Below are 71,826 nucleotides of genomic sequence, written 5' to 3' on the forward strand. Positions count from 1 at the left end.
TTGAATGTTGATTAAAATGCAAAGATCGTAATTGAATCTGATATATGCGCAAATGTTCGTATTTTCGCGCTAATGAATGTATCTTCGCACTATTGGTCGCCGTTTCACGGAAATGATTGCGTATTTTCTCGTAATGAACAGCAAAAGGTGTAATATGGTCCTTTCTAAATGCTTGGTCATTCCAATCGCGTACATGAGGTACCTTTCTTCTAGTTTGAGTGGCTTTCAGTGAGTCAGAATTCAAAAAACTTTCAACTTTTTACTGTGGAACCTCGATATAACTGGCAAAATCTGTTTGCTATAACGAGGTTTCGTTATATCGAGGTTCTTTTCCATATATTTTACTGTTATTAGGGTAAAGAAAATCGTTCGTTTTACCGAGGACTTCGTTATATCGAGATTGCACTGTAGTTAACCTTCAGGCCCCTGTTGTTCGAAACATGGATAACGCTATCCACAGGATAAATCACTATCCAGCGGATAGCGTAATTGATTTCCGTAATTCGTATCCACTGAATAGTGATTTATCCGGTGGATAGCGCTATCCAGTGTTTGAACAACCGGGGCCAGACGTCCAAGCAGGGGAGGGAGTTGTTGCTATCCCCCACTGAGGTTTTTCTGCGTTCTTCCTAGACGATAAAACATCTGCACCTTTCGTTTTCAGGAGCTGTTTGCTTATCCCTCGCACGCATTTTGAGACAAGTGATGGTCAGTTACTATGGCTACGAGATATGACGTCATAAGTAGCATGTGGTCAAGCCATTTTTGAGTGAAAATGTATGTTTTCTCAACTTCTGTCAACAATAAAAGTAAAGCTTCTGGATAAAATGATGCAAAGTGCTTATTTATATGTTATTTTATTACATTTCAACCACCAAAAACTGCCATTTCTTGCAGTTTTAACCTGATTTAACCGGACTATTTCTTGGTAAAATCCAAGATGGCGATCATTGTTAGTGACGTCACAGGTCTCCAGTTTACCAAATATAGCCTGCGTAGCAGGCGCTTGGAAGCAGTGGGCACAAGAAAAAACGGGCGCGCGAGAAGGAGACACGCGTGTCTCCCTCGCGGGCGCCCGTTCTCTCTTTCACCCACTACTTCCAAGCGCCTGCTACGCAGGCTATACCAAGTATTTTTGACTGGAATTGTCCTTTCGAAACACTAGAAATGGCGTTTTAGAGCTAGTTTCAACATTTCAAAATTTTCAAAGCGAGTATGCCCCCATACCCCTCTAGCGGCTCGCGCCTTCGACTTTCGCGTCGTTAGTCTATGGTTAACAATATCCCGTTTTTTTCTGACCTGTGTACAGCGGCTCTCTCGCCTCAGATTCCCCTTCTCCGATTTTTTCGGAGGGGAGGTGGCGGCTGTACACGGCTAGATTTTTCCATCTTAAAACTTTGGACAGTCTGGGGTTCTCAGTGACCCAAAAAATCATTATTAGGTACGGGTATTCTGTTTTAAAGCAATTTCAGGCATTCAGTGTCAAAGATTTTACAATTGTTAGGTAAATTGGTATCCTCATGAGGAAAAAATCGGGTATATTGGTATCGCATTACCCTGCTGGCCGGGCCTGAGATTTGCAGAGGAGTAAATAAATAAAAAGTACTAAAACAGTGGTTTGCTGCTTTATTTTAAAACTGTATGCTAAAGCCTTATTGTTTTTATTGCGCATGCACAATTTTTTTGGAAATCTCGACTAGGAAGCCCTCTCCTCATAAAGTAAGGTTATAAAACATTAATTGTTGCTACTTGAGCGTAAGCGACACTTTCTCAGCATTTATACGTTTTAGAAATTTTTTAGGAACTAAAAAGCCTCACCCGACAGGGGCCGCTGCCGCCTCCCGCCCCTGCCGGGTGCCACCCTCAGTCCCCGAGGCCCCTGCCCCCGCCGGAGGGGGGCACCCTTAGTCAGATTTACTGAATTACCCAAAATTTTCATTTGCCAACCCAGCTACTAAAGCGAATTCAAACCACTAAGAGTACCACTAAGTTGGCAGTTCCAGAGCTAAGTATTCGTCTAGACAATTCCTTTTACGACTTTAGGCAAGCGCTTGTTTAGCCGGCGTTCAACACTGCAGCGCATACTTTTAATTTTAATGCTACAACAATAAGTTCACTATTTTCAAGGCAATTTTCGCTTATGCAATCGAATTGAGTTCAAACTATGTGTCGTATGTCGTAAATTACAGTAATTTATGACATTACTAAACAAATTGAACAGCGCGGTTATATATAGGTAAAATCTTTGCTTGCTGGTACTTTGCGATAGCTATAACATGTAGTATCTTTATTAGTCTTTCTGACCTCGTTACTGCGCAAAATACAAAAGAATTCTTACTTTAAACGAGACCAGAAAGGCTCATTGATACGTATGAAAGAATAAATAAATGGGCAGGCATTATGAAAGAGGTTTATAACTTTACTCGAGGGAATCAAGTCGCCGTTCATCCATACTTGAAAAAAAAAAAACTTGCATGGGCCACGTCTCCACACGAATCCGGATATATTTTGTAAAACCACGTATATTTTTACACAACTCTCCCACACGAAATCCGCGTCTTTTTGAAAGCGCTTTCCAGAGTGATTTAAGGCTCAAACCACACGAATCCGGTAAAGAATAAGCAGTTTCAAAATTATCGGGATTCGTTGACGGGGCCTGAGACGGGGCCTTGGTGACGTCGACACAATTAAACTCAAGTGTGACGCCTGCAGTTCGTAAGAATAAGTTAGTTTTTAGAGATTTTTAGATCGCAAGATTTTTTTCTCCAGCCGGTTGTCTGTGGGAGAATGTTTTTTGAGGGGCAATGCAAACCTTTGTCGAAATCAGTTTTTGGAGAAATTTGTTTCATTCCTTTTACGTCCCTTTCACTACTAAATTAATTAAAAATGATGTTGCTTAGTTTTTGTTAAATACAAAACTTGTCCTTTAAGTCACAATTACTATTCAAGTTTATTTATTGGGATATCAATAAGTTGCTGGGTTTCTTACCGGCACGGCCAGGTTTTGACATTTATGAAACTAACCCACTGCTCGCAGGCGGAATGATAGCCCATGCTATCAGAGGACAGATGGAAGCTCAGTATCGGGGAAGCTTCACATTGATTACTTAGAGTTGCCCTGTTAAGGTACCTAAACATGGGCATCAAGCGACTGTTTTCTGTAAAATATCTGTTCAGAGAAGCACATATTGCCTAGAATTTTCTATTACTTGAGGACGGCTAAAAATTTCTAGATGGCCGTTCCATTCATGTACAATTTTCGAATTATCTAATAAATTAACTACGATTTTCGTAAGTTTAATTCTCGCACTTTACTTCCCAAGTTAGGCTGTTTTTCGAAGAAAAAAGGAAACCTAAAATTTTCGGATTAAAAAATGTGATGGAGAAAGGAATTAGAAAATGCCTGACTTTAGAAATATGTCAAATTTCATCTAAACTTAGTTCGGGAAAATAATACTCAGGTCCTTGTAATTTCGAAAAGACTCAAGCGGTTCCCCTAGGATGAAGGCAAATGCCCCTTCCTCCGTCAACACTGCAATATTTTTCATTGATCGCACAGTCGAATAGTGCCATCCTAATGTGCGAATTTTTGTTTCAACAAGAACGCGCTTACAGCGGCACCAGGTCTCGCCTGCTTGGAGATTAGATCGAGAAATGAGGAGGCGATTAATAGAATATTAATGTTCTTGTAGAATAGGCCATTTGCACGATGGCGTCATTTACTACTTCGACCAGAATACTTTTCGCTTTTTCTTTCATATTTAAATTTGGAAATCCCAGTGAAGATTAAGTAACAAAAGCACTGATTTGCACAAGAAAGCAAAACTCTGAAGGATTCTGGTCGTAGTAGTAAAATGACGTCATCGTGCGAATGGCCTATTCTACAAGAAACATGATTTACTCGCTAAAGGTTTTTTGCTTATTTGTCTCTGAATTGATTTAGTACGCGTGTTAGCGACGACCAAAAATACCTCTGCGATAGCAGGCTATACGCGTGTATAAATACACGGAAATTCAAGGGCCTCGATTCCAGCGAAATTACATCATTGCCAGATATCGAAAAAGTGATTTACATGGCGCGTCATTTCAATCATCGCCGAAAATAAATCGCATGCTCATCACAAGACTCATTTGCGTACAGTGAAAGTTTACAACGACCGGCCATCGCAATTTTGCTAATTAAGATTCTTATTTTTTTCCGACCACTCAGTAGTGTTCACTTGCTCCAAAGTAATCAACACTTTCAAGCGCTAGAATTCGTGGGCCGACACGTTTCGGAAAAGCTCTAAATTTAATCTTTCCTTAAAGCTTTCTTCGCAAAACATGCGTGGCTTCAATCACGCAACGATTCTTACTCCTAGTTTCCCACTTTCCACAGTCTGGGCAAGGAACGCCTGGCACAATGACCTGCCTTTTGTGTCCTAATTTACGACCAAAAATTCGGGGAGTTCTTCCCGAAAAATTGGGAGGGGTGTGCGGCACGCTTCCTGAAACCCTTACCCTATTTCAGACCAAAATCTGTGATGTTCCCTCCTCTATTTCAGACCTGAAGCCCTGGAGCCTGGCGCGTGACCGGAGCGCGTGACAAGCTGTTACCGCACGAACACGGTAGTTGGCGTAAACATTAAAAGGGAAATGGTCTTACCGCCAAATGATGAAGAAGTAGCTAATTCTTCTAAAAAACATACCCAATTCAAGACTAGAGTGCACAAACCATACCCCATTTCAATCCAAAACCGCTAAAAAAACATACCCTTTGGCGCGGCACGTAGCTATATAGTCTACCCCTCCCCCCCCCCTCCCCACGGCGCGAAAAACGCTTCGTGTCCTTTGTTTTTAGCGCTAGGATTCTAACGATTCTAACGACGACATGCACCAGTTTATGGCTTTAGTATTGATACGAAATTATTGACATTAAATTAATAGAGCGCTGTAAAGTTATACGTTATGAATAGTTTTATAAATATGAAAGGATATACAGAAATTTGATTTAATTAATAACCAAAAAACGTTGATACACATCGATAGCTCCAATTTGGCTATGTAATTTTGGCTTGATAAGCAATGATGAAATTAATGCATAAAATCGAGAACATACCTTTACAACCCTCTTCAATCTATTCTTGTCCTTGACAGATGAGCCAATCTGCTTTTTTTTCAGTAAAACCCTCTGTATAGTAATACTCTGATAGGAAACCGCGTGCGTGTCAAAAGCTCGGGAATGGCCCCAGGGTTGGCAAACGCCCGGCCCCAGGGCAGTGCAAAATTTGCAAATGCCCCACTTTAATAACAACAGAAATTTAAATGTAGAATAAGTAACTAATTGAATAAACAAAAGATTAGACTACGAGTAGTCCCCATTTTTCCTCAGGGATAGGAGAGCGAGCGAAACGCGAGCGCGCGTAAAAAACTAATCTCTCCTTGCCGCGTGTCACCTTTTCTCGCGTGGGGTGATTTTCACGGGCGCTTGCGTTTCGCTTGCTCTACTATCCCTGAGGAAAAATGGGGACTACTCGTAATCTAACAAAAGATGACATATGGTAGAATTATTTACACACAAAAAAGGGTGCAAACTAAAGATAAAGTTTTTCACTGCTGGCATTTTCATTTAGGGAAGGTTCTAAATCCTGATCAGGAGAGTCTACTTTACCTTGCAATGGGTGTGCCACCGTCCTCTTGTTTATAACCGCAGTTTGCTTTTTGGTCAGTGAATATAGGTATACGTATTGACTGAGAAGTGAACTGGAGCAGATATGCGGCCCGCAATCTACCGTACCTAAAAGGATGGCGACTGGTACATTTACCCACAGTTCTTAGCGCATGGAAATCATAAGATTGCTTATAAAAACGCACAGAAAGGTTTTATAAACTTCAAACCTAGGATAGGCAATGTTGCTATTACAGGGACGAATTTCGCCCCCCTGCCCCCTCCCCCGCCCCTAAAAAAAATATGACTTGGTGTGTAATTGGCCGTGTTAGGTTCGAAAGTCATTGTGGTAAAGTGTACAGCCGCCATCTTTTTCTGTACGGCGGACTGTGATCGTTACTGGGGACGCACTGTTTAACATAAACTTAAAACAGTAAACTGTTCCTTCCTTACGGCAGGAAGAGTAATAGAAAAAATAAACAAAGAGAACAAAAATAAAGTGGTGAATTATATTTGCCCGATATTTGGAGTTGCGACACAAACCTTCAACGGGGGCTGTGAAAGAAAAATGAATACAGATAAAAGATGAACGTTACATATGCGAGATTTGAATACACAGCAAACAGAAAATGATAGGCTACTAAAAAGATTAATGTCACTAACTGAGTTCATCACGTCTATTTATACCACGAGGTTCAGTCAAAGTCATAGCTTTGTCAATGAGCACAGGAAAAAATAACGGATTCCCATTTTTGGATATTTTAGGGTATTTAAAGAATACCCATAAAAATCCCAAATTTGGAAGAGTGAGACAAGTCCCAACCAGGGAATTCCCAACCAAGTTCCCTGATTGGGCCTTGTCTCACTCTTCCAATTAAATTTGGGACTTTTGTAGGTATTCTTAAAATACCCTAAAATATCCAAAAATGGGAATCTGTTATTTTTTCCCGTGGAGGTGAGCGTCGCGTGCCTTTCTGACAGAGTCACGAATGCTACGGGATTAGTTCTAAGGGAATAAGAAGGACGTCGTTGATAGAGTGATCGGCTTGATTAAAATGTTCGGAGACAGGAGTAGGATTAGGAAAGTAGCGATAGTTGAGAATGGAGCGGCGATGCTCCCCAAAGCATCAGTGGTGGAGATGGCGCTTGGTCTCTCCAATGTACTGTTTGCCGCATTTTTTGCATTAATTCAATGAGATAGATAAGGTCTTTGGATTTACAGTTTAAGGGGTCGTGTATATGTCGTTTCTCTTTCTGGAGGAGGTGAAGGTGTAGTTGGCTTGGCCTTGTTTTAAAAATGGACACACCGTAATTTTTAGGGAGTTATTATAACTCCAAAAATGGAGTAAACATTTTAGGTACAGGATAACCCCTTTTTTGGGGTTATTTTAACTCCTAATTTAACTCCGAATTTGGGGTCATTTTTACTCCTGAAAAAGAGTTCTTTTTACTCCCAGTCTGGAGTTAAAATTACTCCGAAATGGGGTTACTTGTACTCCTTACATGGGTTGTTTTTACTCTTTTTGGAGTTAATTTAACTCTGAAAGTGGAGTAAAAATTTTGGGTACAGGATAACTCCTTTTTTGGGGTTATTTTAACTCCTCAATATCTGGGGTCACTTTTACTCCTGAAAAAGAGTTCTTTAAACTCCTTTTTGGAGTTAAAGTAACTCCACGAAAAATAACTCCACTGTAAGGAGTTAAATTAGCCCCACTAGGGGAGTTATTATAACTCCCTGAAAATTACAGTGCAGGTAAGACAGCTTGGATAATTGCATTTCGAAACGCCGGGAGGTGATTTTTCTTGTTGTATGCTACAATCACGTGAAGTGCTTCTAACAAGTAGGTCACGAAGGCTGGTTGGGACTCCTTTTATAAGCAACGATAAGTGGAGACGGAGATACCGTAAATCCCGAAAATAAGCTCCTCCATGTATAAGCCCCTCCAAATATGAGCCCCCCAAAATCGTAATGCAAAAAACCCTCCGTTAAATCGCCTCTCCGAATATAAGGCCCCCCGGGGGGCTTGTACTTGGAATTTGCCCTCGAATACAAAGTAAAACAAAGCAAAAATGGTAAATTTCCTTCCCACTACAAGCTAGTCCAATTGGTTTTGAAACGCAAATTTCCCTCAGTACATAAGCCCCTCCAAAAATAGTCCCCTCAAAAAGGGCCTTTGAAAAATATAAGCCCCGGGGTTTATTTTCGGAATTTTACGGTATTTGTTTGCAGCGATTGGATGATTGAAGAATGCATCTTTATATTTTTCTGGAAAGTGGTGGAAACGTTAGGAAAACTGGATTATATGTGTTCAGCTATTGGCCAATTTTTTCCCCCTGTTAGTCCCAGAAGTCCTGTTGAGGAAAATGAAATGGCAAGCGTTCGAAAGGGAAGCGAAAGGGGATTTTGGGCTTGAGCCGGAAGTGCGAGGGGTTCGCCGTGCGGTCTCGCGCCCAAATTCTCTTCCCTTTCCGCTAATTCCCTTTCCGGAAGGCCCGGGTCCCTTTCGAACCTACATCAGGCCAGAGTCGACACTTGGCTGCAGGGCAGGTTGAAAAATAGCTGAAAATATGTTGGGAACTAAACTGAAAAGTCTACGCATTAAAAACTTCCTGTTTTCATTTTCGCCAGAAAATGTTTTTTTTTTTTTATCATTCTCTGATCTCCACATATCCGCCGTACAGGCATCAGACAGTAACCAGTTCCGTTAACGTCGCGAGCAGTTATGCCCACTTTCGGTTTTATCAAATTTTGACCATCTTTGGATCTCTGATCTGACTATCTTCTTTACAACAGAGGACCTTTTCGCATGGGAAGAAAAAAAGATAGAAACTGTCTTGGACCCGTAACGTATACTTTGAGGTAAGACCTGTTTTAAAAACACTCGTGACGTAAAAACATTGCTTAACACAATAAAATCTCTAAAATGTTTAAGAAGGTGAACTTCAAAGCAAGCCATTGAAAGCTATATTGACATGAGGCGCAATATTGTCAAAAGATTACTCCTCCTTGAAAAACTGACGTAAGCTCAAAATACTTAGTCAGGTTTAGAAAAACTTTCTTATTCTCAGTAATGTTGAGCTTCATAAAACTAGATTTCATCGTTATATATTCTATTTTCTTTGAAAACGACCAATAGTGATCAAAGCGCATGAATACTGCTGTCAAACCAGCGGACTCCCCACGGTAACGTTTTTCGACAGTCACGTGACTTGGAAGCCATATTGGTTGATGTGCATGTATCATTTCCCTTAGCGATTTGTAAGCGTATTATAATACGTGGATTTTATCGGATTTGACCCAATATTCCCAGCATAGTTTGGACTTATAATGCACTTTAAGCTGTTTTCCGCGAGGGGAGGTTGAACTGTAATTTGCTTTTAAAAGGAAGACCGTCTAGGTAAGTCTCTGAAGTCAATTGCGAAATTTATGTCAACAAGACAATGTTCGAACTAGTGTTTCTATTGTTTTAAGCTTGCTTATTTCATCCCATAGGCTTCTTTTTGCCGTTACCTACTTTCTCACTTTCCGTATTTTTGTCTGAAGTAGTAGTTTTTAATTATGTTTCCTCTTAATGATAAAATAATTACTGTACCTTGAAGTTCTTTCATCCCGTCCAGAAAAATCTGGCGCGAATCAGAAAATTAAACTTTCGCACAATTTTGTAAAATTCTTTTGGATTTCATTTGCTCTATATTAAGCTTATTCGGTTGTTTATTTCTCAAAACTCACTGATATAGCTCCAGTCGTTGGTGTGCTGTTCAATCAGCTGTGTGTGCGTGTCTTGAAAAACCGGGCTTTTTGGTGTTTCACATGCTCAAGGTGTGAAATGTTTTGGTTCCTACCGCTAGTTGTCGAGGTAAAATTTGCGGCCAAATACAATTTTCTTATTCTATCCACGTTAGCATAAATGCTTCCACTTATTTGGACGCAACTTCATTCGTATATTTTTTTCACAACAGTATTTTACGTGGCCTTCAAGTACAATTTATATCGAGTTTCGCCATCGACAATCGTATGTATACGGAACTAAAGTACCAAGCATGTCAAATTTTTTTTCTTGTCACTCTATTGAATCTCTGCGGGATTCGAATTAATTTTTTTTCGATCTTTCTTTTTTGTAGAAAAGCTGCTCCCTTAAACTTTCAAGACCAAAACTACGATTAAATTTGCGAAAGCCCTTCAAAAGAAAGATTTCAGCAAGGCCTTTTTCTTAGGCCGCAACGCGTTGCAAAATGTAGGAGCATGCACACCTCTGCGGATTGTGCGTTTTTTTTTTACGCTGGATATAGAGCGAATTCTTTTCGGTTTCACACTGTTGTTAAGAGTTGTCACGCGTGTTCTTCCCCAATATAATATATTATTCTTGCGTAAATTTCGGTTCTCTAGGATATTTACCATGTTTCAAAAATATTTTTAAAACCCCCAATGTCGATTGAACTGTTAGGAGAGTACTGTATACGTGAGCTGCTGTTAAGTTTATTGCAATGTCTCTGAAATTAAACTTTAAAGCACAGCACACGAATTTTATCACTTCATAAAGCCCAAGTCCATTTAGCACTGAATACACATCCATAAATGAAATCCTTAGTTAATAATAGATCTTGAATCAGTGTTAAGTAAATTCATCTTTATAAGGGCATTGTTTTTGGCTTATTCGGGAATATTAAATGTGATTAAGCCAATCACTGTTGAGAATGCAAATAGTGAGGTGAAAAAATGACAGGGCACATTTGTGTTATATAAAGGTTTTAAAATTGGCTGCATTTGTTTGCTGTGAAGTCCCCTGTGTGTTTTGAGTAAGAACCTCTTGAATATTTTCACTGTAAACAGGATGTTGGTTTTAGTACACTCAAGAGTCTTTAAGAATGCTAAGAAGTGCAGGCAGGAGCAAATAGTTTCCCAACTGAATGTCTTTTGTCGCAAATAAAGTTCACTTTTGAAAAGTATAGTTTGATTGGTGCTATGGAAGATCAAACTTGAGCATTTCATAGAATCTTAAAAGATACAACAGTGCTGTTCTTCACAGCATAATGTGCAAATTGTGGTACTTGATCTAAATTGCTGAAATGTTATCACCTTCATTTGAATAACCACATGTTTATTCTGCAGATTAAACTTTAAAAACCACTGGAATACATGTCATGATTTTTTGATAGGCTGAAATTAGGTGGTTAGATTCTGGTATTTTAGGATTCCTCTTCAGTTTGTTTGGTAAATAAATATATTTAAAAGGGTTGAGTGTATCCTATTGTTTAAGTATTTTTGTATAAATACAATTGAGTCCCCATTTTTTCTAATCTCCCAGAGAAAAGGGAGATGGTCTGCCTTAGCTTCTGCTCCAACGAGCAAATGGAATGAAACAAGTTTGGGCTTGTTGGACAATTATTTCATACAATTTACAGTGTTTTGCTACCTCAAGCCTCATCTCGTACCTTAGTTTATGAACAAACCATTGGTTCAAATTACTGGCAAGTGGAGGTTTGAGAAGCTGTGAATTGAATTTGAGGAGCTGTGAATTGGATATGACTGAAGTCAGGAGTCTACAATAATGATCAGGACTGTGCCGGCTGCATGGGGACTGGTAATTTCCCTTGGCTTCTATAAGCATGTCAACCCAGGCTACCTCCTCATGCATATATAAGGAATTACTTTTCCTAGCTGTTCGATTCCCCACCTACTAATAATTGCATACACTTGGGAACTTGAAATCTTAGCTACATCCCTGAGTAATAGTAGACTCCTGATACCCTTTAACCCTGCTCACAGGGTAGTTTGAAGTACTTGCAAACATTTGCTGAAACCTTTTGTATTTATTTCTCACTTTTTATAGCATTGTATTTGACTGAAATGACTGCTGCTGAATTAAGAGGCTAATGGCATTGCGTGTGAAAGGACGAGTGCTGGACCAGCTAGAATATGACATATTTTGGACGGAATACAGAGCAATTGAGGAGAGTAGACTCCCTGTGCCAGATGAGGATAATGAGGACGAGTCCACAGGAGGTACGGTGTTATAAATTAGATTTTCCTTTCTGAAAGTGATGCAATCCTTCAGGCTTTGCTGTAGGAGGTCAAAGGGTACAGTGGCTATCACATAACAAACCACAGAATCAGGGGGTGGTTTTCCTGTGGCCTAGCTGTTTTCTCTCAAATGCATAGTCATGTTGGCTGTAGGCCACCCAAGGCCACCCTCTTGTATGTATCATGTGAAGAAAAACTAGAAAAAAGAAAGAAAAAAATGGAAAAAAGAAAGAGGAAATGCCCTAATAGGAAGTATGACACTCTGTGAGTTTGTTTGTTTACTTTGAGTGATGCTTTTCAAATTTATTGTTTTTAGATATTTCACTGCTTTACATGTGTATTTAAAATTGTATTTTAAAGAATGTCCCTGAAAAGCTTTTGTCTCAATCTGAGGGCTAACTCTTGCAGTTCCTGGTATTTGTTATGCCACATTTTTCCTAGCCTGTCAAAGTTGTTTACTGTGAAGAAGTATGTTCCCATATTTTACATTTTCTCCAACCATTATAAGGGTAAAATGACATCATAGTCATCGTAATAACCATGTCTGTGGTTTTTAAGGTCACAGTTCATGCACAGGCAGCTCTATAAATTTAACAAGCAAATCTAAGGGCTTTTTGTATGTTACTTGAAAGTTTTTGTTTTGTGTGAATTCAGGTTTTAAAATGTACAATGTAGTTCATCCTTAATAACAATGTTGTTTGATTTGAGTCTACATTGTGACACTTTCTGTCAGTAATTTTACTAGTTATGGGGGGGGGGACTCCTGGGAATTCTTGGTGGGGGTGTGCTGCCCGGTTCTCCAAATCCTGACCATATTTCAGACCGAAAAATGTCTTTTTCTGCACCCATTTTCAGACCAGACTTCTAAAATCCATACCTGTTTTCAGACCTGGCCTTTGGGCTGAAATTATGTCATCATTACTTAGATTAGACTGCAAACAAAAAAAATTTTCTAATGTAATTCAAATTCACATATTTCTGTTTCTTTTTATTGATTTGGAATTGAAGCGATAAGTTATACGTTCATACACTGTACACTCCTTTGTTCCCTTGAAAACCATACCTGATTCCAGACCAAAAAATTAATGGGCAAAGTCTATACCCGTTTTTAGACCAAAAAGTCCCAAAAACCATACCCTTTGGGGCAGCACATACCTCCATGGCCTATATAAGGAAGTCCCCCCTGGTTATTACCCAACTGCATCTAATGAGTTAATCCTAAATAGCTCTCAAGACTGTAGTGCAGGTTATCAAACATATTATCATTAAGCAAAACAACTTTATTGCGAAACAAACCCAACAGTGTGTGGCTGAATCTCACCTGTACAGAAAGTAAACATTGTTTGCAATTTTCTGTCGTGGTTTTTCACATTCCTTCACTCCCTATCTTGGCTAAGTGTTGTGTGTTTGTAATGTAATACTTAGCAGAGGGTGTTTTAACCTTTCACCCTTCAGTCAATGGTGAAAGCACGTGATGGTCAGTTCAAACTTGCTTGTTTATCAGAGAAATCCTTTGATTTAACTGTTGATTAACACCTCCTCAACCTACATATTCTTTCACATTCAGTATTCCTCAAAACAAAATTTGAAAATTTTGTTTCTTTGCTGCTTGTCAATGTTCAAATTTAGTGAATTATTGGTACCAGTACTGGCAGGTTTACAAATACAACCTCTCCTCTCATATGTAAACATGTTACATCATCAAATATGTTAAGGGAATGTTTTTATCTTAGAGATCAATAAAATGACCTCATAATTTGACATTTGACTCTTTAAATACATAAACATTGGTAAATTAGAGTATTAGGTTTCATTTATCAAAATTAATACAGGAGCTTTCACTTAAATTGCATCAAAACTGAAATTTACAATATGTGGAGACATTTTTGTAATGTGACAGTACAACAAGCCATCCCTGCATAGATCTGAGCAGTTTATCAGGCCACCAAGACTGTTTTATTCAGTTTTACAGTGGCAAATTGATTCAGAACAGCTTCCTTCCGTTCGGTTTTAGATAACTAAATGATAAGCCCATACAGAAGCTTTGTTTCAGCTCATGCATTTTTCCGCTTTTAAAGAAGATCACAGTGTAGTGTGAGGTGAAACTTTTATTTAGAGGATTGTAGACTTAAATAGAATCAGAATGTGTGATCAAGAAATGGATTTGTTCGGTTGAGGATACAGGGATGATCAGTTATCTCCAAGAACCTTTGGAAAGACTCACCAGGTTCATACACCGACGAGGATGTTATGATTTGCACAGAGCTGGTTTGTACATATACATTGGTCCTGTTTACTTTCGTTATGTCATTAGCAGTAGAAAGAAGCCCTTTCTTTAGTAGCTGTAATTGAAAGTTGGATATTGACATGATTCTTTGGTTTTGTAAATAGTTGTTTGATGCAAATATTGTTATTACCAGATAATTTAGTTAGTGCGACTTTTGGATTGAGTTTCTTTAACACAGATTTGATGTTCAGTTTTGTTTCCTTTGTGCAAGCAGCAATAGAACAGAGCTGAGAGTTAAGGAACGAAATAAAAACAAATCCATAACAATCTGAAGTCTCAAATATCAGAGCTTTAATATTTACTCGCGCTGACATATATTATAGATACATATATGCAGTGTACGTGTATGATGTGGTCATGCCGTGTGAAGCCCTGTGATGAGGAAATATTTTTGAATGTTTTTTCCTTCATTTAAAGCATAATTTTTATTTCTTGATTTAACACTGTCGAAATTTAAATGCATGGAAATTGTTATTGAATTTGACTTACAGCAAGCCTTAGAACAAATTTAAAATGAGTTAAAATCTAGCTTTGATTTGAGGCCAGCATTTACAGTAGCATAAACACAGCAGCACAGTAAACTATGCTGTACCATGTTTCCTTGTCTGTTATTAACATTTTACTTTCTGTCATTGCAAATTCTTAATTACATACAATATTGTACAAAAAATAAATAATTGTTGGTAAAAATAGATAAATAGTGAAAAGGTCACAAAGGAAGTGATGATACACAAACATGTATTTGCGTGAATTTTTCTGGACTTCCTCCACTACACCTTCCTGTCTGATGTTAGTCCCACAAGCGGCAAAATGCTTAAACTTGATTTTGTGTCAGAAATTATACAACATTAATTATTATATTAAACAGTTTATTTTTTTTCCTACAGAATGTGAGCAGGAACTTGAGTGGCTCAAGGAAGCTGGATTTGATACCATTGTAAAGAAGTATAAAGGTAAGAATTTAATCATCTGCACATGTAGACTACAACATTTTGGTGTTGTGCACAGCTATATTTTATGGTTTGTCATTAAACCGCCTACAGTCAACTACCTCTCGGCAATAGTTACCCTAGCAGATACATCCTCTCTTGTTTTAATTTCTTACGACAGCCTTCTTCCTACTGTAAAGTGGTACAGTCACATACATGTACCTCTTTCCCCTAGATGGTCATCTGATTGTGGTGAGGTTCAATGGTAATATCATTAATGAACAGTCTAAAGGGACAGAGCCAATAATTATGTTGTATGCTATAAATTCTACTGTGTAGACATAAGGGGTTAAAAAATCTATTTATCTTTGGGAACTGCCTGCGAAAGGAAGGTGTCTCTACATGTAGAATGGAGCTATCCATGAGACAGGATTGTAAAAATGTTGATCTCTTTATTTCATTGTCAAGTGAAAGTGTGTGGGCCAGGCTGTATGTTAGAGGTGGGTAAATAACCAGGTGGGAGTGAGAAATATTAAACAGAGGGAACACATTCAATAAAATGTCTGTGATAACTCTTTTAGCTGTAGGTTCACATAAATCATGTGCGCAAGTCATTCATGTGCATAAACTAACGGGAAGTAGGAAGATGTACAGACTGAGCAAGCTTTTACCCTCGGACAGTGTTTACATGTAGCTTTAAAAGGTCATGAGCAGACGATCACCTAAAAAGACATCTTGATTATAGTTTAACAATACTGTACTTCTTCATTTTGAAGAAGAGTTCTTCCACAAGAAAGGAGGGTTACTAATACTACACTGTACCCAATATAAAATCTTTATTATTATTTTTTTGTGATTGAATAAAATAATATTTTCCACTCTTTTAGATAGCAAAGAAATTGACCATAATGATGTGGACTTTGAGAAGATCACAGGATCCCTCACGAAGAAACAAGCAGAGGCTGTCAGGAAAAGAATTGACACTTTGAATCAAAGCACGAAGAAAAAACTTGGCTTGCATGTACAAATAGCACCATCAAAGCAAAGTGCATACCCTGCTGATGTGAGGACAATTTTTCCAACAAAAACAAATGGACAGCCTAGCAATGCAGAACAGGCTCACACAACAAGGCCAATGCTACTGCGAAAATCGTACAGTGAAGGAGTTCATGTCAATAAACTGTCTTCGTGTGACAATGGTGAAGTGGATAAAGAGTTAGGACACTCTGAGAAAAGACATTCGAAGTCAGATTACATGCTTTCAAAGATGAATCAAGATAGAGATTTTTCAGGGGCGTACCTACGTCCTGAAAATGCTGCATGTCCAGAAAGAAGATCAAGTGATGAAATGAGACCAAGGAGAGGTAAAGATCCTTTGGTTTCTAATTTTAAGGGCTACCAGATTGGGGGCGATACAGTAAGTTATAGTGGGGCCCCCCTAAGTCAAGACCTTTAGACATATTTGTTTGTGGGATGCATGGATCATATTATCTGTTTTTCAAGCTGATCTGACAAAAATTAATTTTATTAGTATGTGTAATTAAGAATTAATTATACATGTAAGAATTTGGACAAAACGCATGTTAAATTATTCCCTAATTTCACGAGTTTACCATAAATTTTGATGACCTATTTATCTAATGGGTGCCAAATTAAGCTCAAAATCATGGGTTTTTGACATGTTTATTGTATGGATCCAGAAATTCACATACTGAAAAGTTTAGATCTTAAATTTAGGCTTAAGTTCCGAATTTTCAGATTTTTTTGACAAAATACCTGCTTGTCATTGCAGTGTTGTCAAAAGTAGCCGGCTGCCGGCGAAAATCGCTGCCTACATGGTTATTATAGGCCGGCCACTCAGCTTGGCATTTCTTTATGGATCGCGTTTTTTAAATAAAATATCCCCGGACTGGCCGCTTACTTTGACAACTTAGCCGTCTACTTCAAAACTTTCTGACAACCCTAGTTAAAATGACTCTAGGCCTGATATATGCTAGAGCTCTACAGTTTATGCCCTTTGGAAAAGCTTTGCACCCTGTAGGCACATTAAAATATTTTTATATTCTAAACACAGAGATCCAGCAAGCACGACACTTACATGGGGGATCACTGTTTTACGTGACAGGAACGACAAAACAAGAACTATTCAATACGGCAGAAAAAATGAAAGAATCCAGTGTTGATGACCTAAGCAACTGTGATTTGAAAACACTGAGTATATCGCCTCCTGACACCAGTCCTGACTCATTTCATGAAGTTCCTGTTGATTGCCCTGAAGAAGTTCCTGTTGATGTACCCGAAGGCAAGAATCTATGCAAGCCAGTGGAGGTAGCTACACTTTCAAATTCTCCCTACTACTTCTATTGAAAAAGTATAGATAGTAAATGAGAATCTCAGTTTTGATATTAGGGTTTAACAGGTTAAAACTAGTTTGATTTAAAATTCATTTAAATTTCCTAGCCCTAATAATTTTTCATAGAAGACAAAAGAAATTTTTGTTTACCTTAGAGTCTGCATTTTTACCCACAACTTACATGTTTACAGTGTAACTCCACTGGATTAATGTTACAAACAGGGTCACAAAATGATTGTTTCTTTTGATTTGCTGTAGAATGGTAAAGTCCCTACCGACAGAAAGCCTTTTAGGGAACCTCAATTTCCAAGACTTCCTGTGAGTATTTGCCTTTAATTATTAATTTAACAATAATCATCACTTTATAGACATTCCCTGTTGGCAACTTCAATATGAATCTAAGTGAATGCGCTATTTATGCTCACATTATTATCCCTGTCATGCACATGTAAAATTTTTCACATTTCATCAAGGTGTTGGGCTGTGTTCTCTTAACATTTCAAAATATATGTAAAAGTCGTTTTGCGTTATTTTTCTTTACATTTACCTCTCTTGAACAGAATTTTACACTTACAAAAGATGAATTAGGTGTGACAGGAGTTCATGATTTATCTCCGCAAGACATGGAGAAGGTGCGTTCTTTGTCCCTTATAGAACTCACAGCACTATTCGACTCTCATGGACTGGCACTGCACAGAAGAAAACCTGTCAGAAGAAGAGTTCGAGGTCAGTAGAGAGTGGTTTAAAATGGAAATGATCAGCTTGCTTGCATGTCTGCTGTTCGTTGTTTTGTGGGGGTGGGGGATGGGGAAAGGAGGGGGATAGGGACTGGAATAGTGGTGATAAGGACTGGAATAGCGGTGACCTACAGTCACTAAAAAGTCATGTCTGATAGCTTGGGGCTAGTAAATTGTGCTATCGGGCTAGTGAATTGTGTTCTTAAGTTGCCCGATGGGCAAGTGAAGTATTTTGGGGGAATTCAAATTCCAACTGATAAAAGATTTTTTCAGCTTTGGGCTAGTACATGCTAGTTACAGCTTGCTGGAAGGAAAAGCTGTAAAACTGATTTTGCATCGCGAGGGATTGTCCAGGTCTTGGAAATCCTGGAAAGGATTATTCTTGCATTTTCAATTTCTGGGAAATGATTGCCCATCCTGAAAATGGGTAAATTTATGTGAGTGTCAAGTAATAAAGATTTGGATGGGAAAAATAAAACCAGCAGCTCCAGAATAGTGGGGAAAGTATGATTTTGAGCCCTTAAACTGAGTCCTGGAACTTCTTGGGAAATAGTTTTTTACAAAAGGCACAAAGTCTGTTAAATTGTATGCTGATACTAAATTTGAGGATACCTCACTGTCTCGCTTTTTCTTACCCCTGAGATCCTAAGTTTAACACTCCATTCTGTAATTATTTTGTGTCAGAATCTGGTATATTTGGAGTGCCTCTTCAAAATCAACTGCAAGATGACAAAGTGAGGAATGAAAAAGCATCAATACCACCTTTTTATACTGAGGTAAGAACCACAATGTGAGCCGAGGCTTAAAGTTCAGGGTTAGAGCTACCAAAATAGCATTAAGCAAAATGCAAGTCCTGATACAGTCGACTCTCTCTTGACGGACACCTCTATAAGATGGTCACCTCTGTAAAACGGACACCTAGAGTTGGTCCCTGCCTTTCTTTCCTCCCTTTATTTGACTCTCTATAAGACGGACATCTCTCTAAGACGGACAGCCAGTGCCGGTCCCAAAGGTGTCCGTCTTAGAGAGAGTTGACTGTAATCCTCGTTTGCAGGGCTAGAAATTGATAGATTGTAGAAAGTTAAGGTGGTCTGTCATTATCATTCATCCTGCCTTTGCTTTCACTTATATTAGATCGATGGTAACTTTTAAGCCGAAGTCATACAGAAACCTACACACTTATCTTGCCCCTGGTTTCTGGTACTGTTTTAATCTGGCAGGAAACACCAGTTTCAAAAAATATGCTGTTCGTGTTGTCGGGGCCTAAGAATTTGCTGCATTCTGCAATACACAGGAAATGTCGTAAGATTTCAAAGGGAAATAAGACTATACTATATTGTTAGTGATTATCAAATTTGTTCCCGACCCATCCTTTAAGTGACCCTCTTTGTCGGTTCGTGTATCGCCAGTTTGCGGTTATGCAGTAATATGACATTACGTAGTTAACGTAGTTTTATATTTTATTTCAGCTTATCATGTATTTGACAGAGAAAGGTATGTTAATGAGACAAAGTTAAGCAAATTTCATGAAAATTTCTACCGAATTACATGATACGCTTTAAAGAAGACACTTTCTTGTAAAGTATGAAATTTATTGCAAAATAAACGTAGCCGATTTTTTTAAAACCAACCTAACGACATTTGCAGTCTTTGAGTGAAAAGGCGTCAAAAGGCAGGTTTCTTGAGCCCGAGGAGCTCCAAAATCATAGTCACGAAGGAAAAGGAAAGGAGAAAAAGAAAGAGCGAGATGACGGAAAGGAGGAGAAGAAAAAAAAGCAATGGTTGCACTCTTAGTTTTTATAATAAAACTGAACAAAAAAACTGTTGGCGATAACGTTATCAAAAATCCGGCTAGAAATTGAATATTAAGGTAGTCAAATCACGTCCTTATAAATATCTCATTTCAATTTTACGTCATCAGGATTGAAGGAAGAAGGGATCTTGAGAGTTCCAGGAAACGCAGGAAGAATCAAGGTATAACACCCATCTTTGTTTTTTTTGATTTGAAGGTTGAAATCACGTACGATTAAAGAATGATACATAGTCAAACCACGACGCCTTGCAAACTGTTATAAAGTACAGCTTTATTCGTTTCTATGGACCAAAATAGCCCAAGGTTCAGTCCCGCGCTTAATACTTGATCAAAATGTTAAAAATTTAGGGGTCAATTTAATAAAACTTTTGCAAGTGTAAGTTACAAGTGTAGCCATTGTTGTAGGAGTCTGAATACACTAGCTACACTTGTAAATTACAATTGTAAAAGCTTTATGAAATTGACCCCACAGTTGCTTATACACCAAGCATTATACTATGCGGAAAACGTTAAAATTTGATTATCGGAAGTAATTGATCACACAAAATCCACAAGTATTAGCGATGCCATGGCATAATTTGTAGTATTGAAAAATCTCGGGCGACTCAAGAGTAAAGTTTATTACAGACCTTTCTCATAGGTGCCGAACCTTTTGCAAGATATTTCCTTCCTCCATGTAATACAGACCGCTTTGAAAAGCGGGTACTTGACTCTACCCTGTTGCTGCCCGTACGTGTTTAAGGAGATTCGTTTTCTTTTTTTTTTTTGGAAGTAACAGCTTATAATAAAACATTTTTCAGCTCATGAGAGAAGAAGTGGAAGAAAAGTTTAATGATGGATTGTTCATTTGGGAAGACAGAAGGCCGCATGATTGTGCAGCTTTACTGAAACAATTTCTAAGGTAACACAGACTGGCCAATACTATTTTTAGTGTATTATTTTTGCCTAGGGTATCTTTGGCTTCTGCCCAAGAGGTATTTATTGTATTTAAGATACACACTGAAGATACTTGGATCAATCAAGGCACCCAGCGACTGGTTTCTGTTAATGTCTGTAAAGAAAACAATGCCTAGGAATTTATAAACCTCTAAGCCATGAAAGCTGAAAATTTCTAAATAACTGTTCCATTCACGGGAGAACTTCGGCGTATTTCAGCTAACTTTCCCACGATGTCTTTTCATTTCACCCCTTTTAGCATATTATATTTCGTAAGAAAAGGTTCCAAAAATTTTCAGTCACGTAAATAGTGCTGGAAAAGGGTATAAGAAAATCTCACGTTTTCGTACGTCTTAGATTTCCGGGAAGGATCGACTGAGAGGCCGACTGATAAAACTCTAAAGGCTCAATTTGCCCAAAGATGACCGGAAGAAAACAAATCTTTAATGCCGTCTGTAATGCATTGAAGAGTTTTAAAATCACTCTAGGTAGCCTTAAACAGCTTTTTGAAATGTGCTTTTGGTGAAATTAGTTGTTGGGTGTCCCTAATTAATGCCAGACATTAAGATTTTATAGCCGTTTTGTTCGGTAAGATTTAAGATAATTAGAATGCGAAGGTGATTTAAAAGGCCATTTAAGTCGTTGTTGTATTCAAAAGTAATTGTGTTCGTGTATTTATAGTTTTTTGTTTTTCTATAGGGAACTTCCTTTTCCTCTGTTAACGCATGAATACCAACCAACGTTCGCGTCTGTCGAAAGTGAGTACGTTGTTACTGATTGAAATGCGAATATAAAACCATGATACATTACATGACAACCTGAGCTTAAAAACGCAGTAGCTTGGGTTTAACATGAGTTTGTAGGAGTCTGTCTATCTCATGATCTCGCCAGTTATCAAAATGTCTTCCTTACAAGTGGCGGTACTACTGGCAGCTTTTAAATCATTTAGACCTGATTCTTTAACACTTCTTGCTCCATTCAATAACTTACTTGTCTAGAAAAACGTTGCAAATGAGTGGGAGACAACAATCAATTTCAAACTGATTGTTTGCTCTTTTACATTGTGAGTAGTCGAAAAATAAGCCTTCCTCCCCAACCAAAGAAATTTTAAGTCTTTTTCTTACCTGATGAGCGGTCGAGTTCTAGTTTATTGTTTTAATTCTTGTTTCTCTTGATCAAGGTATCCCCGACAGGAAACAGCAGCTTCAGGCTTTAAATCTTTTAATTCTGTTGTTGCCCCCAATTCATAGAGACTGCTTGAAGGTAACTAAAGATGATCACTTATAAAACACCCAGTAATATGCACGGAGTTACTCTGTTTTAATTTGTTGTTTTATAAAATGTTTGCTAAATTTGGATCTATGACCATAATTTTCGTGAAAAAAAGGTATAGTGTAATTTATATTTAAAAAAAAACCGCAGTTGTCTGTGCAGAAGAGGAGAGGACGTATTATGTAACCCGTTTGCTTTCGTGTACTGCTCAGTAGCTAGCTGGGGCTGTACACGCATGCATCTCTTACTGATGAATCCTAAACCGGCTGAGACATCTATTCATGATTGTCACTGCCGGGCTGATGTGGCTCTGTGCAGGCAAAAAATAAATAATGACCATACCTCGGAATGCCTCGGTAATGGCGTATTAATTTTTGTGGTTTCTTATCATTTTTAGTCCCATAATGAATGGTGGAGTGTTGTAAGGTCATCCTAAGTTTTGATTTAGTGGACAAAATCCCATGGTGTGACCATTTAAGTGAACGGTCTTTGGTGGTACTTCCATATTAGGGCCATTCATACGCGGAAAAATAAGACGCGTCTTTCATTAGACGCGTCCTGAATAAGACGCAAACTATCCCATATAAGTGGCACATTGTACTTTTCGTTTTCGAGCATTTTGCCAAAAAAAAATCTAAAAAATGAAATTGTATTGGGAGAGAAAAGGTTAACTATACAAACTTTAGTGAAATCTTTGGAGCTCTTTACACATTCGACCATTGTTTTTTCATAGATTCTTGTTCACTTCTTGAGTCGAGTGGTCGCTCATGAAAAACACAACAAGATGGGACTTAACAGCGTGGCTATGATCATGGCACCTAATATGTTCTTGTGCACCAACAAATCACAGCCGACATTACAAGAAATTAAACATGCGCAGGGCACTGTGAACATTGTAAGAATGTTAATCAAGTATCAAGCTATTCTGTGGACGGTGAGTAAAGTTACGGTAAAACGAGCAACAAAAACGTGCAGCTTGTTTTGTAGCCTCAATAAAAAAGAGTTGAAAAAGCAATGTTGCACATTTTACCAACAAACCAGGTTGTTGTAAGTTGCGTTGTATACTGACTTCTGATTGGATAAAATTACGCGGGAGTCACGCCTAATACGGAATTTACGTCACTTATTGCAAAATAAGTTTGGCTTTGCCGGTAAACGCGCAACATGAACAGATTTTCTGATCAGAAACTCACGAGTTTCTGTTATCATTTAACGAGTGTTATTTGAGTGTGAGACAGGTTTTTAAGGCAAGACATATTTTACTAAGGACAGCCTTAAATGTCTGGCTAAAAGAATTACCTAACGGGAAAAGAGTTCTTCCGCACTGAGCGTGTAGTGTGTGGCAGGTTGCGAAAAGTTGTTGCAGAAAGTGAAGAATAGTTGAGCTACTCTTTCTAGAGATTTTGTACCACGTGAATGACGGCTTGCAGCAAAGGGCCCGTAGGCATAGATTGAAGATTTGATATTCTACCTAGCGTCATAGATTGTTATTTTTATGTTGTTTGTTTTGCACAGATTCCTGGATTTATGGTGATGCAGGTTCGTTATTTATATGAAGCAGAGGGAAACAAGAAAGCTAAAGATGCTAAAGCCGTAAGTTTTTATACTTTCAAGGCGTAAATTTACTGGCAGTGTTAGTGCAACATTGCAGAAAAGCTTGCATAGTTCGGTTGTAAATCAACCTTTAGAAACATTTTCCTTAGTAGAGTGTTTTAGACTTGTCTGATCTGCATAAAACTGAAATCCGGGATCAAGCTTTGAAAAAACAGTGACTAAAAGGAGCTTTGTCACGAAATTTAGTAGTAATTTAGTAGTCATAAAAATAGCGGCTCAAAACATAAAAAAGGTAGAAACAAAAGAAGGCAAGGATGGCCCCCGGAGTGGGGGGGGGGGGGGGGGGGTACTGCCATATATGGGCTATATAGGTATGTGCCGCTGTGAAGGGTATGGTTTTCAAGCAGTTTACTCTAGGATAGGGTATATAAATCAGAGTGTTTGGGTCTAGAATAGGGTATCATTTTTCAGGAAACTGATCAGTTGGTTGAAGATTTTATCTAGACTAGGGATTGTGGTATTAGGTTTTGTTTTGGCTAGACTACTGTGCTAGTGACCTCAGTAGTTTCTAGAAAACAGCTACTCTAGGATAGGGGGGATTTGGGGAGTTTACTCTAGTATAGGGTAGCAAAATTCAGCTGAACTAGCTCTGGTATAGGTTAAGGGTTCCAAGGACCCAGCGGCACATCCCCACCCAGAAATTCCTAAAGTACCCCCCGGGGATGAACAAACTTGAAGAAGATTAAAACGGATTGCAATTGCCGTTTTTAAAAACTTGTTAGCTTAACAGTTTTTCAAATTTCATACTTGTTTGTGACATTTGATATAATGCTCTGGGAGAGATAATCGTTTGATACGAAGTTGTGATTGTCTTGTACAAGTAAATGTTTCGCATATTTTAAGTTCCTTAGCAAATAAAGACGCGTTATCGGCATTATTAACCCAATGAACTGGACAGTCGTTGCCAGCCCCTTTAAAAGACCATAAAACTCTTATGCTATAACTCTTCTTGCGTGTTTCTCCCTCTAAAAAGTTGTGTTTGCACGTAATTTGTTCAAGGTGGAACGAAATTATTTCAATCGTGATCTCCCGGCTGTTTTACTGTAGGTGAGGAAGTTGCTTGCAAAACGTGCTCGAGGTGATGGACCTGGAAGCTCTCCACAGAAGAAAAATTCTACAGGGGAAGGCTCCATGACTATGATTGATGTAAGTTATTTTCAGTGAAAGCATTTTAAGTGTTTCCACTGTTTCTGTACGCAGAGGGTATTCATCATATGATGATAACCCCTCCGTTCTACCGCGACTTCCGGGAGCATTATGCTTCATCGCACACGTCTGGAAAAAAAGTCTTCGTGAGACTTTGTGTCAAGAAAGGAATTCGTTACAGCTGGCATGCTGAACATTTGACGCAAGATTTAACATTTCACTCGCAAGAAGGATCGCGTGTGGTGGAACCTCTTAACTGATGTCAACGTGCCCCGTGATACAACACCTCCCAACGCCTTATCGTTTGGGCGACTTGCGCATGGTTGCTAAACACCGAGCAAAGACGCAACTAGATATAAATAATAAAAGACGATTTCAATGCAGTCTCACCCATGCGCACCTATGTAGGATTCTGGTCGTAGTAGTAAAATGGCGTTATCATTCAAATGGCCTATTGATACTTAAAAATTGTGTTTTTTAAAAGGCACAACGGCGCAAATCCAGTGTTAATTTAAGATTCCAAATGCTGCTGTTAGGAGTTGACATGGAGCCAATTTAATAAAACGTTTACGAGTCTTATTTACAAGTGTAGCTATTGTTTTCAGATCCTAAAGCAATGGCTACACTTGCAAATTACACTTGTAAAAGCTTTATTAAATTTAAACTAGTCGGCCTTGAAGGATTTCTTCCAAAGCTTGATTGGTATTAGTGAAGTAATGTTGAATTGACAAATTTCGTTTCCATTTTAGGCTGATTATGAAAACAACATCATACGGGTGAAAGCACCAATGCTGAACAAGATATTGATGGCAATTCAGCTCACCGAGAGTATGCGCGCTGGGGACATTGTCTCCAAGTTTCGAAGACGCCCGTCTCCTTCCGAAGGCCCAAGCAACAATGGGAATCTTTCCAAATCTCAAACGAGTGACTCTTACAAGAACTGCCTCAACCCTCACAATAACAACAAGTTCGCTTCAGACAATTACTATCTCTATGAAGTCGGGGGTAACATAGGTGAGAACATATAAAAATTTTCTGTTAAGTTGGGGAAAAGGGAAAAAATGCAGTGTTACCAAGATTTAGTACCAGTTGATTGTCCAACAGAGAAGCATTTGTGTCAAAGGAATGGATTACAATCTTCCTAGAGAATAGCTTGAATTTCAGCCGTTTCGTTTTTTTCCGTTTCTTGTGCGACTCGAGGTGACAGCTGAAATTCATGCTACTTTGTGACTGAATTGATCGCTTTCCTTTTGTTCCGGGGTCGTTCCAGTGTACTTTACTCAAAAGACCCGCGGAAAATTCTCATGATACCTGCTTTCGATAGAGCGAGCCAACCAGCAGTCATTGGTTCGCAGGATTAGCGCGGTTTTCTTTTGATTTGTTTCCCTGGCAAATCACGTTAGAGTGGTTTTCGTTTGAGTGTCGTAAAACCAAAACCAAAGTAATTACTCTGGCCAATCACATAGGACACAGACAATACATTGAACCAATCAAAACTCGAAGTAATTACATGTGGCTGACGCAAAGCGCGGGAAAATGCATGCGAGCGCGTCACAATTGGCTTTGGTTTTACTTCTGATTGGATGAAAAGGTGGCGCGAATCTTTTAAGCCAATCGCATCGTGTAGAAAGTGCAAAACCAATACTTTTCGACACTCAAATGAAAACCGCTCTAAACGCAGAGTATTCACATAAACCAATCAGGTGTCGGTGCAAATACATGCAGCTCCAAGCGCGGGAAAACGCGCGCCTGCAAGCGATAATTGATTAAGAAAGGGGCGCAAATTTTTCCCGCCAATCGCAAAAGCAGGGCAATGGCGGTATTTAATACTTCTAACACCAATAAATACTTCTCATTCTTTTGAGATTTAACCAGTCCCGCTCACTGTAGATAATGAAAGGTTCGGAAGAAAGGATCTAAGGAATAATATGACGATTTTATTTTATTCACTTTGTTCTACCCAGGTGAACGATGTCTTGATCATGACACAAACATGATGGCTTTGTACAAAGTCAACCCACATGCTGAGTGGATAGTCCAGCCACGTGGTCACTTACACCACTTCTAAAACAGGCGGGAAAGCAAGAACGTGACTGCTTCATGTCGCCTGTGTATTATAAAGTGGACAGGTTATTGGTAGTATTTTTGCCAGAGGCGATGTAACGAGGTTACCTAGTTTACATTAAACGTGATTGTAAGTCAAATACTCTCGACATCGATGAATTTTAGTTCTAGAACTCACAATTTCAAACTTTTTTTGTATAAGAAAGATACACTCTTGTTGGAAAACGAAAATTTTTCTGTAACTGAAACATCTTTTTTACTCGCTAAACTTGTTTTTCACAGTTTATGCAGAGCTCTACTATCAGATCACTCTGATTCAGAGGTCATGCTCTCACAATTTTGAACTGTTTAAAATTTATTAACTATTTTAAATTTATTAACGTTATCTTAGGGTTGTTTTGAGGACGTCACGCAATCTATCGATACTACGTTACATGGAGTGGGTGACAGATTTCCTTGAAGCCCAAGATCCCCACAGATCCTTTTGTCTTAGGGGAACTGATATTTACACATCCTAAGTCACGTCAAAAAAATACTTAACCCAAAAAACGTGAAACAAAGGCTTAACGGGGAAAAGAAATATAATTCAAAGAATGTACCCGCCTTTTAATGGAAAGGGTTTATAGGTATGTTAAACACTAGTCTGACATGTCAGCCATCTCTCCGCGCCACTTCCCAACGGGCGGCCAGACGAGAGAACACACGATAGGTCGGTCTTTTTTTGGCTCGTTTTGTTTATGGATGATTGTACTGTGCAATCACACTGACAGTGGAGCCTCAAAGCTTTTAGAAACCTCCCTATTTTCATAGGCCTTTGAAAACACATCTGCTAGTGACATTGTTCGGGTCATTCATTCATTCATTCTAATCACAAGTTTAATAATTTATTACAAAGTCAAGAGGTCAGTTCTAATAATTTATGTCCAAATGAAACAAGGTATTGTTTTGGTTATCCAGTCTGTAATTTAATACAAAGTAGGTTGAATTATTTAAACAATATGGATTGAACTGAACCCAATGAAAAGTTTAATAGATGTAATATATAAAGAAAACTTTACACTTTCTGTTCAGGTGAAACTCATTTTTCCCTCGTGTGAACATTCGAGCTTTCACCTCAGGAGAGAACAGAAAAATGTCATGGAAACGGTCACACTAGGTTTCACTTACACAGTACATTGTACCTGAAACCAACTCGTACAGCTTAAACATGGCGACATCATGAAAAGTATGGCTCAGTAGCTTTCACTCGATTGGTTATAGTTTTATTACACAAACTCCGTTTGAAATATATGAGAAAACACCACTTTATATTACACCCACTGTTTAACGCTCTACAAGAAAAGAATATACCCCCAGGGGGAAGAAAGACACCACATGTGACCTAATTCCACAACTCTCTGCGGCCTTATATCATGCTGTTGTCATGTGATAGCTTTCACTCGATTGGCTATAATTTTATACCGTAAACTGCCGTTTTGAAGCCCAACCCCTTTGCCCCACAAACTCCTAACCCCCCCCCCCCCCCCCCCACCCCAGTTATACCCTCGGAGATAAGTTCCCCTCTAAATGTATTGAAGAGAATTCGATTACGACGTTTTGTCCCTTAATTAAAAACCAGAAAATGCAAACCCCACTATGATCAACACCGCTCTAGGTTGTTTCGAAGCGCTAGTATTCTATTCCGGCAGAAACTCATGAGCGCCCTCTGACATAAGCTAAGCCACTCCTTTTATAAGCCCACTTAAAACGCCTTACCAAGATGTACATGCCCATGGCTTAGAAGTAGTAGTTTACGGTAACAATTTCTTAGATCATTCAAGAGGTAGTCTAGTGGTTGCAGAGCGAAAGGAGGCTGTTCCTGCTGATGACAGACTCCTTTTTTGTACTTTCTAGTCTGAACAAGATTTCTAATTATTTCAACCACATTGTAAAACTCTTTTGTCTTTAGAACATGAACATTTAATGCATACGTATTGCTATCATTGTTACTGTACATGTGTAAAAAGTATTTCAACGTTCTGAAAATAGGTTGTACGATTTAGTAGTTACCAAGAAAAGAACACAATAAAAACTAAAAAGGGACGTTTCTGTCGTCCAAATTATCTGTCTTGATTCTTCATTACAATGTTTCCTGAGGAAAAAAGCTCTTTCTAATCGACTAAATTGGCCTTTTTCAAGAACACCATATGATATGCGAAATTTTGAAACACGCCTTATCCTCTCTTCTCCACCTCTGAGGAAATAGCGCGTTTAGTTCCTCGCACGGATTCATCTTTTAAGTTCCGGCCTGGGGGTGTGTCCAAGATTGACGTTCTGACCTTGGACTTCTTCAGTTGGCTGTCTATAACTTGTTGAATGGTCTTGACCCTCATATCTTCATTGGACCCTATACCATGTTTCTCCTATTGTCATTAGGGGTAGATGGGTACGATATTGGAGAGATTTATAATGACGGTTACGGCTAACAGCAAATGTCATCTCAAGTTAGGAATGAGCAGATACAAAGACTTTCTAAAACAATTCTTAAGAATGAAACAAACAGTAAAACAAAAAACTTGGTCACGTGGTAGAAATTGGCGTTTGCTGAGAACGTGATGCTGAATCGTGGGCTCATTTCCCAAACCGAGCCCACGCTGATTTATGATTACACAGAATAAGCGGTGAAAAATGAGAAAACAATGGTGAAAGGGGTGGAGGCAAAAGTCACACCGCAACTCCGCCCTACTTCCCACTACCCAGGAGCTTAGCCAGTCACTTTGATTTATATTATTCAATTCTGCCCTATAAGCAAGAAATAGCTCGTAGAGTATTCCTTCACATGTTTCAAATCTTTATCTCCAAAACCAGTTTTAGCTGCCTGTCTTAACGCGTCTCCTTTACAGAGTGTTTCAGCAGCAATGTTACCTAAACCTCATAGGCAGATTTAGTGGAAGGGCAAAGGAAATGCACCCTACCCATTCTCTCACGTTGGTAGAGAATTTTAAGATCCCTAAGTTTTTATTCTCTGATTTCTAACGGATAACAGACAACACAACTTTGTACTTTTTATGCTTTATATTATTGAGTGAAGTTAGGGTAATGTACAGAGTACGCCACTTCCTTTAGACATTGGCTTACTCCAAATGAAATCCAATCATACTCCCCCAAAGATTATGCACAGCCGTATCCTATTCCAACGGCAGGAGCAAAAGAATTATGGGGTGTGAGACTAAAAGTGTTAAGCATGTCCTCCTAACCTCCCTCAAAAGCAACACTCGTTTTTGTATTCTATAGTTTTGTACACTTATCTTACAGCCTGCCACAAGTTCTACCCCCATCTCATGGACTATTTTGGGAAGAAATCCAAACTTGCTAAAAGGTACCCCGCAAGTAAAGGTTTCTTTCTGGCATGGCCTTTAGCGTTTATGAAGTCATTTGTGTCCCTTGGCTGTCACAAAGTTGGTTTTTTTGATAACTTAACGAATGCTAAAATCCATGCGAGAAAGAAACCTTTGCTCACTGGGTATCTTTTATCAAGTCTGGTTTCCTTCCTAAAAATTTTTCTGGAATAAAATTCTGTAAGATAATTCCTAGCTTGATATAACGAAAATTGAAAAAATAATAAAAAAATGTGACTTGATTTGGGACAGACATGAAAAAATCTGTACTGGGAGGACCAAAGTACAATGTATGACTATATTTGTATAATACAGTGTATATATACAAGTTATTAACTTAATCTTAATATCATCTTGTGCTAGCGTCTTTACAGGACAGCAGTCTAGACAACTTTGCCTAAGAAAAGAAAACATGATTGAAATGAAAACATTGACGTCAAGCTTGAAAAAGAAAATGGAATGGAAAATGAGCAGGGGAAACCGACATTAAACACTGGTCAGGGGTAACTGCCAGGATTAACTCACTATCCAGTGGGGTAGGGTGGACACAATAAAAATCATATCATTTTGGAAAATTATCCTGATACAACTGGTTAAAGAAATCTTTGGGCATAACATAAAGATAATTGATTGATTGATTGATTGACTGATTGATTGACTGAAGTCAACATTCACAAGACCCAGACAAGTGTGTACATGAGACAGGTTCATTTTGGTTTGTATCCATTGAATAATAATTATTGACAATTACAATAATAATTAACAACTTAACATTAGACAAGTGCACGATGGTCACAGGCTTCATTGGACACGTAATTCAGTTTTTATTGATTTCATGCTACAGGCAATATAAACGTTTACAAATTTGTGAGGTAAGGGTGCGTTCTTGTTTATTAGGGGTTTTTTTGTCATTACCTTGCGCTGTTTCCTTATGTACTGTATCCTAATCCAGGCTGCTTTGCAGGACGCTGATAACTGAAACAATCACAATCAAAAGAAATTTGGCTTGCTAGAGCAAAAAACAATTTCAGTAACTCATCTGTAAAAAGTTGTAAGTTACACCTGTCAAGAAAATAATGTCAAAAATTATCCAGGGCTGTCACTAAGAGCCTGGGGCTGGGATTTTTCCCCAGCTACTATGAGAGTGAACCCCAGCTACTCTTATAGCCCAGCTACTAGAAATGTTAGCTACAGCCCTGATTATCAGATTATCTGAGGACATTCTTATACCAAAGACCTTCAATTTACTATTCATTTTTGTAGAAGTACAGTCAGAAACACAAGGCAGCACTGTGCTCGACGTATGAAAAGTGTTTTGGACAATTTTTGTTCTATTTGGCCAGATAGCAACCAGAAAATTGCCCATCTAGCTTCAAAAGCAGCAAATTTATCTTTGCCAATGACAACCATACATTATTTATGAAAAGGGCAGGATACATTACATTCAATACATGTACATTTTGTAGGTCATTTTAATTACCTTTCCATCCTGTAAGCCATTCAATGCTAAATGATACTGCTCCCTACAAAGTAAAATAATTATCATAATCATAAGTAATGGTAACAGGACTTACTGGAGTCAAATTCGGTCTGTAATAATATACGAGTGATTAAGGATGACCATGTAGCAGGAGTCCGATTTGTTTAATCACGAGTATGATTATAGACTGAATTAGGCGACAAGAAGTTCTGTTACCAATTATTCATAACTTAAACAAAATTTGCCTTATCTTAGGCTCTTATTTAAATCAAAGCACAAGAAATTCTGAAATTTATTTTTGCTAGCAGTGAAAAAAAAAAACATTTATGTGTATGCATTATAGTGCGTACTGTCCAATCACTTAGGCATTTCACATACTGTCATATTACACTGTCCTATCAAGGCTGAAATCAGGCCAGTTGATAGCTAATCAGATTTGAGGATTTTGTTATAGTTATGATTATAATAGCAGAGTACATGTATGTGCCGTATCCATGAGTGTACACTGTATGCATGCAAACCGAATAATAAAATAAATTTAAATGGTCTAAAAAAATGTACGGCTTGTAGGTGGAAGTCCCTTGGGTGGAAGTTGATGAAACAAGTAACAGAGACAACCCAGAAGAATATAATACAAAAAGCCACTATCCAGATACTAATTTTTTAATACAAGATGGTTTAGATATAAAATAATGGTATACGGATTGTCCAAGGCCAGGTCACACACCTTATAATTTTAGATGCTATTTTTAATTGTCCTCTTTGTATAAGGCTCATTGCAGCAAAAACTTTACACTGTGCAGCAAGAATTGGATTTCCTAATCTCATAGCTACCAATAACTGGTGTTGAGAAATCTGACCAGCTTTCTCAGACTGAAAAAAAAAAAACAATAAAACATCATTAAATTTAATGGACAATGGTTGAATGCACACTATCAGTAATCATTGTAAAATTGAAATTTTCTATTCTTGATGTACTTTTTAAAAGTTTTCAATGTGTACTCTTAAAACGAAAGATGACTTACAGACTATGTTGAACTGTTTCAGGTCATGGACAGACTCAATCAGAAGAGGTCATTTAACTGATCATTTTCATTAATTAAACTTGAGTCTTGAATTTTGACTGCAGAATCTATTGCTGGTTTCCAGCTGACATAATCAAAGGAGCTTGTGGCGAAACTTCGGAGCAATCAGCAAATCCACAGTGGAAGCAAGCACAGAAAAAAATGACACGACTACGATGTTGACATCTGTAGCTGATCTTTGTTCTTTCTTCCTCCGAATCATCTCAAAGGAGCTGAACTAATAATATTATTTTATCACTTAACAAATTTTTCTCTATAATTCTCGCGGCTATATAGGACAACAACATGGTATCTGCTTTTCTTTTACAACACTCTATAAATTCGAGTAAAACATTTCTCTGTAAATATCTCATGCACAAAAACTTGTGAAGACTTCAAACTTCAGTTGGCAAGACTGTTTGCATATTAAGGTATCTTTTTTCAATATTTATAGATTCTTGATTTTATTCACTGAATGGTTCAGATTTTCATTTGTGATCGCATAACACCCAAAAACAGCAACTGGGATTAGAAGGGTTAAGTTACCAGTAATGTTTTTATCCAATACTAATAAAGAAAAGCTAGTCACACTATAGTAACAAAATGTGTAAGACAAAAAGATTGTCAGAATTTGTATCTGTGAAGTATTTAGATTTTTTGTCATAAGATAAATGTTAATTATGTGTAATTTGCGCATGATCCTGTTATCCAGCTCTTAGCTGCAAGGGGTTCTGAAGAAACAACTCTACTCTACTCTACTCACTCACATAACTACAAAAATGCTCTCCCATTGCTGAGTAAGCTCCTCCTAAAGTTGACAGCCATGCCATGACATCCTGAAGCTGCATATATTCCACAAGACCAACAAGGAGCCGCCTGCACCTATGGACCACACCACAGTACTCTTTACTGCAATTTTCACAAACACACGAATTCTGAAGTTCAAAAGCCAACTGACGATTGGGTTTTTCGCTGCCGTCAATCATCTTAACGGACCTCTTAGGAAACAAAACTTTACTTTAATGGGTTCAATTTAACATCATGGTTTGTGATTTGTGATTGGTGGATTTTAATCCATTTTGTGTGTTTTTGTGTTTCAAGGTTCGTTGCTTATGATTGTAATTATTATGATTGATGGCAGCGAAAAAAGTAATAATTTTTGTGAAGGCGGCTTTTGAACTTTAGAGTTTGCATGTTTGTGAAAAGCGTGGTAAACAAGATTGCCAGAGAGATGGATCAGCAAACATTGGACAAAGTCTAACCAGCTCATTAAAAATTAATGCAAAACTACAAACTGTTCTTTGTACTTTAGGTGAAACTTTAAATGATCAAATCAAAGCCCTTTTTAAGGCAGGATTGAAGTATAATTATAAAGGAGCACTTTCATGATCTTTTTCTCAGATAGGATCTAGTAGGTATGTGATCGTTTGAAGTCAATTTTATAAGGATTTGTAGTTTAAATAGAGTGCCAACCACAGGAAAGCACCAATATTATTTGTATACAGCATAAGAATTCAGATACTTATTAGAAGATTTGCTTTACTATTGCAGACATTGTGAGAACTGCATGACTATTTGATTGTTACAACATTCTGTTGTGGAAATTAATCAACTTACAGTAAATAATAATAACCTGTTCTGGAAATGGAGTCCCAAAACCATATACATAATTTGGAAGAGTTCTTCTGCGAGGCATTAAAGGTTACATTCAAGTTAGTTACCCCACAGAATCTCTTGACGACTGATTATTTAAAAATCTGAATCTGTTAGCCATTGCTGCTACTGGTATCAAAGACAAATCTGGATCTCAACCTCACAGTATGGACAATGAGCAGTGAATTTTAAAAGACTATATTTCACTCAGAATGAAAAATAAACTTTAAATTCCTGAAATGTGAATTCACTGCTCATTGCTCATGCAAGAATGAAAAAATGAATCTGAAATCAGCAATGACTAAACGGATTCATATTCAAAAAATTCATTCACTAACAGTATCTACAGGAGTACACTTCATCTGGCTTTTTTTAATGGACTGTAACCTCACTATATAAACACTTACCAATTCAAATCAGGCTCCACACACAAAAATGTTTGTGACTGAACATTAATATGAATATGAAATGAACAAACTTCAGAACTGCTCTTTGCTTTTTTCTCATGCATGTAAAGTGAACATGCTTTGCCAGGATTAAAAACAAATATACATCTTGCCTGTTTGTCAGCTGCAGGAATAACTAAAATAGAAAACTAACATCAGTATCATATGTTGATGCAAAGGGGTTAAAGAAGTTTAATATTATTAGAACTGGAGAAAAATCAATCTCACCATTACAACAACCTTTTACCAAATATTGATGTGGAAACCAACTTAGAGTGTTGTTATGAGGCTGGTTTTCACATGTCGCAAAATCTGGGGATTGATTGCAGATTTCACCACTACCAGCCAACTGGCCAACTGTCCCACATTTTGCTGACTTGCCTTTATTCATTCGGCTTGCCCCCCCCCCAAACTTTTTTCAAATGCAAAGTTTGGGTTAGGGATAAGAGAGTGTGTTATAAACGTTAGAATTGAAAATATCATAGTCATACCTAAATTTCTACTTAAGTTGCAAATGAAGATTTAGATACAAGATACATTTAACTTCGAACTTCGATAACGATTTCTATCATTTTCCAAGCATTAACATGTATGCAATGTGACTGGCTATAAAAAAATATCTCTTTCGCTTTTTATCAGCCATTTCGATGCAGACACAAGTTTAAAACTCTCCGTAGTTCCCTTACCGTTACTTTCTTTTATTCCTCTCCACTGATGAAACAACCATGAGGTTAAATTAACACAAAAATGTTCTGAAACGCAGATTCGCTGCCACAGAATTCTTCCGAAGATGGGCTTGACATTCAACCACACTCGAATCGAAAATGGAGAAAACCTTCCTTGACATACTTCCACGATCGCTCCACACTTCACAGTTTCTTTAGAGATCTTCTCGTAAGTGAAATCAGGGCTGTGATAGTTTGCAACAATCACTGCTTTTTCCGTTTTGTGAACCAAAAAATTACTTTGCATTGGTGGCCGCGGTATTTTCTCCTCGACCTCTGCCAAAATTCCTCCAGGCATTCTAGTTTCCAGGGATTATCGGACGCGCTAAAAAGTAAAGATCCTCCAAAGAATGAGAAGAATCGATCAGGTTTTTGTTATTAACTCCAAAATGTATGATTTTTATGTTTATGTAGAAAAATTAGTTTACATGCGGAAAGGAAAAAATGATTATTCCGATTGCAAAAAGTATTCGGAATGTTTCTTTGTTTATATCCTTAAACTTGAACTCTAGTATTCAGGGTTGTCAGGATGGCCGAGCGGTCTAAGGCGCCAGACTCAAGGATAGTTTCCTTCCCATGATTCATGGGGTGGGCGTTCTGGTCTCCGAATGGAGGCGTGGGTTCGAATCCCACTTCTGACACAACCCATTATTTTTTTTCTTTCGTTTATCCTTTAAAAAATTTGCCGTATTTTTTTGTATCCCAGTTTATGTTATACTTTGATTTTCTATTTAGAGAAATGAAATGGTTGTCAGAATGTCAAACCATTCATGGTGGCGCGGGGACACTGCACTGTCCTATCAAATTTCTAATCGGCTCCATGACGTCAGTCAAGTTCCTAGCTAAAAAAAATAAAGATTTTCTTTTCTAGCCAAAATAAATGCGGTAAATTTCCTACAAGGGTCTCGATCTCCATCATTAGTGCAAAAGTTCTATACCGATACAACCCTGGGGCCTGTTTCTCGAAAGTCCCGATAACTTTTCAGGCCCGGAAAGCCGTTTTGTGTTTGTTGTGGCTAGGATTTGTTAACTGCTCGCCTACTTGTCGGGTTGTCCTCGTACCTTCTAGGCTGCAGTATTTATTGATTGCAGTTGGGGGAAGGGGGGAAGGGGAGTACTACTGTCAATGGATGTTTCGAAATATTCAAAAGAAGCCCACTATACACCTTGGGTTTGCTTGAAGCCGGTTACATTTTATCCACGAAGTCATTGCTAGGTAGGTAAGGGGTTTTATCTATAAGCGGTCAGGGGCCATTTTTGGACATCATCTCTTTTTCTGTACGGCCGGCGATAAAAAAAATGAATGGTCTAGACCATATATAAAAGGTGTTTCTGGCGTAGGGGAAGGGGTAGAGAGAAGCGTAAAGAGACTTCGTCCTTTAAAATTTAATCTCCTCTAAACCTAACAGCTGAAGGACTGACACTGAGGTCGGTCCATCAACCCACGCGTGGAGGGAGATGAGCGGATGATAGGTTCAAGGTTTAAGGTTCAAGTTTATTTCGCACTATTCAAGTTGATACAGTACAAGATGGCTTACAGAATCAGTAGGTTAGCAAATGATGAAAAATAAATATAATATACAGGGTTGTTGATATGTGCACAGTGACCAAAGTAGCCCAAGCTTTCGTGTTGGTCACTGTCCCATTTAAGTAAATAGAGGAGTCCAAGATATAAGTGTGAGGTAATAATAAATTAGGGTATAGAGAATACTTGTTTTTATAGAATTTTTTCTGGACTTTTTTAAACTGATAGTTTGCAGCCATCTTGGTTCGATCACGTACTTCAAATCATAGAGCGCCACTAAGTTTCGCGTTTCGCTGTCCTCTTCCCTTTCTTCGTCTCCTGTTGACCTTTGTGAGGGGGGAGCCTCCTTCGGGAGAAAACTTATCACTAGCTGGATAGTTATCTGAAACGCCGGGGGAGGTGTGGTCAAAGTCAATCTCGTCTCTAGTCTTCGTCCCTTACTGCGCATGCTGGCTTGACGAGACCGCTGGTCAAGGGGAACGAAGACGCTTGGTACGAGGGTGGGTCAAAGCAGGAACATGAGAGACGCTGAAAACTCAGGCCCCAGTTTTATTGAGAAAAGCTGACCCTGGAAAGAGGGTCACCCTCCCAGCCGAGTCAATTATATAGCGAGCGTCTACGTGAGAAAAAAGTTGATCCGGCTTTCCCAAGAGCTGATAACAGCGCTCACGCATGTTCTGATTGTCTCGCCTCCACCATACAAGTTGACCCGGCCGGCTGGGCTAGCCAAAGTACAAAGTGTTTATGTGGAGAAAAGTTGGCTTGGCTGAGATTGTGACCCTACCATCGAAAAAGGGTGGCCCGACGGCTTCGCTGGTGACCCTTCTATACTCGAGCCAACTTTTTGGTTCTCGTGTAAAGGGTTCGTCTAGTTTGGTAAGGAAAGGTAAGGACAAGTTTTCTTCATGTAAACGGGGTATTACTGATAGCAACAATCTTATAGACGGATAATGGAAATATGTTACCATCCCTGGGTCTAGAAATAACCCAGTAAGAAGACGGTATTCGTTGCCCTTGAGAGCAAAATCAGTCTTTATTAGTCAATAATTTTTTCGCTGTAGATGAAAAACACACAGAAAAGAACTTACGATTCTTGTCGATTTTGTCACGGCCATAGTCAGGACGATTTCGTGAAATTCATACTCAGTGTTAAATGATTCATGGCCATGTTGAAATTAATTAGTAAGTTTCAAGCGAATAACCTACATATGCCGGATATTTAACGCACTTAGCCAGCAGCTAGCTCAAACGCTCACTCGATTAAAGCAAAATCAAAAAGTGATTAGCAAACTGTTTTGCTTTTTGAAATAGTGCTGTGATGTCCGTTTCACTCTCAGGAAAAAAGTCCAATGGTATGTTCGCTCCGTGGCATGATGTTATTCATTTCTTGAAGTGCACTCAGAATATACTATATGTGAGAATGTGTTGTCTAAGAAGACCGTATACAGGTGTATCCACTCTCAATTCTTTAATAAACTAATATCATCTCTGATAAACTATTGCACATGTCTGTAATAATCGTTCAATGTCGATACTGCAGTTCTCTTAGTGTAGGAGAGAGATCGGTTAGTCTAGATCTTAGGCGCTGTTTTCTTCCTCAGTTCCATCTCAAAAATCTGCTCGGATTTCACCAGCAATAAGCCTGGAGTCAGCTGTATCTTCTTCAACACCACGTGCTAAACTTGGAATCGAAATAAAGGTCGTCCGCAGATCCCGTGTCTGACATCGAGTCATCTTCCATGTCACGTGGTTCATTTACGTCAGAATCTGATTCCGAATCTTCGATTATGTAACTATGTATAGTGCAGAGTGGGTCCTGGAACCTAACTTGGTTCATGCTACTCTCAGAACTTCCGCTGGTCGTGCTATCTGTACTTCTTGGTGTTATGTCTGCGATAAAATGAATAAATTGAAAAGTAAATAACAATTATATACCGAATTTCATGAAGTTTTGTAAGCTTATTTATGAACATGCCGGCTAAATAAAGTAACGAAAGACTTTGCATTTGAAAACAAAAAACACCGGTTTCATCGCAAAATTCTTGGCTTGCAACCACGTGACAAGGCTGCCACGTTGGTGGTCGAAGAATCTACATGTCTTGTATGAGCTTTTGCTCTGACCACCAACACACCACCAACATGGGAGCCGTGACATCACCTGCAAACCAGCAATTCAGGTGACATAGACGAAGCTTCACCTGTAAAAACTGTCAAACCAAATTTCGTCGCCTTCTTCGTGTTATCGGGAACAGCTTCTTTTAGTTTTATTGGTGAAAATTTTTCGTTTGTTACGGAAGCAAACCGGGAGGCTGATTTTGCTCGTAACCAACGCGGGTTTGACATCACTCGGAGGAAGCTCGGTGGTGAATAGCACTGATTGGAGATCCCGAGTTTGAGTAGCCAATCAAAGCGCGCGAAAAACACTATCCGCTGTTTTAGTATACCGTGTGGCACGAAATTTTTGCGGGAGTTTATCTTTGCGGATTGCCGATTTTTGTGTTTTGCGGGAACTAATTTCTGCGATTAGACATATCGGTTTTTCTTGCTGGGAATTAATTTTTGCGATTTTCAGAAAGTACCTAGTTCCCAGCATTGATAATATTTTCGTTTTTATTGAGTACGTGCAACAGAAATACACATTTTCAAGCAATAAACTAGTATTTCGTTGTTTCTGAATGAAAGAGACAAGTTGTGATTGAACAGACACAATTTCTTAGTACTGTATTTTTGTGTAGCGAATTTAAGTTAGAGAATACTTACTCTAAAGTAAATTTTTGCGGGAAAAATGTGCGCGGTAATTTCTCTTTGCGGGAACTTATTTTTCTGGATCGCTGGAAAAACCGCAAAAATCGGAAAAATTAGAACCCGCAAAAATTTCGTGGCACACGGTATACTAAACAATGATATAACTAGGCAAAATTTTCGCAGTCATGAAACTTTTCCTGTGCTTAAAATCTGTAGCACGTTATAGCAAGGGTATGATTCGCGGTTATGCTATGACGTATGTTGTGTTAAATAAATTACCTTAAACTTTGATCATGTGCATAACCTTTGGAAGGTGGAACAAGCGAGCCTAGTCCCTTTTAGATATTGGGACTTAGTTACGACTCACAGCACAGTTTTAGACGTTTGCTCGTTCTTTCCGCCCGCCTGAACGACAGCCCCACGTCTTTAACTGGAAAGTTTAAGGAAACTGGTAATCCATTAACAATATATTACATCAAAATACTCACCGGTGAAGCGTACTGCTTCTACAGATGTGTAGGAACTTGGAATAAACCCCTCTGCTCCATCAACTTTCATAACCCACCACCAATCGTTATCATCTCGGTTGAGAACAGTTACAACTTCTCCTCTACACACATCCAAATCATTCTCATCAGCCGCTTGAAAATCATACAAGACCATAACAGCATCATTTTCAAACTTTCTGAAGTGAGTCACTTTCACTTTCTGTCGACGCCGATAAGTCTCCGGAGCTTTCCGATCCCACTGAATGAGACTGGAGACCATCGACGTCGTTTGATTGTCGTCGGTTAACTCTTCGAGTGACGACGACAGCTGTCGAGTTCGTGATTTCTGCTTATTACGACCGAAGAGCGATTCGTCGCTACGGCAACGCGGTATAGAAGATGAGTCTTGCTTTTCACTGATGCGCGTATTTCTAGAGTGAAATAAATTTGTATCATTCTCCTTAATAAAGTCGTCGTGAAAAAATACTTTAACAGGACGAAAGTTTCCGTCTTCGTCCGTCTGCTCAGCGGGTGAAAAAGAGCCATTTGTGACAAAGTCATTTTTGCGTAGCACAGAGCAATAATTAAACGGTATAAATCCTTTCTTTCCTTTGCTGTTTACCGCGTAAACTTTACTTTTATCCCTGTAAAGAAGCAGAACTATTTCCCCTTTGTCTGCATTTAAGTCCGTGGGCTCCACGCCTTCGTATTTCCATAACACGCGCGCTTTGATATGAGCTGGACTTCCTGACGTTGCTGCCGCTAGTTTCGAAGCCAGTTCTGTTTTCGCAATGTCAGGCATGCGCAGTGTACTATGGACAGCAGCAGGGCTGTAAGCTTGACTAATACCGCTATCACTGTCGTCATCCTGATCAATGTCCATATTCTCCATATCATGGCCTCCTCCTGGTAACAAAGGCTTTAGAGTATGTAATTTCCTTTTTCTGGCTTTTTTCAGCGTATAAACTGCGAACAAAAGATATATACATTACATTAACTTTATCCTGACTGATCAAACTCTGAATTTTAAAGATAACTCTGTGATTTTACTCTGCTTCGTAATTTCTTGGAAAACTAAAAAATTCTTGTTCAAAAGTGAATCAGCCAGTAAATCAGGTTTGTACTTAAACCCAAAAACCACATAGCGTGGGGTTGCTTTATCAGTAATTCTGATCTCCACTTTTACAATTAATAAAATAATCGACGTCATGTCTTAGATTTTATGAAGTTAGAAGTTTTCAGCAATACAATACCGACTAATAATTTTAACATAATTACAATGTAAAAATAGCTATTATAACACAGCTTCGTAAAAACACTAATAATAACAAATATAATAATATATTAGTATAATAATACTGATGATATTTTGCCAAGTCATTTAGCTGCGATACTAAGCAATAATTGCAATAAGAGATTTAAAGTTCTGAATCTAATATCATGAAATCGTGGGATGACGTTGTACTTGATAGAAAATAGCGAAGGCATATCTTAGGAACTAATGGTTAAGTCACGGATTTACAACTTTACTTGACTGCAAACAGTTCTTAAACTGTGCGATATAGTAACTGTAAGAAAGACGGCCCCCATATTCAGTTCTACCAGTACTGGAAAAGTTCTGACTTAATCGTTTGAAATGAGTTATTAAAAAGTTTGTCTATGACATAAAGACGCGCGTGCCAATTCGCATGGGGAAATACTATCGATTACAGAGTATTTTAAAATTAATATAAATAAATATAACTGAATCACAGTCACTCATTCCTTCTATTTTGTACCTTTTGTGTCTCACTTTTTGAAAAGTTTGTATTCCGTTATCAAGCTTTATCAGAAATGTGGTCAACTAGTATATGAAAAGTGCCGTGGACTGTCATTAACATTTGGGCCACCCCTAGGTCTTTTCTGTTTTGATATTGAGTCGCGATTTTCCATTGTATCAAAATTTCAGGATGTAAGCCAAATATCCAAAGGTTTACCTAATTACCGACCTAATATCGCCACAACAGAAATCATGAATAGGATTGAAGTGCATGGAATAGATCGAGCCTAACAGAATGAAAATAGTTTCAATATAAGACTTACTCTTTATAAAGGAATATTCAAGAAAGATCAGGGCAAGGTCTCGTAACTGAAGGTTGACTTTAAAATTTTTGTTAAAGAATTTATCAACAAGAAAATGAATCAAAGAATCATGCATATTTTTTAGTAATTAATTCTTTATCTTCGCAGCACATGTACTTGCTCTTCTCAGTTTTTAGTTTGTCTGAAACTGAAGGCATTCAAGCTCGGCGATGAAAGCAGAATACCTCAAATCGAGACAGGGTAATTGCAATGAAGTAAAGTTTAGCTTTGCGATCCAGCTGAGCTATTGGCCAAAAACCACCAGATGAAAACTCTTTCACAGCGACTGACAACATTTTAAGAACCAAGCGAGACTAAAGGTTGTCATTATAAATACGCTTCTACTCTCACTGTTAATCTTTCCTTACGTCAATCGCTAAAACTTTTAACTTTAAGGCTGAAAACTCAGTGATGTTCGTCCATTATCGACGAACTCTTTTCCTCGCCTCTCCTCAAGGTGATCTAGGTTTGTTGTGCAGTATTCAGTTTGGAAAATGAATATAGAACGTTTGTTGACTCTTGATACTAGACTATTGTTGAAGTTATAGGTTTAGTTTGACTTAACCTAGAAAATCCTTACCTATCGCCACACAGCACATCGTACCGGATCACTCAGACGCAAAACTCGAGACGTCACTGGTCACCGTTGCAACGTGGGGATAAAAAAAGCGTTTAAATAATCAAACGCCGACTTTTGATGTCTGTTTTGTTAACAACGAGAAAATATAACTAAATTGTCGTAGAAGCATCCAGGTGGTCTAGACCAGAACTTGAAGTAATTTCTACCAGTGCTTCCGGCGGCCTATTTGTGAAAGTTCCGTGTTTGGCGTCAGCCACTCTGTCCCGGTAATCACACCAAACTAAACGTTGTGGACACTCAAGGTTTTTCCTGGGACAAACTCTTATGAAAGACATTCTACAACGGCAAAAACACAGTCACGCTCTAGCTTTCTGGCCGGCCTTATAAAAACTGAAATCACGTTATTATTTCGAGATCAATGAACTGAAACCTCGTACAGACGCTTTTAAGAGGGATGTCTCTTCGCCAGTGAGTGTGAAGTACCTCCGAGACGCTTAGTCGCTAGATTTCTACTTTGTATTCACCTTTCTCCGAATAGCTCCTTTGAGCATACCTACAATCTCAAGCTTATCTGAAAATCGTTTGGTAATGGTTTATGCCGGAATATCAATCTATATAATGGCTGATCTCATAATAAATTTGCAGCACAAAGTCGCAACTGTGATTTTCTTGTCATTCCACAAGTTCTAGATAGAGAAAGTAGACTTGGAGAAAGCAAACAACGCGAAAAGTATTTGTTAACCGGCAGACGCAGATAAGTACAAGACTTGCCTAGGATTCCATTCACTGTGTCAACATTTAGAACTTATTGAAGATTTTGTTAAGAGTTTCCACACCGAAAGAGGTCATACTACTGTTATATTATGTTAATTTAGGCTTCTCAAACAACACAGATAAAACAGATTACAGAAATGACGTCGTATTCTAAGGCTTTTCCCAGTTTGATGGTCTCACAAACCCAGAATAACACCAAACTGTTAAAGATCACTGATAAAGGTGCTGCTCTGTGAGTACCTCTTATTCGGATAGGAGAAGGAAACTTGGAAAAGGAAAATGGTCACAGTTCTTATCCGAGCAAAATGCACGATATCATGACGACCTTTGCGTCTCGAGCCAGGGATCAGTGATAGTTCACCCGCTAAGCCAAATGCTATCACTCACGTACACTAAACACTACGTAAAAATTTGGAGTGAAGTTCGGAGCACTTGTCCTCTTTCCTCGCGCGAGCCTCGTATGACTGAATTCCTTCTTTCTCCAGTGTCTACGATACAAGGGGACGCGTTGACTTCAATTCCGCCATTGGGCTTCCTTTCAGTATCTTCATTTCACTCGTCAATGCGAGCGGCACTAGTTTCTGAGGGATTGTCTGCATGGGAGTTGATATATGTTTTTATTCGTTTTTGAAGGCAACCACAGCATAAGTCCAAACTGAAGATAAATCATTTCCTACAATGGTACCTTCAATAGCCGCTTGATGTAACGGCATTATAAGGAGTCAAAAAAAACTCGGTGGTCAAGAAAACGATTTTTAATTGACTAAAGTGATAAGTGGTTTGCGGTTAAAACTCTTAAGCGCGGCCGCTTAATAGTACCCTCCTAACCAAAATTAATAAAATTAGCTACGATGTTTTCAAGAAAATTAGTCGTTGACAGTTATTAAAGACATATAATGATATTAGCTGACAAAGAAAGTGGAAAATAACATAACTGCTGCGTTTATTTTACCACTACATGTGTTTATAGAGGTGTCGACTCCATTTCTCTTCAAATGGTAAAGCCGGATTAGAAGAACGTGGTAGCAAGAAATAAAAAGAAATGCAATATATTTATTAACAAAAACTACCTGAATATTTTTAATTTCTGAAAAAAAAGAAGCGGAAATAAAAGAATTTTATTTCTTAAACAGCACCTTTTCAATATATAATTACTGAATTAAAGGCAACGGAAGTTAGAGAATTCACTTTCTTTAAAGCAATTTTTTCATAAGCGATTTGCGCGAATCCACTTTTTTCTTTCTTTATAATTGAAAATGAAACGTGCAGTGAATATTTACCAATGCAAAAATACCTTCTAAAAAGAAGGTTTCAAAAAGTATAATCTATGGCAAATTTAAATGACAATGAATTGTTCGAATGACGTACTTTGAAGAGTCTTTATTGAACATAGCACTAAATTGATCAAAACGAAGAGCAACTTGTAAAACAAATATTATATGGTCTGCTTTAAGACGTTTACTTTGATATGACAATTCATGCCTATGGGTATTTTTTTTATTATAATAATTTCAAACTTATTTTTACCGCGTACCAGAAAACACCTGATCTTATAACGCGACAGAATTGCCATTCAATTAGCGACCTAATGTTTTCTTCTCATGCAGCTGGTTCAAAGTGTAAAAATAATTTGATTTTGGTCATCAAAAGTTACTCTAAGTTAATTTTCTCCATTCAAGGAATAAGAAGCTAAATTTATACCATTCGAATAAATATTATTAATACGACTATAGCCTCATGTCAAACCGAAAAAATTTTCCATGTCAGTTTCCTTGGTAGTGCAGATAGTAAATATGGCAAGTTGTTCACTGACCAGTCGCCTTGTTGTTATATTTTACCCCACTTACAATACCAAGAAAACTTTGCTATTATAAATAAGGAATTAAGTTTAAAGCTTTTACTTGAAAATGTTCTCTGAAAGAGGAGAAGGAACAATATGCTAAGTTTTTCCTTTTAGTCTCACTGTTGCAATATTTTTCCGTCTTTCTTTGCAAGGGTAAACGAGTTGTAAGGCTGATGATAAGAAGTAGCTATGTGGGCCACGAAACTCATAACGGCCGTTGGATTGTAATTAAAATAGCCTGACATTTTGTCATATCTTCGTCAAGGAAATGCATGTGAAGAAAATTTTTTTTTCCAGGTTGAAAATTAAATTAGACTCGACAATCTTAGGCATTTACGGAATTGTATATGTTTTTATTATGATACAGCATCTTATGTTCTTTAACTTAATTTGCGTCCACAAATTAACGCACTTTGCTCATTGGTGTGATATTTTGAAAAATCCTTTGGGAAATACCTTGAACGATCATTAAATCTCTTCGTTTAATCTTACGAGTATACGCGAACATTTTGCAACGAAATTTCGTCGCAGTGTAGCGGAGACCAGGGATAATTCAATTTAATAGTACGGGCAGATGCAGAAAGAAAAACTGAAATATAGAACAAACATTTAAAAACAGTTTGCACGATCGAATTATGGTTGTAATTATTTCTTATTCAAGACAAAAGACATAAAACTATTACTCATAAGAATCGTAGCCTGCTGGAAACATGGTAAAATTTGGTAAGCTTGCTAACGCAAGAAAATCTTCAATTTAGCCAAAAGTATTTCTTACCATCCTCCAGGAAATTATCATCAAAATCCATGTTCGCTTAGTTATCTCGATTCGCAGATTCCAAATCCTCGAGGGCGGTCGCTTTACACACTGTGGCTGATTCAAAATGCAGCCAGGCGCGCAAAGGAGGGGAACTCATTAGCCTGCTGTTATGATGTTCTTTCATGCTTCACAGCTTCAATTGTTTCCATAGCTACCGTGGACGTTTGACTTGCTCCCGTCTGGCACGGGAATTAATCCTGTCTCCTGATTGGCTGACAAGCGAAATATTTTGTCGATTATTTAGATGGCTTGAAGCTGCTTTCGCAAGGAAAGAAACTAACCAAACAAAAAGTCTGTTTTGTGGGTGATAATTATTACAGAAAGCGGAAAAAAACAGGAATTGACTACTCCGTGCTCGGCAGCCTGAAAGGAACTTCAGATGAAATCGATCCAAAGCGGTAAAAGCTTATCGGAACACACGCGCCAATTAATTATAAAGAGTTGGGCAAACAGATCTCAATTTGCTAAATACATTAAAAGCAAAACTTCCCCCTTTGGAAGCAAACAAATACAGGTGCATTGGAAATAAGTTGACATCTAAAGCTTTACCGGAGTGAATGCAAATATGGAAAATATTTTAAATTTCCATTTTCTTTGTTAGACACTCTTTTGCCGAGATTAGGTAAGAACGTACTAACAAGCATTAGCTCTTTCACAAAAAAACAACAAGGGATTATTTTCTTTCCAAACATGCATTTTCTCAACAACGCCAAAACATTTCAGCATTGTTAACCTCCATATTTCTCCTCCTTCTTTTGTTTTCTTTGCTTTCCATCTTTTCGACAAACAATAGTGTTATCTCTTAAGCGCAAAAGAGAATCGAGCGTATACCAGCTGCGTTTAATCTCTCTTGACGTTAGAGGCACTTAAATTCGATTGAATAGATTCGAGTACCCTTGCAAGGACGAATTTTTCGCACGAAAAGTTCCCTTATGCATATACCTCCTAAATTCGCTTTAAGAGTGCAACCCGTAGGCAACGTGTTCTGTAATAGTTTGGTCGGAGATGGTGGAAAGTCAATACTTGAACCACTGAAAATATCTCAAGACGTTGCAAAAAATGTTGGAATCACGGCAAGAAATGAAGGGCCTCAACCTCTTCGTTGTTCTATAATCTCCAGAGAACAAACCTATGCTACACTCACTGTCAACCTTTCATGTCAGTTTTTGTGGTTTGATTTCTCTTTTTAAAAGACCTTATAGAGTTCGCGTGATAATTCAGAAATCTTTGGACAACTTTACAATCAGTTCTCAAGGATCTTGTAAAGGTATTTGAAATGTGCTTTCAACTAGTAAAGATATGTTTATAAAGTCATGAAAGGTTAAATTCTTTTGCTAAAATTAAAGCAGATACCAATTTAGAAAAGCCAAACAACAAATTCACGTTTCGGAATTACGCCCCTTCCATGATAGGAGAGAACTATAAAAAAATTGTTTTTCTAATAAATTGCCCCACAAACTATAATCTTAAGTATAGGTTACAAAAGCGGTAACATTTAACGAAAGCGACAAGAGGTCCACGCGACCGGCAACTTAACCTTTTTGCACCTGGTCTAAATTAGAAATTATTACGATATAAAGCCCCAACTTAGTGAAAAAAAAATATTTCAAAAAAATACTGAAATATTACTAGGCAAATGCTGAGGCGATTTTCATTAAATGTTTACACACGAGATTTCGTCCAGGATGAAAAGCGCAGCAGAAAACAGGCCTTCCGATGAAAAAAAAGAACATATCGAAACGACTCAAGATGATACCATCATCTTCTTACGAGCAAAAGAATCTCTGGCCGGGTTAGTGGCTGTGGTAACTGCATGGGCAAGAATGAGAAAACAATTCATTAGCTTGGTCGATGGCTAAGCGCACTACTCTTCTCTACTCTTCTTAAAATGCATGGGAGAGACTCACCAAACAGTAGGCCCTCCAACCGTTTCCTCTCAGTCTTTCTGCTACAAAGAACTTGAGAAATTCAAAACCGAGAATCGAAACTGGGCCCTTCATATGCGAACCTCGCTCCATTACACTAAACTCACCCAACAATTTACGATAAATTTAAGTCATACAGTCGAACCTTCATCCATTAACGGCCACCTCTCTACATTACGGCCACTTTTTTTTGTCCCGGCGGACAGTCCTTACATTGACTCTTGTTTAAACCTCTCTACAACGGTAACGGCCACTAAAGCGCGTCCCCAAGTACCAAAATAACCTCTCGACAATTAACGGCCAGTTTTCAGCGTCTGATGACGAACAGGGGCACTCAACGGGAAATTTTAAGAAAAAGACTTAAAAACAACAACAAAGCAGGGATAAAGCTTTCTGAAGCCATTTTAAGCATTTGGGAGATTGCTGGTAAAAACCCATCTGTTCCTCACTCCCAACAAGACTGATGGAAGAGTTCCCAGCCATCAAGGTGCACATACAACCTGCAATATTATTGGCCAGTTTGGGTGTGGTCATAGGGCAAAATTCAGCCCTTCAGTGGAGGGAGGGGGGAGGGGGGAGGGGGGGGGGGCTCGATAGAAAATTGGGTATGGCCAAAGGGCAAAATTCACACCTTCAGTGAAGGAGGGGAAAAAAAAGTTTCTGATGAATAGCACATATAAGTATACCAGCTATTCTAGACACCAAATCAGCTCAAACACCCTGAATTGCCTGTTTCCCAGCAACAAGGACATCTTATTTTTCCCCAAATCTCCCACCCAGCAAAAATTTGCGTGAAGAACAGATATTTTGAGGAACAAATCCATTGTTTGCCCTTGGAGGAAGTCAAGAATGGTCATGAAATTTGGTCCGTATCTCGTTTGATGATTAATCGCGGCGATCTCATTTTGATTGTGTTCCGGCCATTTATACTGCTGCAGTAAGCACAAATTGTCTACGCTGATTATAGCTAAATAAATGTTGGGAACCTTGCTCATTTTGTCACGTTAATATTTTGATTCAAAACATTATACAAGTTTTTTGTGTATTTTATCCCTATATAAATATTAAACATGATTGGATTACCATTATGGGATACTGTAAGCATGAACTTAGCACAATAAACATGTTTGACTCCCCCCTAAAAATTGTCATATTACCCCTCCCCCCCCCCCTCCCTACCTAACTCCCCATAACGGCCACACCTCCCCACAATGGCCACTTCTTCTGTCCGGTGGCCGTTGTCTGGAGAGGTTCTACTGTGTTATAAAAATTAACACGAAAATTAACTTAGTCTTTCATAACTTGTACATTCTGTAATAGGTGACCCTAGCTCTTAACGGACTCGTGTACATGTGTCCTTGATTACACACGTTCTAAAGAAAAAATAATCAGTTTTTCGAATTTTGGTGAACAGAGCTGCTCAAGAGTTCAACACTATCAACTGGCGGAATAGTTTTTTACCAAGAGCCATAATGGCTCTTGTTTTTTACATATACCGACTTGAAACTTTCAGCAATAATGTGAAAAATTTGACCCTTTAATTTTACCAACGTTAAAGCGGCGCAGCTCTTTCAGGATTTGCGAGAAAAGCGATTTCTTTTTGTACCGGCTAAGATGTTATCAACTTTAACGACGGTGGGCTTAAAAGGACGCGAATGCTAGTTAATTTTCTCTGTATGAGAGGATTAGATAGGATTTCGGTCTGTATTTTCAAATAGAAAAAAAAAATCATAAAAAGATCATAAGATCATATAAACTCCCAGATTTAACCCATTTAATCCTGCAGCACTTTAGGTGGAGTTCAACCAACATTGACAATGGTGACAAAATACACATCAAAGAGATTGTTGAACACGTATTATTCAAGTACCGACACTTCAAATCTATGACACTAAAGGTTACAAAAGTTAGCGTGTCGTTGGACTTGTATAGTCAAAAGGGTGGTAGCACTAAATGTTTTTATTAGTGAGAGCTAATCACAGTAAGCTCTAGGTTATTAGTAAATTGCGGCAAATTAAAAGACTTTTAACCATTTGCGGCATTTAAAAGGCGTCTTAGAACGTTTAACACACTTTTGGATGATTTTCAACACGCTCAATTAAGAAGATTATCTTTCTATACTTTGTAGCAAGTCACGAGATCGAGAAATACTGATGAGGCATGTGGTGTTGCACTCCATAGATTCTCGAGTTTTTTTAATAATAGTAATAATAATAATAATAATAATAATAATAATAATAGTAATAATAATAATAATAATAATAATAATAAAGCCTGGTTTCCATATGATGTCCAGATCGTCCCCATGGCCCTAGTAGTTTCAAAAAAATTGCGAAACAATCCGGACGACTTGGACGATTGGTAGTTCCTCGGGGAACAAACAATTTTCGAGTTAATAATGCGTAATGTTGTTATATGCCCGGATGTTCGAGCAGCTGCTATTTCCTTAAATTGCAAAGGACTACTACTACAGTCCCTCTACAAAGATAGCGGGGCTAAATAGCTTAGGGTGCGAGCAGGAACAATTGTTTACAAGAATCTTATGCACGCACAATAGGTATAGAGTCCATTTTGAACACGTGGGTCGGGAGGATTATAGGCGACATAATATCAACAAATTTAAAAGTATAGCAGCTATTTTTTATTCTATGAAACGTTTTGTAATTGGATAAATGAGGTATACTTTTCAAACTTTGATGTAAAGGTAAATGAAACTTAAACTGCATTTTAGGTTATCTTTTGTCATGTACATCTCCTTCACTCTCCTCTCGAAGGTCGCCCCTGATCGGGCAACAAAGCCAAAAATTCAAGGGTTCAGCTCTCGCTACAGATCACCAGAATTAAATAAGAAAAGTTTCAAAACTTGCGGGAAATCCCAAAAATGCATATTGTGGGCAAGGGCAAAATTCCCTTACCGCAAAACACGACAAGAAAAATATACATAGGTTTAATTGATAAACTAAATACCACAAGGGATTTTACGTGATCTCTTAATGAACAGATAAGCGTGGTTTGGACACTTTAAAGTAAAGTTTGTGATCACCGGCGATTAGTGGCGGGAATCTTTTATAACTGAGGATTACAGCTACACATTACTAAAGAAATATTTAAAGACTAAATGGATTTTTCCAGATGACCGTTAATATACACAAAAACAAGCAGAAAAGAGGTAGATGAAGTTGACACTATGATGAACTTTCACGTTTCAAAAACACAAATTTAAGGAAGAACGATTAGGGAACTGATAGAGTTTGTGGAGAAAATCGTTATTTTGCCTTCATTGATTTATTAAGATAATTTTAGAGCAGTTCTTTCCAATGGCGTTTCCTTGTGGTCAACATGAACTTATTCGTGAAGAATCAGTTTTCACTGAAACTATGGCTATTTTTGTCGCGCTCAACCAACAGAACTAAATTTATACGTGAAATAAAAGATTCAGGAATGCAAGCAACGACCACGGTCAGTCTATTTTCATTGCACAGATATTTTGAAGCATTTCACTCCTTACAAGAAAATCACATACATAAACAGAAACCCTGAAAATAGACATGTAAGTTTGGTTTAATGTGGTTTCCTGAAAACTAATGAGGGAAGGCACAAGCTGTGAGATGACTTTACGTAACCGAGGCACGTGAAGCGTGGGAGCCGTGTGGGATGCCTTAATCAGAGAGAATAATTAATCCGATTTGACAAAAAATGGGACTGAATTTGAAAACAACATCTAGGAACAACAAGGACCCGAGAGGGCCATCTGAATTTTCTCTCGCAGAAGAATCTGTTATTATTCCACCGATCAGAGTTGGTAACTTATCATAAGGAACCGTGAAACACCTTTTGGACGAAAAAGAGTTAAGAATTCCACTATTTAAATAGATTGAAAAAGTTGTGTGATTTGCAAAGACACATTATTTGACGTCGGTTTCTATCGACCGCCGGATTTCCCAGTGCCAGATGGTCCGGAGTATAACATTCCAGGGTTAAATGTTCTGAATCAGCAGAGTATTAAATGGGTGTGGTTTTTGACACATTTGAACCAGAGAAACAGCCGGTAGGTCCATCTACGTGCAGTTCTGTCTGTAGCCTGAGGTGCAGCCGGCCCACGTATCGCGTATAGTACGGATATAGGTTTAAAGTGTCCTCGGCGCAGGCTATTCTGTCTGGTGCTTGTAAAGTTCCTAGCAATTCTTAAATTACCCTAAAGATTTATCTTTATTTGAGTTTTCATTTACTTTGTACTTCTTTTCTTAGTCTCCCATTTGACGTTCTCTTTGTGCTTTTGCACGTCGCCGAGTTTTAATAAAACAAGGTAATCGATAGAACAAATAATCATAAACCACAGTAGCCTGTTCCAGGCTCCGAGATGGTGGTGGAAAGTCGTTCAGTAATAAGAAATACGAAAAACGTGCGCTTCTTATTTTAGCTTTGCTCGTTTTAATATGTTCCCACTACACTATCTGAGAGCCTGGCACAGGCTAAAACCACAGGAAAACGGGGTGTCATTTTTGTATAAACCGTTGCGTTTTGCCATAAATCAAAGTTTCTGTGTTTTATATCTATTTTTCCCCTATAAAGAGTTTTGACATAAATAAACAGGGATGCCCCTCAGGATTCACATATTCGGCAAAGTGGCTTATGAGACGACAGCCTTTCTGAATTTACAATATGGCTATTTTAATGGCCATATTGATCCACGTGCAGCTTTCTTCTTAAGAAAGAAGAACATTAGGAGAAGAACATCTCTTTTCTTTTTTAAGTCTTCGTCAAGATTGGTGATCTACAGGATCTGTTATTTCTTACACAGAATGTAGTACTACGCTGTTAAAAGTGTTGAGACAATACCATCCAGCGATCAAAACTAACGGCATATCAGTGTTCTGATTAATCTCTGTGCGGACATAGCCTTCAGAGTATGTTCTGATAAAAGTCCGATAAAGGACTCGAAAGAAGTTTCGAGATGAAAACTTTAGACAGGGATTTGTACGTGAAATCTCAATTTAATAGTTTAAATTTTCTCGGTCCAAGCCTTATAGCGAGATAGAAAATTGGGAAAAAACTAATATCAAAAAGAGAGAAAGAGAAAGAGTCCAAGAATCGCTCACGCATTCTTGGACAGTACATGGTTTCTGCCGCGGGCATCATTCTGATCTCTCAAAAATGAAATTGTCTTGAGAGATTACCTATATCCTGTTATGTAACGGAGGATGCAATAACCAAAATTTAAACTGAAGTGCTTTTGGGTCGGGTCTACCGCTGGGTTTGGTCGTCTGCTTGTGGAGTGACTAAACGAACTCCAGACGCTACGATCAATTTTAAATTTATCGTCTGCAAAGAAGCTTACACAGCAAATCTGAAAGGATCTAGGTAGGAAATGGGTGGACACCCATTAAAACTCAATTATTCCAATTACGTGTTGCAAGCCACCTTTGCATGCAGTCACCCATAAAACTTTGTTGCATTAGATACTAACAGTCAATATTTTGCTTGAGATAACCTTTCTTCATGCATGTCAAGGAAACATTCAGCCCAATCAAAAGGACATTTTTCAAATTCCCTGAACACCAGGATAGATCAAGAGGATTTAAATACAAAAATGAAAAATAAAAATAAATTTTTCAAAAGACGAATCTGCTGTAGTTTTATTACGAAGCGTGTTTTGAAGAGATATCATTATTTATCAGTAGTAGGATGTACGTATATGAGTTCCGGAGCTCCTGTTGGGCGTAAACAAATTCCATATATGAAGAAAAAGAATCATAAGTTTAAAATAAATTGTTTCGTCAGATGATATGATAATGAAGTAATAGATGTCGGGCATGAATCAGTCCCAAGCGCAATATTTGAATTTCGCCAAAGCTGTGTTTGTTAAACAAAACTAAACAAAATTTGGCTATAGACAAATCATTCGGCTCAATATCGTCAAGCATTTAATCCTAAAACGCCTTCTTTATCCGTTTTAGCTGAAGGTATGACACGATTAAAGTTAACATATCAGATGAAATTCTCATCGGTTTTTTTATATGGAAGTCCATATCTTTCTTGAAACATCTTTACATTACGTCTGTGTAGAGCGGAAACAGACTTATGCAAAAATCCTGAAACTGACGTAACAAGTCAACAGTGTTTTAAGAAATCGGACAGGAAGTTTACAGATTTTGCGTCAAGCAGTCTACGAAAGACATACCAGTAATACTTTAAACTATATCACTCCATAGTTGAAAAACAATTAATTAGTGCAATACGCACATAAATCAGCTCACTTTGCTAAACTGAACCTCCGAGTCTCCGGTCGAAAGATCTTTTTCTTTTCTGTTTAATGATAGGGAATAAGGTGACGCAATAAGCACAGAGACGATTTTTAAGATCTTTCGAAACTCGTCTGATGTAGATGAAATCTTTTCAGTTAAATGGCAGGAACTGAACAATTCACTTCGTAATAATCAATCTCAGTTTTAAGGGCTTTTCATAACAAGACGAGGCTAATGTGATAACGTTCCCTTTATCTCTGTTTTCAAGGGCTGCAAACAAACTGTTTTGTTTCGTATCCCGGTTACCAATACAAATGAAAGCTCCTTAATCCATGAATGTAAAGAATACTAGGTTTATTTAATAAGCGACATGAAAAACTTGAAGTCAACTTTTAAGGAGATAGCAAGGTCCACTTTAACACTTGATTTGTTGTGAATTTGCTCAAATTATTTAACAGTTGAAAACTCCGTTTTCAAGTGATTAGTTTACACAAGAACAAAATCCAGGGAGCGACATTCTAGTTTCCACACACACGCTGAATAAGGGGGCATGTTTGCTTTACAAATTAAACAATGCTAATCTACGAACTTGTTGCTACCCTGAAGTAGTCTGTAGTTTATGTTCTGTATCTCAAAATATTATGCATTGATGCTTGTTTTAAGTACACTTGTACAATATATTGTGATGGTATTCATTTCAAAGGGTAGACAAAGAAGAAAACTTAATTCATTCCATCGAATCCAGGTCTCCCCTTTCGGTTACTTCGATGTAGGTCGAATGTTACGCGGGCCCACATGCTCTCTTGCATAAACGTTTTAACAACCCCTGCTGTTAACTTGACCATTTTTGTTTCTTTTATTCCTTGTTTTGATAAATTTTGAAATAACTACGCAGATTCCAAGCAAGTGACTGATCTTTCTTACAAGACGACAATTCACTGATTCAAGTACACTATCCGAATGGGTACCCCTATCGGAATTTAAAACACGTTAGTGTAACAACTCACAACTCTCTCGGCCTTCAGACGTGCGGTTGTGTTTTCATGTTTCTAAGCACAGAAGTAGATTTCCTTTGTGAAACACAGCGTTTGTCAGTTTCCGCTAAGTGGAGAGATTTGTCAATTTTAAATCGTAATCTTATAAGGTCAAATGTTAAAATTCCTACCTTTATATTTTCCAGCAGATGAAGGTTTTCTACCACCGATGGACGGACACAAAAAAGCCATTCTTACAGATCGCCTTTAAGCTTATTTGATCCTTAACTTTCACTGGAAGAATTCTTCATCTATAATGTTCTCGGTCTAATCCTCTGTGACATGTGGTTTTCTAATCAAACTTCCACTACCGTGAGCGCCTTTTACGCGGGATTGATAAAATTATATTATTCTTTTGTCCTGAAAGAGAGGAGAAAAACGTAAGACTTACATGTGATTACTTAGGATCAAAACGTGCTTCTGGCAGGTCGTTTGCAATCATAATAGGCCATAGCTAAGATAGTAAAAACAGTGCTAGTTTCTTCACAAAACACGCTGATCACGGTCATAACTACCACATAATCAAACAACGTGTAGGTGAGCTCTAAGCGAGCAAAAGAGGCTTAGAATCCAGGGAAAATATTGTTATAAACTTACTTATTTAGTGCACAGGACCAAGGTAATCTTGTCGTCGAGGTTAAATCGCGATGATTCAGCTAAACATTCAACGATCCCGCTAAGTGGTAATCTAATTTGCATCAAACCTTCACGTGCTTTTGTACACCAGAAGTGTGAAACTACTTCAGCTGGGGTTCAGATTACATGCACTTTATAAGCAGGAGGAGCTGCCGATATGTCCTTCGTTTCCGGTGAAAATGTCATAGCCATGAAAGATGGACATGAGATTGCTGGCTTTGACAGGTGGATAATCGGCTGGTGACCCAGAGAAGATATCCTAGACAATACCTGTCAGTACACAATGGGCTGTGAGTTGATATGTAACTTTATTACCTGTCGCGTCATTTGATAAGCGACTTGATCACTTGTCAATGGACCGCTGAAAAACGCGTAATCTCTTTCTGCAGTTTCTTTATATGTACCCGGGCGAAAGAGATGTAGAGACGTTCTAAGGTTTATTTTATTTCTTACAAAATTAAGAAGCCGAAGAATGTAAATTGAAAATCTCGTAGTTAGATGGGTATGAGCTTTTGTTACAGCTAATAAAAGAGAAAAGCTTGAAACAACTTCTAGCCCACGTAGGAGGGTGGGCAGAAAAAGCGCACAGAATGCAATAATTCTGCCCTTTGAAAACAACACCTTCGACGCAGGCTAGATAAATTCTGCCAAAATGTAAAATTTCTATGGGTTTCTTTATTGTTACTTAAAAATAAAATTGACCTTAAAACTGCAAAGGACCGCAAACGAATATGCCGCAAACGCAGGATCTATAAAACACCCGACACACTGAATTCTGCAAAGCTGATCGTACTACGTGAAAATTAATTTGCAAGACATCAAAACGACACCGAAAGAACCAAAAACAGAGCTCTGTTTTTGGTTCTTTCGTTGTCGTGTTGACGTAGTACGATCAGCTTTGCAGAATTCAGTGTGTCTACTCATCATCTTAAAGAAGAGACCTACATGGAAGCATGCCGACGAAGGCAAGCGCTGGTTCTCTACCCTGCCAGTTCTCACGGAGTAAGGACTGGAAAGAGACTGTGGACCCCCGGGGGTGGGGGGTACTGCCATATGTGGGCTATATAGGTATGTGCCGCTGTGAAGGGTATGGTTTCAGAGCGTTTGGGTCTAGAATAGGGTATCATTTTTCAGGAAACTGATCAGTTGGTTGAAGATTTTATCTAGACTAGGGATTTTGGTATAAAGGTTTTGTTTTGGCTAGACTGTGCTAGTAGCCTCAGTAGTTTCTAGAAAACAGCTACTCTAGGATGGGGGGGGGGGGGGGGACTTGGGGAGTTAACTCTAGTACAGGGTAGCAAAATTCAGCTGAACTAGCTCTGGTATAGGTTAAGGTTTCCAGGGTCCAAGCGGCACATCCCCACCCAGAAATTCCTAAAGTACCCCCCTCCCCGGGTGTGGACCATAAAATAGGAAAAGAAAAAAGAAAATATCAACAAAATATATGAGGGGTAAATTCGAGACTTTGCGAGAAAATTCGAGACAGAGACATTAGAAATTTCGAGACTCAGTTCCGAGAAGTAAAATCACCCGAGACTTATCACAAACGCTTCCGAGATTTCGAGATCGGGCCAAACTTTTCGGAGGGGGAGGAAGATAGGAGACGTTCTTCAGTTTCCTTTTCGATCCTATGGATTGGCTTTTACCGGGTATTAAACCGTGGCAGGCCATATTTTCTTTCAACCTGACTAGAAATTTTCCCCGGGAGGTACTCCTTTATATAAGCTATATATGTATGTGCTGCTCCATCGGGTACGGGTAGGGTTTTTCCGCCGTTTTGGTCTGAAAAGGGGTATACACTTTGCCCAATTTGGTCTGGAATCGGGTATGGTTTTCGAGGGGAACTACGGGAGTGCATGAAGGTATTTACAGGAGCCGGTATTTATCGTTTTAATTCCAAATGAGTAAGTAAGAAAGAGAAATATGCGAATTCGAAATAAATTTGAAGAATAATTTTGTTTGCACTCTAATCTAAGTATTGAAAGCATAATTTCTGCCTAAAGGCCAGGTCTGAAAACGGGTGTGGATTTTAGAGGTGTTGTCTGAAAACGGGTGTGGAAAATTACATGTTTTGGTCTGAGATAGGGTCAGGATTTGGAGAACCAGGCACCCCCACCCTCTCCCCAACTCGGTGCAACAAAGATAGGTTTTCTCCCGTTTTATTTTCGTATGCTAATCAGATTTATGTTTGCTCCATTTCATGTTGTGGGTCTCCAGGTTTGACTTAGCGATCATTGTCTCAATTAAGAAAACAGTATTCATTTGGAATTAAGAACTCTAATGGAGGGTAATAAGATTTTCAACTGAGAGACACTAGCCAGAAATTTGCCACAGAGTCAGTTCAAGTGAAAGGACTGAGACTTGGCTACCCTTATTCAAGAAGACTGGAAAGTGTAACCATTAATTTGTAAAGGTCAGAGAAAAGTCAGCACTTTCTTCTCAGTTTCCTTAAGTAAGTAAGTGAGAACTTTATTACAGCATCAAGGTCGCTAGCACACAATGTACACTAATTGGGGACACCTAACTACAATTTGTCTTATAATCAATAAAATATGACATGTATGTCCACACTTGGAAATAAGTTATTAGTCGTTACAGTCTCAGACCCTCAAAGCATTGGGTTAGCCGACAATTATACCCAGGCCTACATGTACAGAACCACTCTAAAATCGTTTCCTTGTTGCTCTGATATCAGCATGGCACTGGAGGCTACATAGCATGTGAGCAAGCTCTTCATCTGGCTTTAGTTTTTCAAACAATGGATATTGCTATCCGCTGGATAAATCACTATCCGGCATATAAGTATTACAGAAACCAATAATTATTGCACTATCCCCTGGCCTAGAGACTTATCCCCTGCATGCATTGTTATCCATCTTTTGAATAACTATGGGGCCTAGGGTATATCATGACAAATCATGTGAGTTCTCATATGCCTCACTTTGCTTGCTCACTTGGAGAACTTGCTCACAGAATAGAGGTTGGATGTAAAATTAAATAAAAGATGAAAGTTTCTAAGACACTATAGACTGTCAGCAGTGCCTTTTCTATTGGGGAGACTATAATTTTATTGTTTTCTGGCAATCATAAAGGACTGATAGCAGTTTGGGGATGCTAAAGTAAATGAAAACTACAATAAGTACTGACAACACTTTTATCAGTTCACTATAAAATAAGCAGGCTGAATAATAACAAATCAAGTAGAATCATAAAATTGAACCCTTCATTAACAGCTTCACAAGAGTACTAAATGAGATTAAGTGTCAGACAATGGACAATGTTTCTTTTGGTTCTGTCACAAATAAACACTATGGAAGCAGCAGGAGCTGAACTTGCGTCACATCCACTTGAACAACTCTTGAAAGCTCTATACCATTTATATCACATCAATCCTCTTTCAATGCTCTGATGTCATCTGGCATCGAATACAACCACTAGGTAGGGAAGTAAATGTTAAGGAGAATAACTGTATGTATCTAACTTTTGTTAGTAAGAGGGGCGCACAATGAGAGAATAGTTCAAAACCACTTAAACATAGCATTGTTAAACATATTTTAGTATTTGAACGGTAGATATAGCCATATTTTTATCCCCTCAAAATTTTCATCTGTTCGGTCCATCTTCTAGCTGAAAGTCTAGTGATCTGAAAATAATAGGGATCAAAACTGACCTTTTTGAAAATCTCAGCCAGAAAAAAGGCTCCCAAAAATTCTAGGTGACCTTTTTAGGGTAAAAATCCGTTAAAAATGGGCAATTACACCATTTTTTAGACGTTCAAAAATCCTAGGAGAGGCAGGCAAGCAAGAAATTTTACTTCAAATGTTCCGAAAAACTCTAGATTTCAAATCGCCTTCCGAACAGATATTTTCCAAAAATTGACGTTGGGTGCCCCTGAAGTAACTAATGGTAACGATGATGATAAAAATAACATACCAAATATGAACTGCCTTTGCAAAAACTGCTGTTCAAATCGTGATCAACTAATAATCGATATTAAGGGTCCTGTAAGTCAAAGGTCTCAGGACAGAAGCAGATTCAAAGTACTTTCCATGAAAATTATCAATGCCCTTGAGAGTTAGAGATAATGTTTTGACCAAAAAAACCCCTATTCTAAATATTAGAGCAAGAATGAGTTGATCTGTATCAGATATTTTGAAGTTGTTCAGAAAACTCGCAGTCATGTATTATCAGGTTTAAATTTAACATTTTTAAACCTGATAATACACTCCGGCTTTTGAAAAATAGTTGTATGTACATGTATCGTATGTTTATTAATATTAAAATACATTTCATATAAACATCAATTACACACATGACAATGATAATGATAACAATAATAGTGAAATTATTGTACTATTTCTATTTTTACTTTATTTCATTTTTATTTATTATTTCTGTTACGAGATTCTAGCAAAAATGCTACTCTAATCCGAATGGAAATAAAGATATGATTGATTGATATGATTGATTGGCTTGTTAAATTCAAACAATACATGCAGTATAATAGTAACAAATGGCAGTAATTAATTTGAAGCCTTTCTACAAAGAAGATGTACATCTTCAAAAACAGTTTAGAAAACAAGTTACGGCATATGTCAATGTGATTAAAAAAGTTTATGCATGTTGATAATATTATTATTAATCTTATCAATCCAATTTTTTTACCTTTGGAGGCATTATTTTATGTCACAAAGACTCCTTGGACCAAGCAAATGACTGAAAGGATGGATTATGCATATATCTACTTTATTTCCTCTTTTGATTACCGTAAATGATCCATTAAGCAGCGCTGCGCTTATTTCATTATCCTTGTTATAGGTGCAGTGCTTTTACGAGAGCGATGCTTAATTGAGAGCAGCACTTATTACAACTACCAGTAAAACATTGAGGGGAATATAGAGAAAATTAAGTGAGGTGCATACTAGGTATGCACAATTTAGTATAAAATATGTACACCTCGAATTATTATATGAACCCAGTTTCAAGAGTTTCCCTACATTACAACTTTAGAACTCACGACTGGGTCGAGGTCTAATTTCTCAAGCAATATGGTTTTGATATATCAAGTGCCATATCAAAGGTGGGGCGTTAATTTGTAAATACCCAAATTAGCGCCACAGTCAGCTAATTCCAGAGCGGCGCTTATAAAAATTACTTTCGCGAAAGGTGCGGTGCTTATTCGAGAGCGGCAGTTATTCGAGTAGTGGCGCTTAATCGATCATTAACGGTAATTTACCAATTTATTAATTTGCAATTAAATTCTTTTTAGTACAAATAAAATATACTTAGCAGATAATTGCAAAATTAATTTATTATTACAGGCTGAGTGCTAAAGTAATTTGAAACAACTAATTTGAATGAAACATGAGTAAACAATCCCAACTAAAGTCAACTCCCTTTATTGCAGACAATGTAGGGACCTTGAGGTAGTGTCCTCATTAGCGAGAGTCTGTAATAGCGGGAGTTTATTTCAGGGAAACATCTGTAATTTGTTTTCTCCAGGGATTTAGCTGCTGTCCGTTTGATTGAGGTGTCTGTTATAACAGGGTGTCTGCACGGTGAGAGTTGACTGTAGCTGGACACAAACCAAGATATGACTTGACGAAAAATTGGTAAATATAAAATTTTTAAATTTTTTGCAAACACCAAACTCTATTCTTTGTGGTAGTGTGAACAGGCCCTTTGGCTCCAATTATTTTTTTTCAAAATTCTTTCGTATAAACAAGTCTTGCAGCTTTTGTTACAGATTATAAAATCATGAGCTTAGAACTTGGGTCAATTGAAGGAATGATGTTGACATGTTGTGCTCGACGTCTTTTCCCTCTCCCTTTCAATGTTGGCCTCGAATTAAACAATTCCACCAAAAACAACATTACAAAAGAACTTTGGAAGAGTGAAAAGTAGGTACCAGGAGCAGTGTGACCCAAGATTGCAGCTTCAATTCTGCTTTGTACTGGCAAGTCATATATAACTTGACATGTTTGATGTTTATTTAAAAAAGGATACTTCTTTTTGTTCTTTTCTTGTACATGATTCTGTATCCACATTCACGACAACGAATAGGATCTCGAGACTTGATCTCGTTTTCTGTATGGCATTCTAAAAGAAAGCAAAAACACGAAAATGATACGAAGTCGATCAACAAACATTTCGCGTGTCACAGCACAAGTCACTACACCCATCATGGGTTTGGAACTCAATTTAATACGTGGCATGGATTTTTATTCAGTAATCTGCAATGTGGTTTATCTAAATAACATGCACTATATCAAAAAATATGCATGACCATGCATTATATTTGCACGTGTTGTCAAGCTCGCTGAGACGTCAAATAGTTGAAAGACCGTCTACTTTCGCTGAAAAGGTGACTTTTGAACTTCGATTTCTCCTTACCTCCGCAGATATATATCATTGCTTGTTTGGTGGCCCCTTGGCTCTGTGTCTGCTGATTTCCTTCCATATAAATAGCTGCTTTTTCGACAAGATAACTGGTTTTGTCTCTTTTTTTGGTCTAAAGAAAGTTAAACATGATGTTGCGCATGGCAATTCAAACGCTGACATACTTCCGCTGGTCAAACGGCTTGAAGCCCATTTACTCTTTCCATTCCTGAGTGCATTCATGTCTCAGATTAATATTTGTCCCTACTTTCCTCGTGAAGATGTTTTCCCTGTATCTTACTACTTGAACTATCTCTTGCCTCCATGATTTTATGGAGAAGCGGATCTAGGGAAGGGGAGGCTGGTCTGTACAAAGCACAAGTCACAAAGGGCACTTTTGAAAAAGGCACTTTATTTGAGTATCAACGGTCAGTTTAGCACGAAAGTGCTAACTCGGGACACTATTTTTACGTCTCCTAATGGAGACAGGACCGCCATTTTACGGGGTCATCCGAGCCGCACGAAGGCCAAGCCGCTTGCAGTGCAAAGGGAATACCTTCATTTCTCAGTTATTTTAAGACCTTGAGTAATAGTCCGGGCTCGGGAAACGAACTGCCCACAAGTGCTCAACTGATTGCAGTCAATCAGCGCACTGCTCTATTGTGCGTATTATACGAAAGCCGAGGAGGGTCTTCCGACTTCTGACTTCCGACCTCCAACTTCTGACTTCCGACTTCCGACTTATTTATACTTCGACTTCATTATACTTCAAACTTCAGACTTGACAAAGTGCGAACTCCGGATTTCTGATTTCTGACCGTTCAGACTCAAAGCTGAATGGCTAGACCTTCAGACCTCCCACTTCCCACACCCCACTTTCCACTTCCAAATTCCGATTTCCGACTTCTGATTTCCCACTTCCCACTTCCCACTTCCCACTTCCCACTTCTTACTTCTGACTTCCGACTTCCGATTTCCCACTTCTGATTTCCAACTTCCGACTTCTGACTTCTAACTTCCGAGTTCTAACTTTCGCCTTCTGACTTGACTCTTCTGTTAGACTCGATTGCTGCTCGATCCACCACTCGGGTATTAATGCTTAAAGTCAGAGCTCAGTGGAAAGGACGGCTGTACCGTTCTCGCCACAAAAGAGAACAACTAAACTTGCTCTTGAAAAGACTAAGCACAAAGCCAACCCGGCAACCGATGAGGTTCGCGTGGAGAATCGAAACCATGGTCTTGCCTGATCACAAAGTGGCAATAACAAAGCAGTCCAAACCCCTGAAACACTGTTAATGTTATTCTAGCCTGCATAACAGGCGCCTTATGAGCCAAGCGAGGTGAACGCGGCATTTTGCGCGAAGCGCGAAAAAAACTAGTACCAAGGAAGGAAATACTCGCTCCAGTCAAAAGAGTAGAAAAACACTAAGCTGGAATATACTGAGTTACAATGCAATTCTCCATAGTTGATGCAGCTTCATTTTAAGCTGCACTTCATTCTTATGGCTTTGAATCTGTAAATCACTATCCGTGATAATTTAACATCCTGCAAAGAAAACTAACGAGCTGGGCCCAGCGTGATAAAACATTGCAGATTCACGGACCAAAGAAAATCGCTTAGCAGGAGCCGATTAGTTATTCAGGTCCAGAAGGCACTTTGGAGAAAAATTAGAGCCCTTACCTAGCCGTAATAAAAATCCTTACGCTTTAAATGAGGCCAAAGAAAATGTTTTTTCATCAGGGGCAAATCCTGCCGACCAGAAAAACCCCTTTAATTCGATATGTGTGCCATGACCTCTCAGTGTGAAACAGGCGTCTACAATCACATTTGCTCAGTAATGTAGAACCTTCCATAGCATAATCTACCCAGCAGGAGCAAAAAATGTTATTGAAACAAGCAGCATTTTGGCATAAAAAGTCGTGTAGGCCTACCACCGCCTTTTCAGTTGCTACGGAAGTCGGAATTCAGAAGTTGAAAGTCGGTAGTCGGAAGTCAGAAGTTCGAAGACCCTCCTCGGCTTTCGGATAATATGTATTGGGACGCGGCTAACCCAAAGGAAGATATTACCATCTTCTCGTCATGCATTGTTGTCAAACTTATTATCAACGGCCGAATCCCAGTGTCGCTGCGGAGGAAACACAAGGGCACAAAAGATCATCGCGATCCGAATAGTCGGTTAAGAAAATCCAAATCGATCTGTTTTCTGCAATGTTCCATGTGTGATGCTCCTTCAGGTACGTCGCAAGCGATGGTCAAGTCAAAGGAAATGGAAATGAATTGACTAGAAACGTGGCTCCAAAACTTTCCCAGTGTTCGGGTGTTTTTCTCTCTTAGACCACAAATTAGTCTATGGAATTTTCCCTTAAATGTAGTTTGAATCAGGTGATGATCCTTCCTGGTAACTATGTTACAGGCATCCTCATTCGGTGATCGAAAGATTCCTTGTAGGAGTCCCAGATGTCGCAGTCGGGGATGGGGGGACTCCGCATATGAAAGGGGTGGGGATGCTCGTCGGAAATTTTGAATTAAACCCCTAAAGGAGACCGATCTAGGCGTGGTCCAAGCTTTTTTTGACCCCTAAAAGAGACCATGTTAAAACACAGACAAATGAGAAAACTTGAATTATATGAATGGAGTAAATAAAACAAATTAAAAAAATACATGTCAAGTGTCGTCCTACCGATTTCGGACCATACGAAACAACACTGTCGCAATAAACGATCAATGATAACTCCTGAAGCCTGAACTCCTGTAATTATTAAATGATATTTCTATATTTTTTCGCGTACAACCCTAAACGAGACCTTCACGGCTAAATATGATGGCGTTTTGCCCAGAACACCCTAAGTGAGACCAAAATCCGAAATTTACACCCCTAAGCGAGACGACGAGCATCCCCAGCCCTTTCATATGCGAAGTCCCCCCACCCCCGCCCCGGGTGTCGCACTCTTTCGCCTGGACTTGGCTATGGACCGCTCCTAATCAACAATGAAAGCATGTCCTCTCCTGGGAGTCGCTACCGCCATGTCACGTTACCAAAAAACATGAAAATAAAGGAAAAAACTGGCGAATTGGTGGCGAATTTACTTTGTTTGGATAAATAAATTAGCATTTCTGATAGAAGATAAACATACCTAACTTTATACGTACTAAATTTTGAATAATTCAAGATTAAATTCGGGCATTTAAAATGATTTTTCCCTCAAATTTTTTCAGTTGAAGTGAAATAGACGGTCATTCTTTCAAAACGTGAAGTGTTAGAAATATTTAATAGAGTAAGAACACTTACTTATTTAACTATATGAATACATATCACACACTGGAAGAAAAAACTTGACACAAGAACAGCCAAAAGCCAAAAAATGTTATTGCTTGATTTCTTTTCTTAACCCACTACCAATAGACCTTTTTAGATTTTTAGCTTGTATATTCAGACCACGTGACAGTTCTCCCGGGATTTTCATTTTAAAATTAAAAGTATGCATGAGTATCCATACATATGTACGTGGGTGCACATGCATAAGAGTTACGAGGTCATCTTTGATGAGTTTTATTCGGAGCCAGTATTTTTTAGCCTCCCCCTTAGACATTCTTAGGGGTGTGTCACGCGTTCCTTAGCGGGGGATGCTAGTGTTTTTTTGCGTCTTGGATTTACCCAGACTTCACCGCGGCTTCATTTTTCGTTTTTCATCTTCCGCGCGCTAAAGCCATGTGATCAAGATTCTCCAATCAGCGTATGTAATGGCAACCAGTCTACCTCTTACTCAGCACGTTCCCAGCACGAATGACCATGGAGGGAGATTCAACTCCCGATTCATTCGTTTATTGGAAAGGAAAACACATCAATTAAGAATACCTGACCATTTATGCGGTTGATTGAAGTTGAAGAAAAAGTCAGAGTTCTCGAAGAACAAGCAAGAATTCAATAATTGGATAACGTGAAGAGGAGGTTCTGGCGTGAAAACACGGTGTAAGTTTTAATAGACTTGGTACTGACTACTGTCTTTTGTTACACTATAACTGTAAGCTAAAATGGGTTTGCTCTCTGGGTTTTATTTTTTATTTCTACTTAAGCTTTTATACACGATTACCAAGTCCTTTCAACATGCCACTTTCTCCCTGTCCGCCATATTGGATTTGTAACGCGCGCCTGCGCAATACCCGCTTGAGTACAAGAAACTAAGCTGAACTTTAAAAAAATTTGTGCAAACAAAGCTAAAATGAAAATTAGACAAGACTGAAAGCATTGAGCAATGCAAGGCAATAAGCCGCCATGCGCGTGGATTATATTGGGTACAAATATTTCGCAATGTAATGATGCACTGGTCAATTTCTTGCTTTTCACATGATGTCACCGAAATTCAAACTAAGAAACTATCCCTTCTTCTGAGTTTCTACTTTCATGTGGTATTACAACACCTTAACCCCTTCGCTGCCGTTGACGTATATATACGTCATGGGTTGTGTGATTGAACGACCCATGACGTGTATATACGTCATGGATGCATACTATTATTCCTGTAAAGCGTGGTCATTGACCTGAACAAGAGACGGTTCATTGTGGTCGTCAAGGAGTACTAACCTGTCTGGTAAAGAACCTGCTCATTTATTCCCGCATGGTTGTCTCGAGTTTTATAATTTTCTCACGTGACAAAGTTCTGAATGAAATATTTGCTGATCCAGATTCTGATTTAGACAAAAATAGTGAAGAAGAATATGAAGGAGAAAGTTACTAGGAGCATTCATCCAGTGAAGACAACATCAAAGGGATTGGAAGTGATATGTCGGACACAGGCAATGACAACAATCAACTACAACAACAGCCACGTGGAATTGATCATGACCCGTACATGGTATTTACAGGAGCTGTAATTATTATTTTTTCGTCAAACTCGAATTTCATTAATAATCCAATATGGCCACCGGTTGGTTGGTATAATATGGTGTGGCAGGGAAGGGGTTAAAATTTTCGGTTCAAAAGGGTTCTATGTTTTGCGATACAGGATGCTTGAATTTCCGGGCTTTTGTGTGATGCGGTATTTAGCTGACAGCCAGGAAAGCTCTTATGTGGGTTAAAAACATTGCCAATTTTGGGAGATTTTGCTTTCTAAACATTCCTTATCTCACAATAAATATTACTTTAATCTTTATGAGTTCCTCAAGACATAAAGACATAAAGAATTAGTGAAGAATTCACGCAGTAGTAGGAGAACTCAAAAACAGATGTTTCTGTTGGTTTCCAGCGGCCATATTTGTGCCCCTGAAAGGGACACAAAAAAGGCATCTTCATGCAAAGCTTCATAATTCTGGGTTAAATGTTTTTCTGAATATCTCGCATTTGAAATATTGTACAGAACACTGTAACTGTTTATTTTAGTTTTATTTCATTAATATTTCATTTACTTTCTTTTCGTTGTTCAATATATGTAATATTCTTCTCAGGTCATTAATAGCTACAACTGTACATGTAAATGAATGTCCTAGGAAAGCAGGGAAATAACAAAGTAGGTTTTTTCACGTGCTTTTCTTGAGGATTTTGCAGAAAAATTTAATGGTATTTAAACCACTGATGAAATTAAATACAAGGCAATTTTGAGTGTCTGTATGGGCTAACTATCTGGTATTGTTTGCAGGGAAAAATGTCATCACTGGAAATTCCTTTTTTTGGTATCGCTGAGGAAAACGGAAATCGGAGAAAAGCAATGTTGGTACATGTATAACCCAAACCTTGAGTGTGCATTTATCCAAGTTGACAGACAGTGATCACAACACAGGTCTGAATATATTTTTTTGCTTTGTTGGAATGAACCAGCCTTATTTGTTTTGTCTGTGTGTTTTATGCAATTTAATGAATGAGTTTATTTATTGACTTGATTTTATCTTCTTATTCATGGGGCTGTTTGAAGGACCTGGTCGCTGGATGTTAGGTGTAAGTTCTTGTAATACATGTCAAAAAAATTGCGTACTGTGCCAAACTCATTAAGTACTGAAAACTGTTAGATGGAGGGAAAAGTTTCCCCTGTCTTAACCAATCAGAGCAGCACATTTGTGGAGCCTTGAGGCATGAGTAAACTTTACTCAAGCGAGTAAAGATTACTCATAATTATACGTTGCCAGATTTTTCTGAAATCAGGCTCATGCCTATTAGAGTTCTGTTAACAAGTTTGTTACAATGTTATTTTTGTATAATTTTCTAGTGCACCTACATTTACATGTATTGGATGTCATGTTATAGTTCTCATGACTATTGAATAACTAATATCATGCATAGCCCACTGAAACTGCATTTCAGTTTGTACATGTTCTTGCTCCCTTTTCTGTTTATCTTTGAAACTGAAAACAGGGTCAAGTTGTCCTCTTATAACACAGGGCAGATAAATCATCCAATCAGTTTCTAGTTTAAAAAACCAATCACTAGGCAAAGCTGATTCTGGATGATACATGAAAAGAACAGACTAAAGTTTAGTTTACGGCACTAGCTCCCTTGGTGTGCCCTTGTTAACAGCTATACCTAAGTAACTGATAAAGGATTCAATATTTTGGTTGCAAAACCGGTCTGGCAGTCATAGCTAAGCAGAGTGTTATGTTCTTCTTAGAACTTAACCATGACACACTTACAATCTGGTACCAAATAGATCAGTGTCATTTTGCGTACACTGCGGAAAGCCTGGTTCCCTACTTAAAATTATATGGTCTTTTGACTCAAGCATATTCACAACCAGCTACTGATTTCAGATTGAGGGAAGGAAAGTTTTCCATAGGACTTTTAAGTTTCAGTTTCATATCCTTCAATGACAATGCAATTGTAAGAAATTTCTCTCCTAAGAAATTTCACTCTTCAAAGCTTTTCAAAGATTTGCCGCCAACTTGAAGGGAATTTGCACATGATCACCTTTGATTATAGAACCATGCTTCACCTGTAGTCAAGCATATCATCAGTTCTGATTACACTTACTGAGCCAATAAACTAAACTTTAGCGATCATTTTCACTCCTTCTTACCTGCAAAAGTTGATATAAATCCTGCGAATCTAGATGCTGAGGACCGTAGCCTTTGTTATAACCCTAATGGGGTGCAGGGAGTCTATCTTTGTTGACAAAAATACTATTGATTTTCCTATTTTTCTCCTATTTTTTTATACAAAGTTTCCTATTTTTCCTATTTTCTCAATCCTGAGTTTCCCATTTTTATGAGCAACCATGCTGCTGAACACCCTGATGCGGTCACGTATGCTTGTTGCAAAAACATGATAATTATTTTGCGACAATCAAACAGGAGTTAAGAACTTCCCAGCTATTTGACTCTTTTTGCCAACCATGTTAAATTGTGGGTGCTTTCAGATAAAGTCAGTTTTTGATTGCCATCAGTTAAAAATCAAACAAGTCCAAAAAGAAGGGGATACACTACAAGTAATAACATGTTAACATGTGTACAAGAGATTGATTTTCAAGGTTAGATAAAGGATAAACTTCATTATCAGTTATGTGTGCATGGAAAAGGCTGGATTGAAGAGGTAAAATGTTATGAATAATTTTGACCGGGAAAATGGTCAATTAATTTGATTCTTTTGAGATGTTGAATGGAAGCATGTAGATGTCAGGAGGAATTTTTTCTTTGCTTTTGGTGATCCCTGATTTTAGAAGCTTTGGTCAAGTATGACAGAATAGGCATCTTTTGTGGAAAAAAGCTTCAAAGTGGTTTTGCACTTTTGAGATTCACCATGTTCACTTGCTGTGACAGCAAGATACCCCTTGCACTTCCAGCGCTCGTGAAGTCGACTTGTGGCAAGTCTAGTATGGTTCTTAAGAAGCCATAGTTAGTGGTGAAAGGAAATTCAAAATTATATTAATCTCTTTCATTTCTAATACTGTGATAGTGCAAGAAATCTAGGGATATCATCTAAAAGGTCTTGGATGCAATATTCTTTAGAGCTGTAGGTTTCTTGTAAGAATATGAAATGGAATTTTTGATCATTTAACCAGCGAAAGATTGATCAACGGATTCAATCCTCTTACGAAACATCAAAACTAGGTTTTAAAGGCATTTATGGGACATAGGAAAGAGTCAGAAAACTGCGTTGACAACAGATTTTGACAGTTGTCTGGCAGGATTGTGAATGTGAATGCGGTGTATTAGTAATATTATTGTGTTCGAGCTTAATCAGTAGAAATAAAATAAATTATCAATGGACTTAGACAAACATTACTAGTTAAAAGAAACATAAACAGAAAAATAAAAAAGGTAAATGAAAGCTGAAAAGGACTTTCAATGCACCACATGAAAGTGAATTAACATATTTGAGTGGGTAGCATCATGGGATGTACGCTGTACATGTACAAAGCATCTGCATTAACCCTCAACTTTGACTCACAATATATAATAGACAAGGAATGATAAAATAAATTTCTAAATAGCTTCTTAAGGAAGGGGGACTAAACTAGATTTTTTATTAAAGGCGTAAATTTGTAAAATATAAAATTCCATATTTTAGTGGCGAAAGCCTCGTATCTGGAAACGTGAAAATAGAGCTTGATTTTAAAGGCAAGAAAAAACAGAGTAAATATAAAACTGTTTTCCTAATCTCCAGGTTGTTATTACGCATGCGTCACATTTATGTAGCCTGCATTTGTTTGACGTTCCACTAAGAATATTAAAATGGAATGCACAGAAGGCAGTTTGATCACGCGCGTTTTGATCTTCTACCCCTCGTAATCTGATCATGCGTGTTTTGACCATCTGTCACAAGAAACCTACGCAAAGCACTCACTGTGTTGGAGCAAAAGCCTTTGACCTTTGATCTTTGTCACTCGCACTCTGTAACCTTTGGTTATTACTAGTTTTAAAGTCGTGTGAAAGGATTGGACTTCCTGGAGATTGAACGCCACTTATTCACTTTTACTAAGCAGTTTTTAGCTTGACATTGGACCAAAACATCAGAGGATTCTCCTTGACTTGACAGTGGTTCTCGATGTTCAGTTGTACTATTGCTAGTGGGTATTTACCGAAGTGTTGACAGCAGGGAGCCGTTTTTTTGGGATGTCATAATGAAAACAAATTTTCCCATCAACAACTAACTCATCTCCTACAAAGGTAGCTTTGCGGCTTGGTGTTTCCTGTTTTATCTTCTTCATTACAGGGGTAAGGACCTT

At 38.2% G+C, this 71,826-nt stretch overlaps 3 protein-coding genes and 1 non-coding gene across 8 annotated transcripts; 2 read left to right on the plus strand and 2 right to left on the minus strand.

Annotated features, from left to right (window-relative positions):
- The first annotated feature begins 8,869 nt into the window (after positions 1-8,869).
- LOC140945773 (rho GTPase-activating protein 18-like) lies at positions 8,870-28,924 on the plus strand. The gene is made up of 18 exons (XM_073394817.1): positions 8,870-9,045; positions 11,479-11,651; positions 14,844-14,909; positions 15,773-16,249; positions 16,960-17,207; positions 17,497-17,556; positions 17,799-17,964; positions 18,660-18,751; positions 19,445-19,469; positions 19,897-19,949; positions 20,589-20,689; positions 21,424-21,482; positions 21,905-21,987; positions 22,730-22,930; positions 23,512-23,589; positions 24,658-24,756; positions 25,506-25,770; positions 26,721-28,924. Exons 2-18 carry the CDS (start codon positions 11,522-11,524, stop codon positions 26,822-26,824), a joined length of 2,307 nt encoding a protein of 768 aa, XP_073250918.1. The 5' UTR covers positions 8,870-9,045; positions 11,479-11,521; the 3' UTR covers positions 26,825-28,924.
- Positions 28,925-29,434: 510 nt separating this feature from the next.
- Positions 29,435-35,968, minus strand: LOC140945772 (uncharacterized protein F58A4.6-like). 2 transcript variants are annotated; one of them, XM_073394815.1, is made up of 7 exons: positions 35,527-35,968; positions 34,802-34,964; positions 33,509-33,623; positions 32,405-32,550; positions 31,678-31,720; positions 31,113-31,172; positions 29,435-30,594 (listed from the first exon to the last, which is right to left on the minus strand). In XM_073394815.1, exons 1-7 carry the CDS (start codon positions 35,861-35,863, stop codon positions 30,547-30,549), a joined length of 912 nt encoding a protein of 303 aa, XP_073250916.1. In that variant the 5' UTR covers positions 35,864-35,968; the 3' UTR covers positions 29,435-30,546. The 2 variants fall into 2 exon arrangements, with proteins under 2 accessions (XP_073250916.1, XP_073250915.1); XM_073394814.1 differs by having other exon boundaries at positions 29,436-30,594; positions 34,802-34,976; positions 35,527-35,963.
- Positions 35,969-36,088: 120 nt separating this feature from the next.
- Positions 36,089-36,206, plus strand: Trnal-caa (transfer RNA leucine (anticodon CAA)). The gene is made up of 2 exons: positions 36,089-36,126; positions 36,161-36,206. It is a non-coding gene; the product is annotated as a tRNA-Leu (tRNA).
- Positions 36,207-38,094: 1,888 nt separating this feature from the next.
- On the minus strand, positions 38,095-56,394 carry LOC140946233 (uncharacterized). 4 transcript variants are annotated; one of them, XM_073395324.1, is made up of 4 exons: positions 56,260-56,394; positions 55,794-56,022; positions 40,324-41,289; positions 38,095-38,980 (listed from the first exon to the last, which is right to left on the minus strand). In XM_073395324.1, exons 2-4 carry the CDS (start codon positions 55,852-55,854, stop codon positions 38,754-38,756), a joined length of 1,254 nt encoding a protein of 417 aa, XP_073251425.1. In that variant the 5' UTR covers positions 55,855-56,022; positions 56,260-56,394; the 3' UTR covers positions 38,095-38,753. The 4 variants fall into 4 exon arrangements, with proteins under 4 accessions (XP_073251425.1, XP_073251428.1, XP_073251426.1 ...); XM_073395327.1 differs by lacking the exon at positions 55,794-56,022 and having other exon boundaries at positions 56,260-56,392; XM_073395325.1 differs by lacking the exons at positions 55,794-56,022; positions 56,260-56,394 and adding an exon at positions 46,417-46,711.
- Positions 56,395-71,826: the final 15,432 nt, after the last annotated feature.

The sequence above is a fragment of the Porites lutea genome, chromosome 8, assembly GCF_958299795.1.
Source record: "Porites lutea chromosome 8, jaPorLute2.1, whole genome shotgun sequence".
NCBI classification, from domain to species: Eukaryota; Metazoa; Cnidaria; class Anthozoa; order Scleractinia; family Poritidae; genus Porites; species Porites lutea.

Bases quoted from the DNA above. Each gene is read 5' to 3' on its own strand.
- LOC140945772 (XM_073394814.1), bottom strand. From the start codon at position 35,863: ATGCCTGGAGGAATTTTGGCAGAGGTCGAGGAGAAAATACCGCGGCCA. The intron at 33,624-34,801 runs GTAAGTGTTTAT...TGTGGTCCATAG, and splicing joins GTGGAGCCTGATTTGAATTG to GTGCAGGCGGCTCCTTGTTG. The intron at 31,721-32,404 runs GTGTGTGACCTG...TTTACTTTGTAG, and splicing joins ATAGCATCTAAAATTATAAG to GGAGCAGTATCATTTAGCAT.
- LOC140946233 (XM_073395324.1), bottom strand. From the start codon at position 55,854: ATGGCTTTTTTGTGTCCGTCCATCGGTGGTAGAAAACCTTCATCTGCT. The intron at 41,290-55,793 runs GTAGGAATTTTA...TTTTGTTCGCAG, and splicing joins ATCTGCTGGAAAATATAAAG to TTTATACGCTGAAAAAAGCC. The intron at 38,981-40,323 runs GTGAGTATTTTG...ATTTTATCGCAG, and splicing joins AGAAGCAGTACGCTTCACCG to ACATAACACCAAGAAGTACA.
- LOC140945773 (XM_073394817.1), top strand. From the start codon at position 11,522: ATGGCATTGCGTGTGAAAGGACGAGTGCTGGACCAGCTAGAATATGAC. The intron at 17,557-17,798 runs GTGAGTATTTGC...TCTCTTGAACAG, and splicing joins CTCAATTTCCAAGACTTCCT to AATTTTACACTTACAAAAGA. The intron at 21,483-21,904 runs GTGAGTACGTTG...CTCTTGATCAAG, and splicing joins AACGTTCGCGTCTGTCGAAA to GTATCCCCGACAGGAAACAG.